General features: G+C 28.2%; 1 protein-coding gene across 1 annotated transcript; it reads left to right on the forward strand.

Annotated features, from left to right (window-relative positions):
- The first annotated feature begins 6,049 nt into the window (after positions 1 to 6,049).
- Positions 6,050 to 50,721, forward strand: LOC112602855 (retinal homeobox protein Rx1-like). Its single transcript, XM_025351190.1, has 3 exons — positions 6,050 to 6,698; positions 26,209 to 26,663; positions 49,734 to 50,721. Exons 1-3 carry the CDS (start codon positions 6,437 to 6,439, stop codon positions 50,181 to 50,183), a joined length of 1,167 nt encoding a protein of 388 aa, XP_025206975.1. The 5' UTR covers positions 6,050 to 6,436; the 3' UTR covers positions 50,184 to 50,721.
- The last annotated feature ends 21,368 nt before the right edge of the window (positions 50,722 to 72,089 follow it).

Genomic DNA, 72,089 nt, shown 5'->3' on the forward strand with positions numbered 1-72,089 from the left:
TTTTGGTATGCGGCCTTGATACCTACAATTTTTTCATGAATCATGATCCTTCGTGAACCCTTATATGTACTGATATGATGTCTTAATATTAGTTATTCAATATCGATAAAAATTATTCTTGAAACTATGTTTCCATGTGTCAAATAAATAAAGCATTATATTTTAATATGGCATATAGTTGGTTAGCGATGCGTGAATTAAATAAAAGACTATATTTTTTTTAATTTTTAACTTAACAGAGGTGATAATGAAAATAAACTGAATTTACTAATTATTTAATAAATTGAAAATATAATTTACTATTTGTAAAATTAATAAAGTTTTGATAAGTTAATATTTTATAGTAATTTATAAATAAATTACAAAAATTATTATTTTTAATTTTTATCTTATTATTATTAAAAATAAAGACTATTTATATAATCTGTAATGTTATATAATAAACATATTTAATTAAATATTTTTTAATAATATTTTATATTATAAATTTTATTAATTATACAATAAAAATAAAACATGAATATAAGTAGGTATATACACGACGAGGAATTGACTATACCAGTATGGGAAACCACAGACTATGAAAAGGAGTTTATCATTATTTTTGTACTTAAAAGTCAGAATTTAAGAAATTTTAACATAATTGTTTTTTTTAATCGATGAGAGTGAGATTTTCTGGTGTGGATTAGCTGGCTAAAATAGAAACTAATTGATTGCAATATTTAACTATAAAATAATATCCATAATATTAAAAATTGTTAACGTTAGTACATTATTAGCTATAATAAATTTAATTTCCGATATAATCGCTAAATTTAAAGTAAATATATCATTGTATCATAACTTATAATACAATCGAGTTTTGTGTCTGCATACGCCCTACAAGTTTAAAGCCGTGAAGGTGTCGTACCGTATTGGTCAAAAATTATTAACCTGCCTATCGGTTATAGATTGATTTTCTTATATCTCCCCCATTTGATTTATATTGTTATTTTTATAGAATTTCAAACCCATAAAGGTGAATCAGAGAATTCCCCTCGACCAATTCATCATTGCCGTGTCACATAAGTGGTTTTGAGATTATTTGATTTTAATATTGAACGTCCAAACCTGAAAAAAAATTCAAAAGTCTAAATACCCGCATTGCTGTTACCTTTGGAATTGCTATTACTGTGCAGTTGGCAGTGACAATTCTATAGGTCCTGCTGTCAAATAAACAGCACAAAAAAACCGATATATATATCTACTCTTTGATGGTACAAACCTTATATACTATTACAATTTCTACTATTTTTATACATCATGGTGAAATGTAATTTTGTGGACGACGTGTTTTTTAAAATTACATTTCATAACAATAGCATTACATAGGTATGTACAGGTCACAAACATCAAGTTAGAGAAAATCAACAAATAAACAATATCCTGTGTATTATTTATATATTTATACATAATAAATGGATATACCGCCTACTATGTATCATATATAATAATAAAACATAAATTGTATAAGCCTAGTAATATTTTGTACACAATATGCTTACTATGTAATAAATTAATTAAAGTTTAGAGGGTCACAATTACACTTAAACCTTGTGTTACTCTATAAATTTATTACTATCTCCTCAAAAAAATACAAAATGTAATTGTTTTCAAATTTCCTTAAAAAATTGAGACAGCCAAAAATTATTATTGTTTAATATACAGCGTAAATATGTAAAAAGATATTATAGTTTATGCCCATTAAGTATTTAATTGTTGAAAAAATAGATAATGTAGTAATAGACATATTATTAATGTAATAATAAGATATAAAGACTGATATACTTGAAATGCTCTATTTATAAGTAAGTAGTAAGTACCTATATATATTTATATATTATATATATATATACCTATTTATGTAGACTAATACGGTGAGATGCGTATATTAGCTATATATTATTGTACATGTACATTATAGTATTATACATATCAATTTTATCACACTCGTAAATCTCGTAAAATATTTATGTTATACACCTGTTACCTATAGTACAGTATATAATCTGTATAAGATATATAATATGATGTATAATCTCACAAAAATTCCAAATTAAAATAATTATAATTATTTAGAGCACATTTCTCGTATAGTTCTTTACAGTTATAAACATTGTTGATTTTGCATTAGGTATACATATATTAACTTGTTAAAACCCGAGTTGTAGAAGAAAAAAACATGAAATTATTAAAATGCCTCAACGAAAAACTGGAAGGTATTTCGAAATACACGTGCGTTCAATAATTAATTATTATAATAGGACATAGGTATAACTTATAAATTAATACTTTTAGTTAATATTTATAAAAAAAGTACACTCATAAAGTGTACTTCTGAATCCCTCCATTATATTGTTTGCTGGTCCAGAAACAATATGAAGTCAATTTCTGTATTTAACAATTTAATAATTATCAACATTTGACAAGATTATAATAGAGCTCGTATTTGAGTAGTTATGAAGTAAATAATTTAAGTACCATGGCTTAATACTTAAATATGTACATATAACTTTTTCGTCGCATTACAATAATTGCGTAAAAGTTCATAATATTTTTAATGTAACACCATAAAATTGAAAATGTAAGGTACTAAACAAGCTGCTTTTATAGAAACCTAAAAATCTAAAAAAATACATTTGCACAATTCTAATTATTTATACCATGCTCTTCTTCATATTACCGTTCTACAATATGTCAGTAATGACTTAGGTTATTAACAGCTGTTGGTCATAGTCGTGTTATAATAAAAACGTCTTTATAACCTATGCAATTTGTCTTTTTTCTAATAATTAGTTCAACTTTTTAAAGTATTATTACTAATTGAAAAATAAATAACTTATAACAACAATATAAATACTGTGTAAAAAATCTTTAGGAATATTTGTCAGCCTTGTTTACCAACAAATTAAGACAGTCTCCAATAGAAATCTCGATTTTTAATGACTTTTCATTGAATTCAAACTTAACACATCTATTAAAATGTATAATCAACTACTTAATGATAAGGTTCATTTGATTCTCACTACAACGCAGATGACCAACTTCCCAGTTTTTCATTTAATATGAGTTACCATCGATTTTATAATTTTTGTAGTTAAAATAATATTTTTAAACTAACGATTTTACTTTAACAATATTAAACCTATTTTATTATTATACCACCAGATCACTGAAGAGATCAAAGTTATGTATATTTATTTATAGTTATTTACTTGTATATGTTTTTTAATTGTCTATAAATCTATATTTATACACGATAAATAATAATTTATTATAATCATAATAATAATGTTATTTGTTCTTGCAAATAATCTATTTAACTTAACATATAATCAAAACATAATAATTCGTACATAGACGTTTAATTAACTATACTATAAATTGTTATATGTATATAAACGTTGTTAATATATATATATGTGTATAGGGTATAAACTATATAGTATATACAGGGTCTGTAATTTACAATTTAAAATATCATTCATTGGTTTCCATACGGTCTTTTCTTTCACATTAAATTAATGTACAACAAATATGTATATACTTAATGCAATATAGTAATACGGCTATCTTACATAAAATTTGCATTATTAACATTTTTTTTTTTCATCAAATATATTAAATGAGAAATTTTGATTAAAGTAGGAACTAGGAACATTTATAAGGTATTGTTTTTGAAAAATTAGGTTTATTAGTTACCTACTATAGCAATGAGATTTAAATTAATATAAAATAATATCACACATCACAATATATTGATGAAATAGCTACGTTGATAATTATAAATACTAATAAAACACGCACTGTAAATTTTAATGAACTTTATTGATATCCAATAATATTTCATTATAATTTATATATATTACATATTTATTTATGTGGTTTTGCAAACAATTTGTATTAAATATTTCATATTATAAATAATTACAATAATCATATTTATAATAATTAATAACAACGATATAGAAACTTTCATTTATAACATTTATATTAGCTATTCTAACTTATTAAGCAAGTACGTAGATAATATATAATGTATCATAATAGGTACGTCTAGTACGATTTGATTAAAAAAGTCTATTTAAATGTTAAAAGTTAAAAGTTATTATACTTACTTATTCATGAGTTATTAACAATGTTGAATGCTATAATTACAGTTTTCCATGTATAAGGGTTCAATGGTTCAGAGTTGAAGGAAAAGTTTAATTTTTATTTATTTTATTATATTTATTAAAATGTCCATAAGACTTTCATATTTATTATTTTAATCGACCAGATGTGTGGCGCTGGGCTCTGCAGATTGTTATTAGGACGTGAACAAAATATCCTGTTGTGTGGTTAAAATATAATTTGTATAGGTTCCTATATAATATACGAATATATTTATACATGGGTTGTACTGTGTAATAAGTTCCATAATAACATGTATTTGAGTGTTTCGTTAGGTACTTTATAATAATTATAGCCCATATAGATACCTAAACTAACCACCAAAAAGCTATCAAAGCATTCACCAACTCGTATTATTGCAGCCGATAATCCCTTTGGATAACAACCTACACAATATACACATGCATGTTAAAGTATACATAGAATTCAAAAAAACGGGCCATGTAAATATATGCACTTGAATAAAAACCTGGCCAAATAGAGTTGAGGGGTGTGTATTATATTTTGTCGAGAATTCGTTACGTTGTTTTGGTATGGGCCAATTAAAATTTTCACCGGGCATTGTAGACGTAAAATAAAGTACGTAAAAACTCGACATGACGTGAATAATTATATATATTATTGGTACTCAGTACACACTATACACAGTATACACACTTCCAGGAGGTGGTACACGTTTACAGGACAAAAAGGGATTATAAATGGTGTTTTTGTTAAGCCGAATTACTATGTTTAGGTATGTATAAAAACACCACTCTCGCGGTCTAGTGGCGGAATCGACCAGTCGCGTTCGAGTATCGTTATCGTCCCCAGACGTAATAACACTTACACGCTTCATATTGCTATTATAGAAACCACGAGAAAAAAAATATGAGCACTTATAACATTCGTTTTATTATGTATTAATATTCAAACGATTCGAAAAGAAATATTTATATTGTTGGTCGTGTACGATGTCTTCCTTTTTCTCTAGTGTAGGTATATTATATCGCATTCCCTAGGTATTACTATATATATAAATTACCTATGTATATTGTATAAATATATACACAGGTACATAGGAGCGAGAGAGAAAGAGAGAATACAATTGCAATGCAATAACAATAATATAATAGCTAGTAATATAAGTCTTAGGTTATACCTATAACCTATACCATAATATTATGCCCCCGCCTGCGTAAGTCGGGTGCAGCAGCCTCACGACCGCGGTTACAACACGATTTGGGTGTGAACGACTGTTGTATACACGACCAGAGCGATTCTGCAGCTTCGAATATTTCATTATTATGTATACACAAACACACACACACACTCCTCCACTCAGTCACGTCGTATACACATTGCCATGCCGTGTGTGTGTGTGAGGCCAAACAATAACATCTCATTTAAACATTACACGCTAGTAAATAAATAAGAGGGACGCCTCGTCGTCGTCGTCGTCGTCGTCGTCGTCATCGTCTCACCATCATTCTCTCTCACTCTCTTGCCGTTACCGCGCCACTACCGCCACCGCCACCACCACCACCACCCCGTCCGCGGTGAGACCCTCGGGGGCATTTAGGGTTTTGAAAAGAACATTTATCGAATTATACCCGGAGACCCGTTGACGATGGAACGATAGTTAGGTGTGACGCACGGGTTGGGGGGGGTGGAGCGCGCACAAGTGGCCCGTTTATACGAAAGCCTCGGCGGTTCGGGGGTAACAACTCCGGGCGGGGAGGGGCGCCAGGTGGCTCGCCATTGGTCCGCGGTGGCCGCGCCTCCCACCCCGGTGGCGCAACGCGCGTCGCGTCTGGCGCGACCGGCACACCGCCGCCGAACAGTCGTGGGACTCCGGTTCTTGTTTTCTCGTCGTCTGCACGGTTATTGCACCAGCTCCGCCCGCGAGCACAATCTGCGCCGTTCACGAATGACGCGGTAGACAATTATACACAACATCGACGACTGTATAATAACATAATAAATATTATTATTCCGCTGTACACGTGAAAATATTGCCGTCGTCCGGGCGAGTTATCCGCGTGATTATAATATAATAACGACGTATATTTATATCGGTTTTTTTTCCCATTCGCTCAAAACCTTCGTCCAAACAACGAACACGTTAAATAATAAAAACAATAATAATAATTATATATAAGCTCACGTCTGTCACGCCGCGGCGTCGTTTCGAACACACATCGGTGGCTAACGTTTTATTGTCGTCGTTATCGTCGTCGCCGACATGGAGACGGACAGCAACAGCGACGGCGAAATGATGCCGACCGCCGCGCAGATGCCACCCTACAGCAGGGCTAACATCGAGCTGCTGATCAGGAGACACCAGGCCGCCGTCACGGCACTCGGTCTGGCGTTCAACGGGCCGCCTCACAATCACAGACCGATGATGGCGAACGCGGCTACGTCCGTGCCGGCGCCCAAGCACCATACCATCGACGCCATACTCGGATTGAAGCGCAACAGCCACAAAGATCAGGAGTCCGGAGGTAAATATTTAAAAAATACTATATCTTGTTTTTTATAATATTATATACTCTATTAATAGTTACCTATGATAAAATAAAACGTTAACGCCTGGGGAGGACTGGGTATCGAGATTCGACGGGTCCGGAGGGTTAATCAACTGGACCTATTTTGATAATAATAGGTTATCACATTTTAATCAATAAATATTTTTAGTTAATAGTGATCAATTGATTTTTATTCATTTGAAAATAAATGGTGTCTTAGCCATTAATCAAGTATAATAATACTTTAATATTACATTTTATACTTAAATATGTATAATTTTTATTGATTGACACAATCAAGGGCCCTGGAAGTAATTGCCCCTTTGCCTCTTTGGCCAATCCACCACTGGCTAACGCTTTAGCATTATAAAAAATATAAGTATAGGTTGGTACGTTGTAATTGTATACTTGACCCAAGTCTATTTATCTCAGCCATAAGTATTTCGTAAATCAGTTTGCGTTGTGTACAAGTATCTACCATAAATTCTGATTAAAATATTTGGAATCGAATTCTGAGGATCCATATAATTATGGATAAATATATTTAGATCTTTATCGTTTAACAATAATTAACGTTTAAAATATGTATCAAATTTAACCTATGAATATACGTAATTTGTATTGCTATGGACAAAAAATTCCACGTAATATTTCTGAAAAATAAGTTATATATTTACGGTATAACGAGAATATAGTGTTCTTGTGAGTACCATTGATGCACATTGCGATATGATGCACGAGCACATAATACCTATATTAAAGGACCGGCTTTCAAATGTTTAAAAATAGTGGCAATCGCTTAAGAGTGATTCCTTTATTAAACCGTAATACAAATTTTGTCACATAAAACTTTAAATGCCCTACTTATTATATTTGCCGTGGACTTTTGAGCGATGTATTGATAATTATTTATTTAAAAACAACATTTTAAGTTAAAAACCACTTGATTAAATATAATGTCAAGATCTAACCCAAGAATCATTGGATCTAAAAAGAATAAATCATTACTTACAAACAATGAATTTTGTTATAAATATTATTCGTTTATCAAAACCATACTATTCATATCAGATAATGCTATAAAATATGAAAATCAAACAATCTATAACGTAAGGTGAATGGCAAACGATATGGCTAAAGAATAATGCCTAATCCAAAATTAAATAAAATATTGCAAAGTGTGTATTAATAATGACCCCGACAGATTAATAATATTTTCATCAATAGAAAATATTCGATTAATGGTTGCAAGTAATACCATTTTCTTCAATGGATCTTTAAAAACTGTGCCAAGTACATGTTGTTATATATACTATACACAGAATTTACATAGATAATGTATTTCCTCTATAGTTTATGCATTGACTGCTCATAAAAAATAAACGAGCGCCTATAGTATAATTTATCAAGAACTTATAATTTTTAAAGGATGGTATAATTTAACATGAAATCCTCAACTCGTGGGATGCGATTTTGAGCCAGAAAACATAAAAGATATAAGAACTATATTTAATAAGCTCTTTATAACAGGCTGTTTGTTTTATTTTTGACAATCTTTATGCAATATTAACTGCAACCGTTGCTTAATAGAGGAGCATTTGAACTAACCGGCCAATTATAAGAAATAATTTATTAGAGCTAATGCCTTTACTATTCATACCATTAAAGGACTTGCAAGAAATTGTCGATGACTTAATGGATAACTTGGATGAAAGCGTTGTTGACTTCGCTACTTACATTAAATGAACGTATATTCATGGACGACCACCGCATAGTAGAAGACAAAGTGTCCCCCCCTAAATTTCCATCAGAAATGTGAAATGTATATGAACTTATATCAAACAAAAGATTATTAGGTATCTAAGTTCGTGTACGCGGTATGGATATTATAGGTCAGGGGTCAGCAATAGGCGATCTGCAGGCCTGTGGAAGGAAAATAATTGAACCGCAAAAAAATATTTTTAAATGTTGGTATACATAATATGTATATTTGATTTATTTTATGATGTATACCTATATTTGGAGATTACGATGGCGTTCATCGTTTATCGCTGTTTACTGCAATAATAGTTACGATAACACAACAAATTATACCTATATAGGTACTATATTTAAGTTTTCACTGGCCCTCGAAATTTTTTTTTCAAATTTTCTAGACTGCCATAGAATTTAATTATACCTACCCCTAATGTAGATTCAGGTATTTTATTATTCATATCATGTTTATATGATTAATGATTATATATATCTGCACCAGTCGCGTCATATATAAGTTCCTTCCTAACCTAACCGTCTCGGGTCACGTGGGAAAAATCAGTTGCCGATGACGACGACGTAGTGGTAATTGTTCTGGTAAACCGCCGGTGGGGGGAAATACGTTTTCAAGCCCATTTGTTTTTAATCACTTTTCTCGTTCTACGCGGGTACTCTGCTATTCCCCGGCCGCAGCGCTCGTTTTTGTTTCAATACTTTAAAAAGTTCAAATTCCGTATAAAATACATGAAATGCTGTCCCAATTACCGCCGTTATTTCCCCTTTTTGTGCGCGCTATATTATATTGCCATACCTACGCAGTTGTTTCACTATATATAAACATGTGAAATATTTATATATATATTTATAATATAGTCGAATGCATTGCCGTCCCGTCGTGCGCTGTCGCGCGAGCTGCTTAATTGAGACCGAATAACGCGCTCGCGGATATAATAAATATTATGTATATATATATACACCTACCTATGTACAATAACTTTATGTTTAATATACACGTTTATGATGTGTATATAAATTACAAAAATAAATTACTTTTGTCTCTCTCTCTCTCTCTCTCTCTATCTTTCTGGCGAACTGTCTACAAAAGTTTCAAAGCCGATTTCGATATACGCGCGTGCCACAGACCCATAATAAGGCAATTTCAATTTCGGAATGTTATGTCGTATACTTGTGTATATAATTAAGACGTGTTTTTTCCCTCCACTATATATATGATAGAATGGTAGATATTTATTAATTTGTTTGGACTATGTACGTGGAATACTACATATTATATTTCGATAGACAAACGTGTGCGTATATATATATAGGTAATAATATTTTCGTGTCTACCAGCAAATGCGCTGCAACAACGATATATGTCATCCCAGTGGAATTAATTAATCAATTATACCGGACGAGTATATTCATACATTGGGGATGTGCCGATGTGCGTTATTTTTAAGTAATGTTTTATACGAACGCATATTATTTGTATGTATATATGGGATACCTATACCTACCCTATATGTGTACATTATAGGCTTATATATATATATTTATATATATATATAAAGAGAGAGAGAGAGAAATGGTAAAAAATTTAACAAATATAGGGAAAACGAAAGTGTGTGTGCGTGTGTATAGGTGTGTGTATCTGCACGCGTTGGTATATTATTAAAGGGGAGAAAAAATAAGAATATATAGTACCTATACCATGTATTATTTATGTATATATGTCTATGTGTAGCGAAAAGCCTAATTCGTGCGTTATCAACACTGTTATCGGCTCGCGTGTCGTTTACTCATAATAATATTATTATAATTACAAACAATTAAATTGATTAAAACATAATATTTTAATCAGACGTCTTATCACCGCCGTTCCAATTATTAATTAAAATATCAAATTAATGCACAATTTTTTTTTTTTTTTAGTACCAGCTTACTTTTGCTATAGTGTATAGTATGGTACGTTTAACGATATATATATAGGTATATAATATTACATAGTATAATATATATATACGTATTATACTAACAGACTGTGCAGTGTCTTTTCCATGTGATGACTATCGCATAAAATGTCATATTTAATATATTTTATTTGACGTAATTGTACCGATTATATTTATATATGTATACCACAATTTATACCTATATACGCATGGATAAATATAGTAATGTAGGTTAGAGTTTATGCTTAACACGTGTGCGTAGGTGTATATAAATATATACTATGGTAATATATATTATAGACCAAATAATAATCACTATGATGTATCGTGGTATAGTATTTATATGTTATTTATACAATTTAATAAGATTGTATGATGAAAATATCTACATGTTCATGAAATAAATAAAATCTAAGTAAATATTTTAAAATGTGCACTAAAGCAGAAATATATATAAATAGACTTAAAAGTCAAAATATGAGATAATAAATGGCATGTGCGATTTTTAAACAAATAGAACATACTGTTCACAACTTGAATTTTGTTGTATATAAATATGTACACAATTATCACGATACTGAATTATGTAAAAAATAACTTTTGATCAATATTATAGAATGACTGAATGAATATATTATAATTTAATAATCTGATACAATGTTTTAATAATACGAGAACTTATAATATCATGTTGTTGATGTAATATCATAAAATGTCACTCTAATGGTTTGACTAATACAGCATACAATTTTTATTTTAAATTGAAAAGTAACACAGTATGTAATATTTATACCATATGTAAATATTATAATACCAAAAACAAAAATAATTATCGATAAAAAACACATACGTATATATATTACACAGTTCCCCAATATATGCATGTGCTTTGCTTAATTGTAGATTGTTTTATTTCAATTGTGACTATTTAGATAAGATAATGTTTTATAAGAATTATTCGTAGACATAGTCTCATTGTTAATGATTCAATCACTTCTATCTAATACTCGTAAAATTTTTTTCTAAATTAAATTTTAAAATTTACCTATTTATGTTAGCATACTAACGTTACTAACTAACCTCTATCTTAAATCCTATCATTATCAGCACTACAGTTACAATGACAATTCTGTCAAAAAAAAACAATTATAATCAATAAAATTATAAATTATAATTATTAGTGCCACACGATGCACCGCGTGAATTTATAATAACTTGAAAAGTTTGATAATAATACTAAACAGCTGCAAGTCGTTGCCTTGGATTTATCGATCACTCATGAAGTCCTCAGTAGTGGGGTACGTATCAATGTTCTTGTGTATAACTGTAGGAGTGTAGAACCATATTATATGTCTATACATTACATTATGCTTATAATGTGTCTTTTGTTTGCGTACCTATAATTATTAGCTAGTGTTTCACACATCAAAAATAATACCATAGTCCATAATATAATTATAAGTTGCAAATTTTGTAAGGTAGGTAGAAAGTTATAATGTAGTATAAATGTTAAGTTGCAGATTGATTGTTTCAAGTGTGGGTATGAGTATACTAAATTTAGTACATTGTAGTTGGTTTAACCCGTCGTTATTGCGGTATTAAAATGACGGGGGTTAACCACGACTTCCAATCCCGTAAATAGTAGCAGTTCATACATTACAACTACTATATGTTTGCATAAAACCAAAACTATAAGAACCGAAATTTTGATGTAAATACAAACGAACACTAAATAAAGTTGTATACAACATGAAGTCTATCCACCATTCAAAAAGCTACCAATACAAATAAATTACTAATATTATGATGTGAGTTAAAGTATAATACATAATAATAAATATACCTATATAAGTATTTAAAGTTAGTTTTGTTATACTAAATGATGGTAATAATTATAACTATATTTATTATATTAAACAATAGTATACCTTATTATTCTCATTTTTATAATATCATTTCTCGTTCATCATTCTAAACACTTTATATGCTAAACTATATAAATGAAAATTATGAATTTAATTTAATTTTCATGCAGCTTATTTAAACACAATAAAACCGTCAGTATAATTTATACCATATTATACAATTTAATTAAAAGTCTTAAATATTTTAAGAAAATACTCAAAAATTATCATTTATTAATAATATTTTGCTAGAAAAACTTAGATAACTTATAAACGTATTTATGTCTGCTAAACTCATAATAAAAAATAACGTTTTAAGTAAAAAATTTCATATTATGAATATTAAAAAATTATGATACTAATTAACTATTTAAGTAACTATTTTCAAACACTCAAATAACGTAATTATAATATTTAAGTTTATAATATCTCTTGAACTATGTTTTTAGAAAATAATGATCAATATTTCAAGTTCATACAACTTTACTGGTACGCCTAATAATATAATGCTATAATAGGTACTTTGCATGTTAAAATTTATATTTTAATTTTTAATGTTACTGTTTTATACTCGTATGTGTTTTATTTGAATTAATTAATCTAATCCTTTCTTGCTTTATGGAATAATATTTAAAATATAAATATTTGAAAGGCTGTAATAAAGTGTTTACTGGTTAGATTATACTTATACTCAAAGTATTAAATCTTATTATTCATAAGCAAACTTCAATATTTTCATTTAATGATCGACATTTTTTTTTAACATAATGCAAGAACAAGAGTAGCAGGTAAAGTTAATTTATTCATTAAGATAAGTTTTTATACATTTTTGCAAACAATCAAAGTTTTTGTCACTGTTTCATTTATTTATTTTACCGTTATTCGGGTTAACTCTATAACTAGGTTAATTAATTATTTTCTTAAACTCCATACATTTTCTTAACTAGTTTTAATATTTTTAAACGTTTTAATGAAGTCGTGTATACTTAACATTATCCTCAAAAACTATTAATAATATTAAAAATAAAAAAAATAAACTTTTCTAATGGGTATTTTTTTCCTTTGTAATAATTTAATGTATTAACTATCGTATTTTGAGTATTTTTACAATAAGTAACCAAAAAATATGAAAAATTATTATATTTGTTTTACATTATGTAGTATAATCTTTTCGTGTTTCGTAATTTTTTCAACTATCAAAACCAACGAGTTCATAGGTCGTATTTCAATAATATGTAATAATATATAAATATAATTAAATATAATAATATATATTAACTAATAACACACGCAGCACAAATTATGCTATTAATGAACCCCTTGAGGAATAATGCGGATACGGATTGCAAATATAATAGAACATAACGGTTCTAAAGATTCATCTTTCTTTTCTTCGTAACAAATATACATGAGTATATATTTACTACACATCTCATAGAATTTTCATTATTTATAAACATTAATATTTAAAAATGTATGTGTAAATGGTATTGTAGTAATGTTTCGATGTGCAAATAATTGTACGAATATGATATTATTAAATATTTCATTATAAGCCAGGTACATTCGGACATTTTTTGACGACAAATAATCCGTGCTGAACACGTATTTACAATCTACTTTCCTACCACATAGTTACTGCCCAGTCCAGTATAATTCTGCGACAAATCTCTCTATAAAAAGAAGCTTTTGTTTGCCAGAGTTTTATGTTAAACACGATAAATCTAATCTGGATTTATTCTATTTATTTGGTATTCTTATTATTTATACGTATTTCAATTTCCTATTCATCCCATTGCCATTTCTACATACATCCCGGTTCTGGACTTATTTAGAAAAATGTCAGCTTTTGGCTAGCTCTGGCAACCTTTATTTAATAATACAAATTTATATAATATAATATATGGTAGTGGGCACGCATCATCCGGTCCCAAATCCAAATCCCACCGGTGAGTTCCGCACACAAGTAATGAATACAATATATATATATAAATAATATGTCTGTGTGTATGTGTATACTCATTGCGTTGTATTCACAACAACATTATTACTGTTGTGGCTCAAGCCGTTGTTATCGTAATTGGTCGGGTATATACATATATTGTATTATGAGTATAAACCACCGCCGCCGGTCGCCACTGCTCCGTAGGGGTTTGTGCGTCAGTGGCGCTAAGCCGATTTTCCAGATCCTTTTACTGTGGGTACACGCGATCGCCAATGTCATGCCATGTTCGATATATTATATTATATATAGTTAGGTACAGTAAATGTGAGTTTCCCAGAATTTATTATCGAATATACGCTTATTGTTGTATATATACAATGGTCTGCATCACAAAACCCTTATTAAACTAACTATATAATTATAATACGTAAACCTTATTATTACTTTTATTATTTTTATTGTTATTATATATATATATATATACATAATCCCGTTACATTGGTTTTTATTAATTTTTTCGGCGTAAGCTATATTATTTTATTAAAATTATTTCACCCTTGTGGTGGTGGTTAACTCGTAGGTAATATTAAAATATCTTAAAATCTAAACAAGCATTTAGAACGGTTATTCCACAGTGATTATAAAATTAATAATAATAATAATAATAATAGTACCTAATTATTATTATTATTATCATCAATTTGTAGTCCATATTCAATAACCTACACATTAAGATTTTTAATAACATAAATATTTATATCATTCAATCAAATTTATCTTTTTAATTAAGTTTCTAACTCATTTGGTACAAATTGACTAATAAGTAAGTTGATGTTGAATAATATGTGTACAACTGCAATTGTTTCTTTTATTTAATCGCGTGTCATAGTACTATCTATTTTATTACTTGTTTAATAAAATCATATTTAAAGAAGTTAAACGTGAATACAAGATAAAAACATTATAAATTTTTTGTATTTAATTTTTAAACAACAACTACTATTGTACATAATTTGTTCTCGTGCGTTATTTTAAGCAATTTATGTACAGGCTATAGATTAGTGCAGTTCTTAATATTATATAATATTTTTATAATATATATATTATATTTTATTGTACTTTAAAAATCCGTTCATAATACAGAGATAAGAAACCACAGGCTCACTTCTATACTTGATAGTTGATACATAGTGGATTATTTATTATTACTATTACTTTTTTAAATACAATAATAAATCATTGTATTTGAATATTACAAATGCACTATAATATATTAATTACATCATTTAGACAAACATAATTTTTACACAATATTAAACCGTGGAAATTTATTAGAACTACGGTAAAACAATTAATATTACTGTATTGTAAAATAATTCAATTTATTTAATCTTAAACAATGTTGCTTCATCGGGAATTATATTTGAATGGTATTACTAATTTGGAATATTAAAAGCTAATTTGTTTGTGGTTACCTATGTGATTTACTATTTTTATCGTTATCAAATTTTTACTTTTTTGAATGATAGTATATTATATTTTAAATTTCATATCACTAAGTAAGAATATTTTTAAAAAATGCTAATTCATAAAAATTAAATTTTATTAATTATAATTGTGATTGTAAGTATTTAGAGTTCAGTAAGATGAGAATAAGGACCAACATTTAGTCAAGTCGCTACAGTGAAATAAAATTCTTAATTGTTACTGTTTAATATTAATTAATATAGTTTACACATGAAAATACGTATCCCTCATATCTTAAAATTTACTATTGTTTATTATTGTTAATATTCTTTATCAATTATTATTATTAATTATCTTAACCAGATGAATTTCACCATAAATGGTACAAAAATATAAGTATTATTTAAAAATATGGTCAAAGACCATAAATTTAAAATATCAAAATCTTAATAAACTCACAGTTAAAAAAAGTAAACATAGATTAGAATGCTTAATGAATCAAACAATGTAAAATATATATTTAAAAAAATTTACAAAAACAACCTAAAATAATATATAAACTGTATAAAGTTAAAATAAACTTCTAGTTGGTAGACTTTTGTATTATTACAGAGAACAGCAATCTGTTAAATTGGACTTATCATAATTTTAGATATTGCGTTACATTCATTATTATTATCTATTTTCGATTTTGTAATATAATCATTTATTTGTAATTATATTATTCTTAAAATACCTCTAAAATTTAAATTCTATAGATATAATCTCTTATAATCTATAAAAAGTATGTATATAGGTATCATCATTAATTTTTTATTTATTTAAATCTTTGTTCCAACCAAATATCCAAATATATTTTAATTTGCTTATAAAGAACCAATGATCTATATTATAATTTATAGGCCCAATTAAAAATTATATAATCACTAAGAATTGTAAAAGTATAACTATGTCACTAAACTAATATTAAAACAAATAAGAACCCTAATTTGATTCACTATAAGTCTATAACCATTTAGGTACTTTTAATAAAGATGTTCCTTAGAAATTAATTATTGTGTTGATTAATTGGTCCAGTTTAATAATCCTTAGAATATTTTTTGTAAGATTAAACTAATCGTTCATTAATACTTATATTTATTATTTATGTTATTAATTGTTATTATTTATAGTACGAAAATACAAAGTTTGCAAGTTATGTGTCTTGTATTACTTAAAATGTGCCTATGCCTGTATATTACCTATTTCGTCACTGTAAAGTAACAGTCAAAAAATAAGCTAATATAATATTGATATTTAATAACATATAGCTTAAATTATACACTAGAATTCCCTATATTGAATATTTAGATGATGTTAAATAGAAATTGATCGCATTATGTTATAATTATTTGTTTCCTCCGATAATTTTGTTAATCACTTATCAATAATTCCAAATCTCATCTTTAAATTTATGACTTATAGCATCAACAATAAATTGTTTATTACAACGATACTTAATTATCTTGTTCATAATGTTAAACGAAATTCCTCAAATCCTATCATTGCTTTTATAATTCGTGTTCAATTGAGCTGTATAAAAATATACGTACTCGTATAATATATGTATAAAGCGCTATAACGATAATTTAATCACGTTAAAAATGTCTTAGTAAGTGTTATACGTTAAACATCCGAATAAATTGTATTATGTAAATAATATGCAATAGCGGTAACATGTTATTGGTAATAATATTATGTTTATTAATTATATAATCATAAAAATTAATACTAAATCGTTAGAACATCTAGATAATTTACCTTTAAAAACTGTAACTTACTCAATTATAATTAAAATACTTGTATACTATGCACTGTAAAGATTAATTTCTATGTAAGTATATACATGGATATGATAAATAATGTAAATATTAATTATAAATTGTCATATTTATATATACCGTACTAATTAAACATAATAATATGCTTTCATTACGAAAAAATAAAAATTTGTAAGTATCATTTACAATAGTAATAAATAAAGAGACTAATAATTACTAATATGAATTATAAAAATAATAACTATTATTATTAACTTAGCTATATCAAAATGTAATAATTTATTGTATAAAATTAATCTATGTATTATACTTTATAGTGCAATATAGTTCCCATCTATAGATTTGATAAGTCAGCATTTTGCAGAAATTTATTGCTAAACAATAACAGGAAAATGTTATTCAATTTAAGATAAAAATAAAACAGAAAATAAGAGTAGGATAGTTTAATTAAAGTGAGACATATAATTTTACGATAAACATACAATTAAATTGGAAAAAAAAATTATAAAATATAATTGCGTTTGAAAAATAATTAATAATGGAATTTGAGTAAAATCGAGTTTATTTAAAGTTTTGATTTTTTATTAACAATTATCATATTATGATTAGATAATTAATGGGCTTAAAAAATAATCCATACAAAATGCCATTATCATACATTGTTGATTGTGTACATGTGGTTTGTAAAATTGTAAATATGTAATGGTCCGTTATTATATCTATTCTGTGATTATACCTCAAAAAATAAATTATATTCTATAATTCAAATAAAAATAATTGCTTATTTCTTTGTCTCCTTATTTATAATACACGTTGACGCGTATAAGTTTCGAAATAATATTGATGATTAGTGATTACAAATTATGAATGTTTTTTTTTTTTTTAAAACTCGTCGATAACGCCATAATACAATAATATTATTGTATAGAAACATTGGTGATTTACTACTGTTTCGGTAGACCGTGTGAACAGAAACTCATGTCGGCGCCAACCATTTGTCACAAAAATAAAAGAATGAAAAAATCACCCCATACCTCTCGAGCTCTCTTCCGATGACATTATAAACCGTCGTAATATGTGTATATAAATATTATATTTATACTGCATTTGTTGTGTGTGAATGTGTGTATTTTCGTAATAATGATTCAATACGTTATCAAACGTCATAAAACGCCAATAACAATCGTAATAATAATGAAGACACAATGCGAGACTGAGCAAAAGGGGATCGACGAAAATGCCACTGCAACGGTGCAGCGCGGGGGTGGAAAACTGAAATATGTGTATATTTCAAACGCGTCGACCCCATTGCACTCGAGCGTAACACGTATATATATATATCTATGTATATATTGTATATATGTATATGTGTGCGTGTATATACATTATGACATTGGGTACATACGTGTGCATAATATATACATATATAAACATATACAAATATATTCGTGTGGTTTTTTAAGCCTCACTGCAGGCGTATTTACGAGTATGTACGAATAACAGTGATAATCCGTAATGAAGCCGTTTTATTCCACCGTTTCAAACGACGTTGTAAATTAACGTGACATTTATTATCGAGATTACAGATTTTGCACCCTAAATAATAAAAAGAACAATATAACAAAAATTATTATTCGTTAAAAAAACCACATTCGATTATGATGTCATCCGACAGACGTCTATTCACATCGAAGTGTCGCAGATAAGCCCGTCGGGTTATATTAAAATGCAGTAACCTACTGTAAACATACAAACTCTGTGAGTTTATAATTTTGGCTGACGTGTGCTGCGAGCGACTGTTTTTAATGCGGCTAAGTAGTTTTCTAGCCATAGTATTATGTAAGTATAGGTTTGCCGTCGACTCACAAATATATGCGTATTTGGTGTAACGATCACTCACAAGTGGTTTTTCGTTTAATGTAATAATATTATCATAACATTATTATTATACTGTAGCTGCAGCCTGCAGCATGCTTAAATGATTTTTAATAACTATAATGATCCCATTTCATTGATAAAATTGAAGTAAACTTATTTCTAAACGAATAACACTATTATCCAGTAACAACTTAAAGAGGAATATTACATTATGTAACTTACATAATCTTAAATTGGGAATTGTAAGTTATATTGTGGGCTTTACGGTAACAGTTGTATAATACTGTGGTTATTGTAGATAAGTATTGCTCGCTATTAAGGTTCTATACTTTTTTTTAACAATTTACAATATACATTATTAAGAGTTAAAAAATTCATAAATTTTTTTTATTAATGTGAAAAATAAAAACAAACCTTAAATTTAAAAAAAAGTGTTTTAATATCTAGTTAGGAGAAATATAATTGAGTAAAAAAAAAAAAAAAGTTTTAAAAATATATTTATTGTGAGAAAAAATATAAATCGTCAACATACTATGTAGAAATTGCTATATTTATACATCTATATAATAAAACAATTTAAACATAACTATACACAACCTCATACAACCATTATTACACATAACTCATAAGTCATAAACAAATATAAGCATAAATCTTAGTGTATTTTAAAACAAAAATATGTAATGTTTAGTCGTTTAGGTTCAAGTACTTGCAAAAATTGTTTTCATATATTTTTTAATGTTTTTCATATACATTATGAGATAATAATATTGAAGTTCGCTATTACACTTTCGTAAGTCTACAGGTCTGGAAATGAATGGGTATATCATTGAATAATAATTGTTTGAATTACTACTACAAATTATATTGTCTACTTATTAATAGTTTCCATGGCTGAATCGCCCACACAGTGGTTATAATATTAGCGTTTTACGATGGAAGTCTTCAAAATCCGAAAACTACCCTGCCTCCATTACTTTCCGGTTTTATGTGTTTAATACTATAGTATATTCTGATTCTCTATATGCTCGTGATACGATATGGTCATATGGATATGATATAACTATAGTGTACGTGATACGTTTGTATGAGGGTTGTATATATACGTAGTAGTAATCGCTCACACATATATTCATACTATTGAAACTGCGATAAAAAATTAAAGCTAACTAAAAAATTGTGAGGGTACGTATTTCAATCCAATATTGTCCCAATATTGAACATGTTGTAGCAACGGCTGTGGTGATAATCGTTAAAATATATAATATGATGTACTGTGTATGTATAAACTATAAATATTATATTATATTATAAATTATCATGTGATCACGTTACTGTACACACAAACCGCGTCCGAATTGAATTAGTAGAAAATCGGCTATCTGACAGCGAATCTGTCGATAAGGGCACAAAATAAAAATGGGGTGAAAAAAATTATAATAAACATAGAGACCAGTTTTGCTGTCGTGCTATATACGGGAACGCCGTCCAATTAAACGTAATTCGGATTATTATTAAAACGGGATCGCGTGTCGAATTATATGTCTGTGCGCCCAGCAGTATATAGCTTGTATATAAAATAATAATGACGAGGACGACGACGACGACGACGACGACGACGACGGTTTATCATAAAAAAAGTTTTCAGTCTACGACGAGAGGGTGAAAATTAAATTGTACATTATTGCGTATACATTATCATATAGTCACAGTGTTTGCAGCATATTCGTGTAAGAGACGCGAATAGTGCCGATTACTGCGCACTATGCAAGCGTTGTAGACCGTAGTAAGCCTGTAAGTTATACTGTGTTATATTTTACTACAGTCTATGTTACACATATAGGTATACTTTCTAACTAAAACTAAACAGTCATATAATATTATAGCAATAATCGCGGTACTGCATTCAAACTAAATGAGTATATGGCTACATAATAATATTATGTAGGTGTATATTTTATAAATATACACTAAGTATAAAATGATTAGTTTTACACGCATATATATTTATAGTAATTTTGAACAATGATAAAAAAATTATGAGTTTTTTCTATTTATTTTATGCTTTAATTTGAAAATATATTTATCAAATTTTTGCTACATTTTTAATTTGAAGCTCATATAGTTTTTTATAATCATGAGCATTTGAAGTAGACATCTAAAATATAATGTGCTATATAGTGTATAGATATAAAAAGAGTGAAGTAGCAGCGGACAACTTGCAAAATATAATGATATATTTATATTTTAAATACTTATTATTAATTATTAGGCTGATACAAATTGTATATATATATAATATTATGTAATGATGGTGTTTATAAAATATGAATTGTGATAATAATAATTAAAAAATTCAAAAATATACTTTTCCGATGAGAAGTTTAATAATACTACATTGCATTTTTACAAATATTATATAATGTTATTTATATTTACTTATTTGTGTAAGGTATACTTAAAACTGCAAAAAATCAATTTAACACAAACATATTTACGGATATAACAATAATTATGATGGTGTTAAAAAAAAATCAACTTGTAAATATATATTCATAGTTTATATACATTAGCTATTGACTATATTTAATATGTATATAACATATTATACCAGATATGTATTATTATTACTATTACTGTGTGTATAATATTATATCAGCGGTGGTGGCGGTAGCGACGGCGTCTGATTCCGCTAACGAGGGTATCGCGTGCCTTGTCCGGATATATACCGGGTTTATAGATATAGCTAGGTATAATAATATATATGTAGGTATTAGGTAAATAGGTATGTTTATATATATGGTTTTTTTTTTTTTTTGACAAACAGACAGGACGACAGCGGTGTTGTGGTGATAGTTGGTGGCGGGTGGTGGTGGTGGCGGTACTGTCTGAACGTTAATCTGATTAGTGCGGAAGAATTAAAAAAAAAAACTTTCGTATTTTTTTCTCTTACAACGATAATGTGTATATATACACGATGCTCAAGGCAATAAAAATGTTCGTTTTAGAATCGTTAAGCGCTCTCGCGAGCGCAAAATATATATACATTATATACGCTTGGTAAGGGCGTTTAAACTTAACACACACATATATATATATATTTATATATATTATGTATGTATATAATACTGTGTACCCATACACATCGTATAATATACTACCCACTGGCATAATAAAGGTAACTGGCGAAACGTTTAATTATACCGCGGTGGTGAACTGATGTCGGTCGTTATAATAAAATAATATGTATAATGTAAATTTTAACTAGTTAATGTATAAACCTACCGAATACCGATATAATTTAAAAAGTAAAACTGAAAAAATAACTGCAGCAATCGCTTCGTATAATTTTAATAGTTGGTATATCATGGGTATATATTATTGTGTATGTAAGTTTCAGTAGTAAAAAAAAAAACAGTAATAATAATAATAGTGAACTAGTTTTTCTTCTATAATTCGACAATCGATAATAGAGCATCATAGTAATAGTAGCATGCTTTAAATTCTTGAGAAAATTTAAAACACCATTTGTGTTATTTATGTATAAAAACTACAATAAACTAGAATTGGGATATTACTTCAATTTAATACCGTTGCTCAATGGACGAAAAGATGTGTAAATAAAGTGGCTATTGCAATACAATTTATTTTTTTAATTTTATCATCTTTATTCTATAAACCAATGTTTACAATAAACATTTACGCGACTTCACGACTTGAGATATTTACCTACTACTCTATTCTATACTCTGAAAGATCAATACATAAAATATATTAATTAATGTATTAAAATTGTTCTTAGCAGTTTTTATTTGCTTGTTTGCTTGACATTTTAATGTTAGTGATTTTATTTTCAAAAGTAATGCAATAAATTCAAATTAATTTTGACTGTACATTTTCTGAGATTTTAAATTCATTTTTTATCTTTTGAAGTTTATTTTATAGTACTTTTAACTTTTAGTGACATCAAAATACTAGCCTTAAATAATATGATTCCAATATAAGTAACTAATAAAAGTTAAAAGTTTATATATATATATTAACTATATCTCCCTGAACTTGAAAAAATTAATTATCTTCACAAATTATTCGTTTCTCAAGTAAATTTAATATAATATTTATTCTAGTCTGGTCTGAGATATATAATTTATTTTATTTACTATTTAACCAGTTGCCGCAACATAGTGTCTTGATTGAGGTATCTTATTATAAACTTACTTTATTTTCAAGATTGTGTTTTTTAACATAACTGGTATTTTTTATTATTTTGCCTTTAAATTGTTTTCCTTTCAAATGATGTTGTAATGGTATTATCAAAGATATTATCTATTTAATAACATATACATTTACCTATACAGCTATATCATTTTTGTAAGCCTTGCTGAACAGCCACATGACATATACAGACTAAGCAGAGAGACTATCGATCTCGTCCATCCATCCAATCATCCTGCAGCTGTGTATATATTGAGATTCATATATAATAATATATACACATGTGAATACGGTTAACTCAGATCCTCTAAATACGTAGCTCCGTTCATAAAAATATTATGTTTTCGATTTAATCGGCCGACTATATAGTTAGTTCTCGTTGTATGCGATTAGTGGCGACAGTCAGAAGCCGCTTCCACATTTACGCCCAGTCTACCAGGCTATCGATTAACTTGTCAAAATCGTCAAAATGAAACTAAAATATTTATTATTGCTCACGACAATGTATATATTGAACAATAATTATATATATTTATAAAAAAAAAATTACAAAGTCATTGGTCCATTTACAAAACACTTTTACTACAACACAACGATAATATCAAATTATTCCACACCACGCACGCACACATATTATATACATTATAATTTATAATATTTACACCGGTAAGTGCGCCTCTCATTTCGAAATCTTTCTTATTTTTTCCGCCATTAGATTTACACATTATATTATTATTTTAGTTACTGCAGTATACCTGTATACCGGTGTATTTCTCATTCGTTGTATTATTATTATTAAATATACTACTGCCGCCACCACGGCCGACCGCAACGTGACGTTCGGTCGTTATCTTTGAGCGTGTCTATATAATATAATAATATTATATTTATACGATCGGCAGTAGCGTTTTTTGACGGCCGATTATTATGGTAATATTATTTTTGTATTCGTCTGTGAGGAGATAATATAATATTATAACATTTACCTATACATACTACGGCTGATAAACATCTAGTTAATGCTATGCAGTCTGAATTAAAAGGTTTCCGAATGAAAACACTTTATGCATGATGGAATTTTTATTTCGTGGGTGGAGTCCGCGTAAATTAAGTGGTTATTTAAATCCAATAAAACTATCAGTTTTATTATTATTATTATTATTATTCTCAGTAGAAGCAATACGTGTACACGTCATGTCTATGACCGCCCGTTTGTTAAGTTTATTAAATTAAAATAGAGGTAAAAAATGCGGTTAAAAACTTGTATCGTTGAGCGTGTTAATTCAACAAAAGCTCGATTGCTCTGCATTTTATAATATTCTTATGATATGTATATGTTAGAACATGCATGTGTTATATTAAATTTGTATATGAGATTAGTATTTTAATCAGCGCTTGGATTTAATTGGTAATCGATTTAATGATAATGCATTAAATCTTTATTAATATTTTTAAACAGGAAATATGGTAGTTTTAGTTAGGTATAGTAAATAAAAATAAAAAAACAGTTTGAGTCAACCAGTGTTTGTTGTGCAAGAAAACGTTTACTTGCCGGAGGGTTCTTGACTACTTGTATTATAATATGGTCGTACTTGAAAAACACTTGGTTGACAACAACAATCGAAATCCTATAAAAACTTCGCTTTTTTTATTTGCAATTTCAACAAAAAGCGTAAACATATACTACTCGTATATTCTGTTTTGTAGAAAACATAATCGAATTTTCCCCTTTGCTAAAGTAAAATTAATTTGACGAAAATTTATAACTCAACAGTTAAGTAACTATAATATCGTATACATTAATAATTATCTCATTATGCGCGCACAACCAATAATGTGTATTATAAACAAATTCTCATCTTATTTATTGTTGTTTTATACTGTTGTTATTAACTATTAAAATTCGTTTGATGACTTTTAAAATAAACATAATTATATTTTCTCTAAGTACATTAAATCCTTAATTTTAAAAGCGAAATAACAAGCACAACGCATAGTTGTAACAATACTTACTTTTTAATTAAATTCCCTATTTATTGCGTGTTACAATTATAGTATGACATTCAAAAGATTACGGGACTTTAAGAACATTAATAGTACTATAATTCGTTAATTAATACTTAGATTTTCGTGATTATTTATTAACTCGTTTAATTTTTAAAATGCACATTTATTTATTTTCGTATATTACTCCGAAAAATAGAAATTTTTTTGCTCTGATCATTTCAATAGTATTAAAGTGTAGTGTACAAAACAATGAGACAGTGTTCTCTTCAATGTCGATACAAATATATATATATATATATATATATATATATATAACATTTATATAAGAAAGTATAATGTATATGTATCGTTATTTATTGGTAGGTACATTTAACAGGCATATTTAATAATAACGTTAACGAGTTAAAATGTACCAACGCACGCAATAAGTACTTGTGGCATAATATCCATACAAACACAGACTACTTGGTGACTATTGGCGTGATTATTGATTATATTATATCAAGTAATAGAATTCATTTTGCGCACACCTTTTTCTAGGAGAAAACAGCTGCAATTCCAGTGACACCGAACAAAACCGTCATCAGCTCGTGCCATCCGACCAGCATAACATCATGCGCAGCGGCGGTTGCGGAGGCGTTATTGGTGGCGGTGGAGGAAGTGGTGGTGGAGGAGACGGCGGTGGAGAAGGAGGCCCGCCACAACAGCGTCGGTCCACCGACATGGACGACATGAGCGGCGGCGGATGCGGCGACAGCAGTGACGGCGAGCCGGACGACGAGCAACTGTCCGGTGGCCGAGCTAGCGCGTCGCCCGCGGCCGCGGCCGGCGGAATGTCGCCGCCCGACAAGAAAAAGCACCGTCGAAACCGCACCACGTTCACCACCTATCAGCTCCACGAGCTGGAGCGAGCGTTCGAGAAGTCACATTACCCGGACGTATACAGCCGCGAAGAGCTGGCTATGAAAGTCAACTTGCCGGAAGTCAGGGTTCAAGTGAGTTTTACTTTTTCTTTAATTAGAAGCAAAACTTAATTCTATTGTATATACGTATAACCCCTAGAGTTCCGTACCCCATGTCTGAAATTTCTTTACTCGACCTAGGTACCATTTATTGACCGACATAACATTTACCAAAATGTCATGTTGGATTCCGTTCCAAACACGATACTATATGGTTCCAAGTGTTCCATAGTGTCATCAATAAAATTTAATTTATTTTTAAACCTATCTCGACAACCGGTTGTTTACAGTACCTACGTTAAAAAAATAAAAAATGAATACTTAACTACCCATATTTTTAAGATTGTATAGTTCCTAAGAGTAGTGACGTCTCACAAATACTTTATAATACCTACATTTTCTGATGACTCGCATTATACTTGCTTCAAACAATGATTCCGACATCGCGTCATATAATTTCCAATTTGCATTGCTTACCTAGGGTAAAGAACAAAAATATCGCGATCCTAATCTAATTTTTCTGTCATATCTTCTGCAATATAATGTATTATAATATTTTTATTATTATTTATATTTATGTCTATAATATCTACACTTTGGTGTATTATATCACTTTGGTGATTGGTAAGACAGTATTTCTAAGTTTCTCAAAGTCTTAAAACTACTGAAATACGTAAATTTTTCTCATTAATTTTGGTAAGACTTGTAAAAAGATCAAATTACATCCGTGGAAAAGTCGTCGATATCTGTGTAGTATAATATTGTAAGTTTTGTAATCTTGACGGAATTAAATTATGTTGTTAGAATGCTTATCGCATTGTTTGATCCATCGGTACGTTGGAAGCATTCTTAATCAATGTGTCGTGTTTGTGACAGTAAAATACAGTATTACTAATCGCTACTTTCAGTATCACTATTATTCTTATGATCCATTAATATTTTATACCGTAGTACACATCTTTTAAGAGTTTACATATAAACTGATAAGGATATAATATGTTATTTTTACCTTATTAAAATGATATAATATATAGGTACACTATAGTAAACTTATTATGCCGTGTTCCTTATATCATTATAATAATTAATAAAATAACAATAGTGTCATAGTGTTTAGTTCCCAAAAACAAATTCATAGTGAAATTAATTTCCCAACAATTAAATGCTTTACGATTTACGGATTAGATGGCTACTGAAAAAACAAATCATGTGTCCAATACCTATAACTGGTAACTTTTGATTAAATATGAAGTCGGTAAGCATAATATATATATATATGTAATATAAATAATTACCTACAATTAATCTGTATATGTTTCACTTCGCTTAACGTTATGTAAACAATATAAACATATTAATGAGTAATTAATAATTAATATGATTGTTATACATTTCCCCTTTATTTTTTTCCATAAATTCTTATTGTAATTCCATAATCGTCTATAATATAACTGACTATAGTGACTATATTATAATAATATAGCCATAGACAATAGATTCCTATATTAACTTGCTACTGAGTACTAACAATATTTCATTGTTTTTTATCGTAATTATCGTTATGAAAAAAGTATTAAATACCATTTAATTTAATAGTTACAATACGTCTTGTAATTATACTGTTAGATTTCTATTAAATTATTTAAATTTGTATTAACATATATAGCAGTATGATTTTCTGACGTTATTCCTAAGAACATTCAAAGTTTAGCTAAATTAATTATGTACGATTGGAAATTCTTCGAACTTCACTGTTTTAACTCTTATTTATTAAACAGATATTCTATAGACTATTTGAACCTAATGAATTGAAGAATATTTACGATATCTAATAATTTACAAGCAAAAATATATAATAATTGTTGAGTAAATTTTAGTGAATCGAAAAATTTAATTTTTACAATAAAATCAGCTTTGTTATTTTAAACCAAATATTGTTTGCAGACTTGCAGTGTTAAAAATTTTAAACACGTCCAAATATTGTTTCTATAAATCAATTCAAAATTATACTATGCTAAATATTAATAAATACGATTTTCTTTTCATTTGGATTTTAAAGAGTTGTTCAAGTAAATATATAATTCGTTATAGGTAACTATTTAATTAATTATTAGAAATATAATTTTTTTACAAATTGAAAATTATTGCCATTAATATAGGTAAAAACTTAAAAACTTTATCGATACTATAAATTATTTTTTTTTAAACATTTGGTAATTGCATAAAAATAATATATTTATATAAAACTTCAAATTTTTTGGAACGATAAGTGTAGACACTTAAATGGATCGATTTATATAATATTAAAAAATTTTATCAACATGAGCAAAAATAAATAGTTGATTCTAAGCATAAACAGGGGTGTCTAATTAATATTTATTGAATGAAAAATAATTAATAAGTTACTACCAACAAAAGAACACTTTTATCATAATGCTACGTTCAAGTATATTAAGTGTATTAAAGTGCGTGATCAAATATGTACCTATTCTATTTTATTTGATAATTAATATAACTAATAACTTTAATAAGTTATAAATTGTTACTTGAATGAATCATAAAATGTTTCTGATTGCTATCTAAAATTGAATTTCGTTATTAAATTATCTCCATAATAATTAATGCTGTGATTAAATAATAGTTTGATTAGTTAAATATAGTTAATGTAGATACAGTAATTCAATCGTAGACAAATATATATGCTGTATGTGTATGTTGTACCTGCAAACATATTGTATAATACACGTCATATGTGTGTGTGTGCACAGTACCTCTTCAAAAGTCTTTAGTTAAATTATATACGTAATGGATGTAATTATACATTTGTCATTTAAACGCATCCATCAATAATATCCTTATATACCTTCTCAGTCTCCATTTACGTTCAACGTATGAAATTAGTATCATAACCCGGTTTTTTCGAATATATTACAAATTTTATTTGTTTTATTTGCATTAGCTATTTAATACGTATAATCAAAAAATAAATTTAAAACCGTACGGCGTACACAATGCCACCGATGCCGGTTATTATAAATAAATGAGAAGGAAATCCTGAAAATCATAATATAAATAAAGACAGCAGCCACTATTACGCGTAGTACCTCTCTGCGTTAATGTATACTATTTTTTATAAGAAAAAAACCACAGGCTTCAATATTTACATCACATAAATTAATTTTAGAACGCAGTTTTAACTAGTAACAGTTTTCACTTTAACGACAATGAAAATCTAATTAATTTTATAATGTTTTAATAAAATATAATGATATTATTATAGAAAAGTTCAATTAATAATATTGAGAAGAATAATATAATAATTACTATTAGAATTTATTATCAAATGAAAATATAATCTTTAACTTTAATCACACTTCTCAACTGTTATTACTTTTAATAAAAAATAAAATTTTAATTTGAAAAATGTTTAAATTAATGTTAGAACTCACAACAAGAAAAAATTTTAACCAGGTGTTGGATTGTTACGTAAAACGTTGGGAATAAGTTCTTGTCTAATAGACGTCTGGAGTAAACGCATAAATATAAATATATACTTATCGTAATATTTGTTGAAAATTTTAAAACTTAATTAGTTACTTAATGCAATAAATTAAAGATTGTGCAATGTATTGTGGTATAGCTACCACCATATAACAAACAAACTTAAAATTTTGAATTAAAAAAATTATAAAATATATTTTTGGTTTCACTTGTCAATATCACACTATTGGATGAGCGAAAAGAATTTCTACTATGATGCACGACCTATACATAAATATATATATCATATTTGTAGGTATCAATTAGACGAGTTGGCTAGGTAAAGTATAGGTAAGTTACGTTATATATAATATTTTTTTGGGAACATATTTTCTTTCACATCGGATTTTTTGGTTACGAATCATTTTTCTCTCAGGAGGCGGAAGGGTGGTTATTGAGGGCGTGGGTGTATGATGATGATGATGATGATGGTGGTGGGGGGGAGGGAGTGAGCAGCGAAAATTGCCGTTAATCGTATCATATTTACTCGGCCGCGTCGACGCGTTTGCTCGAGACGGGAGGGCGAAAAAAAACAATCGCATTTTCCGGTACGCCGCACCGTCACAGCCGCCACCGCTACCATGCCGTATGTATAATATGTATCCATTATATTATCCTGCTGCCCGGCACACTTGACTCGTTTCCCACAAGAATGTTTTCAGTTCACCACCACACCACTGTTCGTTACGACGAACATTATATTCGTAGGCAATTTGTGTGTGTGTTATATTATCTATATATACTAAAACTATATGATTGTTATTATTCTTGGTGTAATAAACGTAATATGGCAACCGTCAAGAGATCGGCAAAAGAAACGATGCGACGTATCTTTATTCTTTATATATTATATTATAACCGCTTGCGTGGGTCTACATTACACTACACACACACATATTATAATATAGTGATAAGAATAATATAAACAATATCAAAAAACAGTCATTGTTCGGAAAATTTTTATATTTTTAAAAATATTTTCTTATTTAACTTAAAATTATTTTTAATATTAAAAATATATATATATTATATATTAGTTAGTGTTTTGTCGTTTAAAAAGAAAAGAATTTAATAACTTATAAAAATAGGTAACCAAAGAGAACTGAAAATTTCAATCATACAAGATTCCTCATAGGTAATTATATATATTTTAATAATTAAAAGATATTGAAAATACGCAGGCATTTATTTTTTTTCAAGCTTTTGAAGTTTTGACAAAATTTAGTATTTCAACAAAAAACACGATTTTTTATTATTTTGTTGTAATTCAAAGTATTATAAACATAAAAAAATTTTCATTATGTGTAAGTTTATTTTCTAAAAGAAATATATTTTCAAAAATTGTTTTTAACAAATTTTAAGTTATATATAATATCGTATATACCATTCTACTGTATACGCTAGTAATAAGTATTGACATATTTTAATAATTAAATAACAATAATGCATGATGTTTAATAATAATACTTAATGCATTTGAAAAAAAAAATTAGTTTAACCTACCGAGTTGCTATTAGTAAAATAAATAACTAACAGTTATATAATTAAATTATAAGTTACTTACACTTCGAAACAACCTACTACATAACAGAATGACTTCACGGTTTTATACATTATACCTCATCATTCATCAGTAGTTATGATAAAATAATCTAACAAAATGATCATTTATAATGAAAAGAAGATGTATGAATATTAAATTAAAACTGACTCATTTTTATATTGCAAGGTTGTTCTAAAATCAAATAGTTGATAATTATTATGTATAGATTTAAATTGATGTACAGATGACTGTAGCCGTGAATAATTAATAAAGGTAGGTTCCTATATTCAAGTTATAACAAAATGAACATAAAATACACGACAAATATTTCAAATAACTTTTTTGATAATTCACACTAGTATTAAAGTTAAATAATATTTAACCCTAATACTCTGAAATTGATTAATAAATGTATTTACCATAATATTTAATTATATTACGTTTGAAAAATGGCAGAGAATGTTGTTAAAATAAATTTATTTGGTCTGATTATATTTCTAGTATTTTTCTTATAATATATGCCTACACATAAATTAAAATATTAATGATTGGATTACCTACCTACATATATGTTTTATATTATAATAATTGTATTAACAATATTGTCTTTTGATACTAAAACTATTATAATTATACCATTACAAACAGTTTTGTTGAGCAAATAGATTTTTCTTATCTCAAAACAGTATTGTGTTTATACGTATAATATACCGCGTGAGAAAAATAATTATAATGAAAAATCGGACTCTTTGCATTTCACTCGTGGTACGTTTTAAACCCTCTTAAAATAGTCTTACTCACCTCCAGTCGTACACTGTAAATTAATTAAGCTCGCCCTCAATATATGCACCACAGAGTAATTTTGAGAAGTCTTTAAACATGAGTTGTGAAATAACTGTACACGACGTATACGTTTTTTATATCAAATGTTTCGGCTTACTGCCGTAATATTTTTTATCACGATAAAATATTATTGCTTCTACAACTAACGCATTATTATTATTTATACAAGTTAAAAACAGATATATATATATTTATTCATATACAACGACATTAAGCAATATAGGTATAATACATAATTGGGCATGTATAGACATATAACACAGACTTCTACAGGTACTAGAAAATATAAATATAGTATTGGTAGAAATCTGTGTTGTATAAAATATTGTGATATACATCATGTATGAGTAATGTGTCGATGACGAATTAAATCATTCTATTAAATTCACATAGATATTAAAATCTATACTGACAATGATCAAAAGCTGTAGCACAAAAATGTATTTTCTGCTTTTGAAAGACGGTTGGTTGTTTAATAAATATGTATACATTATAAAACGAGGGGTAATTTAAAATACTGCCCTCTAATCGAACGGCCAATATTTTATAACCTACTATTATAGGGAGTTGTTAAATAATTCATAAAAATAAATATCATAAATCTCAATGAAGTTTTTTTTCCACTAAATTTTAATCTTATATTATTATAGTTATAAACTCAATAGCTATTTATTTTGTATTATTTTAAATAAAAAGCAATAAACTCGAGATAAAATGTAAAATATTTTATGTTGGATCTACACGTGCAGCATTCTTATAAAGTTCAAAAATATATATAATAATATCTAAAAAACTGTTATGATTCAATTCATATTATTTTAAATCATGATTGATTTGAATTTCATATACTATAATACATTATGCACACACAAAAAATTTCGTATAACTGCGTAAGTATTCATTATGTATACACTAAACAAATTGAATAAAAAAAACTGTTAAAATTAAATCATAAATATTTGAATTTTATTTAATCTATGAATACTTATGCTTTATGAATGCTTATGCTGTATAATATTAACAAAATAATTGTTCCAAACTGTTTCTACTCATTTCATAAATTAATGTAGTTAATATTTAAATATAATGTGTTGTGGATATGTGTATATAACATATTATAAATATTTATTATCGTTTAGTTAAAAAAACCTGTTTTAATTTTATTTTGCAACAATAAAAAATGGTGGATCACTTGACAGCTTGATCTATCAATCCAAGTACCTATACATATACCAATAATTTGACAGCAATATTTTATTTACAAAATCAATTTGTTATTCAATTTTGTTCCATTATTTTGAAAAACAAGCGTACTGTGTCTCGTAAATAGCTATGTTTATAATAAATGAATCTTAGTCCTTATAAACCTATTATAATTATCTATTGAACTGCAACTAAAGCGCATTCGAATTAATTTAAAACTGATCGAGATTAATATATTTATATAGTTAAGTTATAACCGATTAAATAGATTATGGATCTGACTAAATGCAAATGCAGTTTGTGAGTCTGGGGAGCGGTCCTTAATGCAATTATATCTCGAATACGACTATGTGCACATTGAATTATATATAATATATGAATATATATATATAAATACTGCAGATGATGACGTAATGGAATTCTATTTATTCGCGAAAAGCGATTTACCGATTTCGAGATGACTTTAATAATAATAGTTATGATGCACCGTTATATAGTTATACGAGTGGACAGCAGCAGGAAGTCTACTCCGGACCATTTGACGCTGGGGTAGGACGTTCCTATGTATATACCTACCCTATAAATATATATGGACCGCGCAAAATGCCGAGAGATGCGAAAACAGAGCGGCGGCGACGCTGAAAATGGCGACTCAATGCACCCCCCCTGATCGACCGCCATTACATTCGCTCTTGCGCCTGCTCTTCTCATAGCAGGGATAGCGGCGGCGGTGTTTGTCCTGCTCTTTCGCGCACACCGGAGATTTTCTCCTCTCTCCTACCTACCTCTATTACGAGCGTGTGCATACACGCGCGCACGCGCACGCATAGCCACCCTTACTTGCCGACGCCCCGGGTGGACTTTGTGAAATTTAATGAATTTAACACTCGATTTATCCATCATTAATCCAAGGTTTATAATTAAGCTCAGTTTATAATGTAGGTGGAACTAACGCGTATACATTCGCAGCCGCCGAGTCTCGACCCTGTTCAAACCGCCGGTGGTTCGGGTAGTTTGGGGGTTGGAGTGTGGTGACGGTCTTGGTGGAGGGAAGGTGTACGAAAAAGGGTTTGTATGCGTTGCAATGCGGTGAATGGTAGAGAGGAGGGTCTTGAAACGGCCGATGGTCGATAATTAAGTTTGTCTTAGCGTACGCGTACCTAAAAGTATATTTAATATATTAAATACATTACATCTAATACAATGATATTAAACATGATATAAATTTATGGCACTCGATTTAGGTACACACGTATAATATTGTTGAATAATAAAAACAATATTAAATATAATAATATGTTTTTTGCAAACATTTATTTTAGGCAATTAGTATGAAATAATTCCTTTATTCAAAATTTTTTTTGATTATCAGTACGATAAATCAATTTTCAGTGTGGGGATCTAGAGAAATGCAATAACAGGCAGTATGTACCTTTACTTGAATTGAATCAAATACATATAGTCAGTTCCATCATTAAGAACACACCATGCATCTATTTAATCAAGCGTTTGATGTAGGTAATTTGAATAACATTTTATATTTTAGTTATAACTATATAATTATGTATAGTATTATAACAATAATTCAAAATAACTATCAAGTAATGATGGCCCCGTATTAGTACTATTATTGAATAATTACAAGATTATATTAAAAATCGGTTTTGTTTTATTATATTGAATTAGGTAAAGAAAATTTTATGAATATAATAATGAGGCAACATTTTTCTAATAAATTATGATTGAGTAATAATGAAAATTAATTTGGGTTATGATGCCCTTTGTGGACAACCCTTGGCCTATTCATATTTGTATTGTATCGATCCGCGTATATCATCTTTGTTCTGATATTTGCGACAAATATAATTAACTATATAACAGCAATAACCAATAAAATAGTTTGTCGAAGTCTGTGACCAATGATTTATCCGGAATAAACATATTTTACATTATTATAATGTGTGATAAAATAGTACGCAAGAAGTTTATAAAATAAACGACCGTTTTAAAATTTAAATTAACCGTGCTATGCAAATAATATACTTAAATATACCTTAGATGTATAATATAGTTTATAAGACCATTTGATTAGGTACGTTCCTTTTTAAAACGATAGTACTAGTACTATATATTATACAAAATATAATATAATATATCTATTATAAACAGAGAGGGGAAACGCGTAACGACATAACCGGAACACGGAGTATATAATATGTATATATATACATAGAACGTGATGCGAAAAAAATTGCCGAAAAGTGCTTATATACGTATATTTATATATACACACGACAACGATGACAACAAACGTTATATACTCGTATCATTAATCGTATATTTTGTGTGTGTGAGTAGTGAGCATAGTATAACTGTTGTTGCGCGTGTTGAATGGGAATCGTTATACGCGGACGTTAAACTCGTGCGATGCAGAGCTGTTGACAACGCGGGGTGTGGGTCGGATTGGGGGAAGGGGTTTTAGAGCGCGGGGAGGGAGTTCAGAGACTGAGACGAGGGATGGATATATCCTGGGGGAGGATCCGAATTGCATTTCCCGGGACATGAATGGCAGATTAACAAGCAATTTGCGATTGTGGGCAACGGGCGGCGGGGGAAAAATAACCTCCGGCGCGCACAGACACCCTGCGGGGACCCAAGTGAAAACTGTGCAGCAGCACCCTTTCCGCTTTCGATCTACCCCCTCTCAAACACACACACACACGAATCCATCCGTCAACCCACCCCTTCTGCCTCTAACATCATATATCCCTGTCCCGCCTGCCACCGGTTTGTCGAAACGCACACACGGTGGATCATGTATATTGTATATAATATTATAATAAACTAGGTAACTACTGAATTTCATGTACTTTTTCTGCATTCCGTCACCATTATCTCCACGCCACTACCCGGCACGCATACACAACACTACGTCAACCAATGTTCATATACATGTGTGTAAAATTTTATATGGATATAATAATATGTAGTATGTATGTGTGTATGTTTGTTTTAAAATATTGTAAATGGTTATATAGTCATTACGGTACATGTTAATTCGATTTTGCACACGTTATAACAATTGCCTTTGTCCGTAAGTTGCCGCAGTCATTTTATGTATATATTAATTAAATGTATGGTTTTTGTTTTAATAGAGTTATAACCATTTTATTTTAAATTTATTTATACATAGGTAGGTACTACATTTTTAGAAATTCGTTTATCGCATACAAACGGTAAAACGGATTTATTGACCCCTTTTGACTGACTTAAATTGAATTTACATTTTACTTCGTTATTATAACGTAACGAGTGTATTTATAAACATCATATAATATGACCGTTAATATTCCTATGACATAGATTATAGAAGCTCGTTTATAGTTTATATTATTACCTATTAAATATTCTACTATATAATTTTCGCCATTTCGGAAAATACAATTTAACAACAATATAATATTACCTATTATATATTCATGCAATATGTGTTTTCATGAAATGTTCATTTCTCCGAAGGAATAACAATTATTATTAATTAGAAATAGTTTATCGATTCAGCTGAACAAATTACAATTTGTTTAATTACAATATATCTAATAAAATTTAACTTTGAAATACTGTATACGTCATATACAATGTTATATAATATACCTCTGATATACGTCTTATTAACTTTTATTTTTTTAAATATAATTAATTTAAATATCAAAAATCCAAGAATTTATTAAAATTATTTATTTAATTATGTATACGATATACAGACAGTTACGATAAACCAAAGCGATAATAATCAAATGACGGTTGCAGTCATCCACCATATTAGTAATTACTGGTTTATAGTTATTTTATCTTCTATTGATAGTGCGTAATTTTAAACAGAAACAATAAATATTAAATTATACTTCAGAGAAATACTGAAAATTATAATAGTAATAAATACCCATATTATTTTAAAACATCAACGTATTTTTAATCTGGAATTGTTTAAAATCCATATGAATGTTAGTAACAGATTATTAGAAAACAGAATGCGATTAATATACCAAGGATTTGAATTTTTGGTAATTATTCAAAGCTCAAATTAGTTTCTTAGTGGCAGGTAAAATCGTATACTAAATAAATGAATTCGTTTGTATTTTTGATATACATATTATAATAATACATCAATATAGGTGTGCTGTACATATATGTAAATTTAAGAGCACTAATAAAATGCTAAAATATAATGTACCTACTAATATTATGCACTTACACGTAGTATAATGATCAAGTTATGCAATCCACATTGAGTAACTACTAGCTATATATTATGTATTAATCATTCTTAATTGTTGTTTCATAACTTCCCAAATGGCAATTGGTTTAAAAAACTTAAATACTTGAAATAATCATACTACTCTTCAATGCTTTAGAAACCTTAATGGATTATTCAAATATATCTATAATAGTTATATATTATATATTATGTGCGACTGTATGTGATTTAAAAATAGGTTGAATACAAAACATGGGCGAGTGTATAATAATATAATATAGATATATTTTCACGATAATTCATTGACACCTATATTGTAAAACATAGAAATGAATTTAAATATTCAACTGTAACAACTTACTATATGCCCATAATATATATATAATAATAATATAATGACATAATAATTATTAGCATTATTAGTATATGATTAGCAAAGGTAAACATAACAGACAACGCTTGGCAAAAATCAAATAACGTTCGCTCGAGTAATATAATTCCAATTTAATTTGTATATAAACACGCGTCTCGGTGAATGCAGTATTACGTTATTTGAACGTATTGCATTCTACAATAATTACGCGCGTGGCCCTATAGTAGGGCGGCGGTTCGGTGTCAACGTAAAAACGATACACCTATTATATAATATTATTATACATTAAAACGAACGGCGGCCGATTGTATTGTATACATAATATTATATTTATCATAGAAGTGCACTCGTTAAACCTATCTAATATCATTGATATTAATATAAAGCAACTGTGTGTAATCAATGGAAATAAATTGTATTGCGTGTATGATATCATGTATATGATTGTTTTGGTGTTTATTTTACGCGTGTGACGAAGGGGGATGTGAACGGAAAAAAAAACAGAAAACATCTGACAGACTCGTGTGACAGTATATATATACATATAATATAATTGAGTCCCCGATGTCTGATAAATCGGCAGGGTGAACGAGGTCGTATGATGTACATGGGGATCAGTTTTACGCACTCGTGCTTGGGGTATACAATTATTCTGACTCCAAAATAAAGTGTTCTAATACAAGTTGGTACATTTTAAATACCTTCTATTTTAATAATCAATTTATTTTCAAAACTCTTAATAAAAACATTTCACAACTATTGCTACTTTTATGCATATATTTATAATTAAAGAACTATATTATTTCAAGTATAAATTACTCAGTGGCGTATTTACGGGGGGTCAAGGGGATAAATCCCCTCCTCATAGGCTGTATGCACATAAATAATTATAGTCATCATATTATTCATATTTATTTAAGCATTCGATTTTGTATCAATAAAACATTTAATCTCAAATAATGTGTTATATATTATAATTTAGTCATCATATTTAAACATAGAATGTATATTTAATAGCTATTCATTTATTATAAAAAAGCTATAATAATTCCTGGAAATTTAGGGTGGTGAGGGGGATGTAGCCCCCCTAGAGTCGGTAATTGCCATATAAAGTCATATTCCCCCCAAGACAAAAACCTAAATACGCCACTGAAATAACTATACACAAATCATTAAAATGCAATTCTTAGTCTGCAACTTACCATCGTCAATAGATACAACAGTCAGTGGATTATTAAAAATCATTATTGGAATAAATAAAAATATATTATAAAAAATGTAATTGTTAGATATTTGATATTAATAAGCGTTTAAGACCATACAGTTTAAGTTGGTAGTATTTAAGACGTGCAGCCTACGAGAGGCCTTTGCATTCGAACTTCTGAGATCCCAATATCCTATTGCGTGCGGTCAGCTATTATAATAGGATGTTTGCCTTCTGGAGGTTTTCGTTCTATTTCACTTTGGACGGTCACTATGGAGTTAATATTTTCTATATTCTGTTTGGAACTACAGTTGACCTGCGTGGCTGCAGCGATTTCAAGTATTTCAACATATGTATATTTATGTTGGATTATACGGGAAGAACTTTTAAATTATTACATATTATATTGTTAATACTTGAGTTTCCAAAATCATGTTATCGAAAAAGAAAATAAATAATATTAATCATCGCGCATAAAACGAAACGACGACGGGGACGCGTACGCCGACCTGACGCCCTACAGTCGTATACAATAATAATAATAATAATAATAATAATAATAATAATAATTAAACTTATAGTAAGGACTGCGATGAGGGACGTCCATAATAGACGACGCCAAATAATAACGCCACAGCGCTCAGTTTTCGACGTCGTCGACCGATATCGCCTCGGGGTAGTTAGCTCGCGCGCGACAAACATCACAACCGCTGCCTCCGGCGTTTATGGGATTTGACATTATTATTATATTACTACTTTATGCTGCGTGCCTGTACCATTATATATATACATGTATATGTGTGTAGACGTGCGTGTGTGTTTAATATTATTTCGTGCTATTTGTCACTCGCCGTCGCCGCCGCTCTCGCCCACTATTTCGGTCGCGAGTGTTTGCGAACGGCACGTGCGGCGGCGGCGGCCCCGCTCTTATTGCAGTTATTAAGTTGACATAAACAAACAAGAAACAAACTAATTCCCATTATATTGGACTGGTCCGCCGCCGTCACCGCGGGGGGGGGGGGGATCGCAGCGTGGCGGTTGTATATTGTAATATATTATTATTATTAGTAGTAATAGTAATAGTAGTAGTAGTAATACTCGTATAATACAGAGGTTCCCAGAACAATCGGTCATATAAAATTTTGGAATATTTAAACGAATGAAAAAGAAAAGATATTTTTAGTATAAATTTGAAAGATTAATATACAATATATTTTGTGTACCTATAACTATTACTTTCGAATTTAGTTTAATCATTTTAAATGTATACTATTTTTTATAGTTAAATGTAACCTTGTCAGAGAGTCAGACTAAAAATTATCGAAAACATAGAGAAAAAATAGCCATTATAGTATGTATTGTGACTTTTGGATCACCCAAACTTTAAACAATATTCAAATTGGTCGTGCCGTAAAAATTTTGAAAACTTTTGATATATTATATACATACTGGTAGTAATATAGCCCCACAGAGCGAGAAATGAGTTACGATCTTTGCAAGTGAATTTTAACGGTTACGTTTGCAAAAAAACATTTTATATTTACATGAATAGTTAGTGATAAAAATTAACAGAATCTTAAGATTTTTTTTTGTTTCCATAAAAACATCTTACTGTATATTTTATAATAATTAATTAATGGTATAAGAATTTTATCCTCCTATAGTAACAATAATAATATGATAGTCCCGCAATTCATTTTAATAGAATGCTTAATATCATACAAATCTATAATGTTATACAACTATTACTAGTTAATAGTCTAAAGTTTTCATAATTATGAATTTATATTTTATACTAATTTCCCGCGTAATCCATTCCAAGTAAATGTTCTAAGTCGGAGGCTCATATATTTGTGTCTATGAGTGAGATTCTTCAGTGGGTAAAAGCTTGTAAGTCGTATTCTTAGTAAAACAAAGAAATCTATAACTAATTTAAAACTAATTTCTACGTATAATATGTACAATATAAATAAACTTAAAACCCATTTTTTTGTAAATATTCGATCTGCTTATGTAAAAAACTTATATTTATATATATATTGGGTATACCTGATGTTATTTAATATGTATTGTTTAAATTTTTTAGACCTATATGCTCGTTTTATGTTTTATTTTAGTCTAATTGTGACATGTCTATTTTAAAACACTTCGCATTTATAACATTTATTAGCCAGATAAAGTTATATTATTTTTAAAAATTACTATTTATTGTACTGTTTTAAAACCCCGGCGCTTATAAATTATACATAAAGGACCAAAGAATTTAATTGATGTTTGAACATAAACAATTATGGGTGTCGAAATCGTCTCTAAACTGTATTTTTAAAGACATCACAATGATCGTATATATATAATGTGCGACGTACAATAGAATAACGAGCATTGCATACCTTAACGTTATTTTAAAAGTTTAACAGAAATTCGTCTTCGTTATAACGAAGAATGGCTATTCTCCATGACATTTTATAGCAGTTACTTACCTATTATATTGATTGACATTCTACTTTTTAGTTTAAATTCTTTGACAGATTTTAGTTATGTACCATTAAATATTGTAGTGAAATTTATATAGGGACATAAAGTCTAGAATTTCGTATAAAATTCACAGGCAGCGTATATTATAATATATAATATACTATATACATGCATCTGTTTTAATATTTAGTTCATTAGTTCAGTATATGTAACTACTTAGTAGTTATATATATTATATATATATTTACGTTGGTAAACCATATACCTATAGTCCCTAATAAACCACAGTTCGTGTGTGTGAGTACAAACGTAAAAGTTTGCTCGTAAAATAAATTAAATATGCCTTTAATATTGTGTGTAATACGCATTTCATTATTAACTATATCATCATAATATTTTAACTAAAACAGTTTATACCAGAATAAAATAATGAACAAATGCTCCGACGTTACTTTAATATTTTATTATTATTACTATTTGTCTTCCCCCCCCAGCTTTATTACATTATAAATGAAAATTACACATAATATAATAACATTCTGAATATTATTTTTATTTACCGTAAATAGACATTACAAATTTAATAATTTTGAGAAAAAGTTTTTGATAACATTGCAATCAAAATTAAATTCAATTAATGTTAGTTTCAAAACTTTAATGTTATTTATATTTAGGAAAAAAAGTTTACCTTTCATTTCTACACAACCAACAAATATGATTTCCACCCAATATATACTTGTACGCTATACCTACAATATCGTCATCTACGATGAATTTCATTACAGGATTTTTGAAAAATATAAATTAAACTAATAGTTAAAACTGTTATTAAATAGATTCTTATAATATTAATTTATTAAAACACTTAAATTACACCAGAAAAAGAATAATTATATAGGCAAAAAAAGAATTATAGTAAGTCTTATAGATGTGCGCACAAGGTGAACCTTGTCTCGATCGAGATCTTTTTAGGGGTGTTATAAAATTTCAACCAGATACTAATACTAATAATGAATAACTACATTGTAGTTAGATTGTATGAAAGTAAATAATTACATGATATAATTTAATGGATTTTTCACTGTACTGAAATTATTCAATGTAACAATGTAATAACAGTTACAAATTGTTCCCGTGAACGTGTATTTTCTAAATTCAAAATAGTAAAAAATAACTTAAGGAATACACTATACATAAAGACCGACTTAATAGTTTATTATTAATATTTACTGAACCAAAACTAACATCTAGTATTAGTATTGATATGGTCATTGATGAATTCAAAAGTATGGGAAATAGGAGAATTCATTTACAATTCTTTAATTAAAATTATTACATAATTAAATTTATATAGTACAATAGTATGTACGTACTATATAAAACTTTTTGTTCATTAAACCAAGTTTTTTTTTTTTTAATTTTGGATATTGCGTTTTCTTCTTTTTATGCATAATTGTATTTATAGCTATCATTTTATTTTTAACTTAATATATATATAGAAATTAGCACATTAAATATGTTGTGTGCACTTAATTCTATTCACACTGTTTTTAATTTTCAATTACAATGTACATTAAAGTGTTAAAAAAAAATTAGGAGCACTGTCCAAGGGCATTAATTGTTCTAGGCTCGACTGGAATTGAAGTCTGCGCACGCCTATGGTAAGCCCCGATACTTTTCATCTAAAAATATGAATTCCGTTTAGATTTCAATTCCTAATATTTTAAAGAGCATGGGATTCCAGAACCAGCTATTTTCCGTTTAATCCTAGAGTTCCACACCCTGCAATAAAATAAAGTCTGTAATTTTACGATTCAAAGTGCCATTCTAGTATTTCTTTCATTTGTTTTTGTGCAAGCACAAATAAATAAGTAATAATATAAATTTAGTTAATCTTAACATAATATTAATAATAACTTTATTTTTCATACCATGTAGTGCCATTGACATTAAATTTACAATAATATTTTAATTATTTTGAAATATTCATAATATAATACAATTTAATAAAATTAATTATCATTTTTTTTTAAATTTAGAATAATGATAAAATAATAATTAGGCTATACCTATTATTACTATTTTTTTTTTTTGTAGATATAATTTATTATCAGTAAAAATATATTGAATAAAAAATATTGCATCAAAACTTTATTTGTTCGTGAATCATGTTAATTGTTCAAATTATCCAGGCAGGGCCAAATTGACCTGGCCAATGTGTACGTTACAGAGTATTTCTGATTGCCTGTAACATATATATACATATTGTTTGGCACCACTATTTGGACGGTTTAACTTTAGGTGTAGCTATATATAATAAATAAGTATAGTGCACTTGTTTACTAGTTTTCGAAACGATCCGAAATTAGCTGTCTGTCAACGTGAGTGAAATCAATTGAACGAAAATTGAAAAAGGGGTTTAAGATCATTTACACGTCCGTGAGGCAGCTTGTTTTTCTCTCACGGCTGGCAAATTGTTTTGTCTGAAAACTCGATTAGCCATTACATTTAACCCTAGACGTTTATTGATGAATGCATTTAACGTGTCAATCAAATTGAAACACTTGGTAATTCGTAGTGGTTTAATTAGGTGCGAAATTCTGTACAAAATACCTATTAACTACGAATTGCGATTTTATAAAAATTGTCGTATTTATATTTGAATCAATTATTGGCAATGGTGTAATTAAACCGTTTATGACATTTTTACGGATTCTCAAAATAATAAATAAAATATTGCACTATAATCATCATCAACATAATCATTTTATGAAAACTAATGACTATATTGATATCGAAGTTTTTAAAACTATTTGTGTCAAATAAATTATATATTACCAGCTATGCTGTGTAATCGGACGCCTTTATTTAAACTGTCTGTAGTATAGAAATGCACATATGATAGTAGGTATATCGGATATTACATACATTTGTAAAAAACTCTTTCCAGTAAAATTTAATAAAGTTACTAGTGGAAAAAAATTTTAAACTTAAAAGTGTTATTATTTTTGACTTCTAAAAAGTATAAATGCATTTTATAATGAACTTTTATGTGTATTAAAAAAAATAAAACCGCAGTCAACTATTATTATCAAACTACCGACAGTTTTTCCGCTTCACATTTACCTCAGGTATCCGTAAATAATATGAAAAGAATTACATTAATTTAGACTTTTTCATCCGGTTATCGATTAATGATTTTTTTTTCATCGTTTTTATATTATTAAATCCGATCGACATAAATTGAATTTTAAAAAGTACATTAACTATGCTATGGGTGGACGGCCAGCACCATCGAACACATTTAACGTAACTCGAGCGCAACATTTATTGCGCCTGTCGTTTTTCGTCTCGGCCTCTATGCAAACAGAAATAGTTATTTTAATTTTATTTTTTTTCTACGTTCTTTTAACTTTGACACGAGTTACCTATTTTTATGTATATATATATAATACATACCACTTATACCTATGTTATTATTAAGTTTTTAGTGTTTTTACTGTCAACAGACTACAATAATATTATCATCGCATAAATTGAAGATTTGAGAAACAGGGTACAGGGTACATATATGTGATACGTAGATGACGTTTTTTATGATGTTATAGAGGGTTAATGAGTTTACTATAAACTCGCACAGTTTCATGAAAGAGCCGACGATAGAGTGCAAAAGAGAGACTATTGGGTAGAAGAAAAAAATCATCTTACAACAATAACAAATACATCCGTATCTATATTCTATACAGCTATAACAGGTATATTACTTACTATAACTATTGTTATTATTATGTATTAATAATAATATAATAAACGTGAGTGCAACGCTGCTGCAACTGTATTTTCGCGGTGTCGGTTTGAATTTTATCTAACATAAACGGCCATCGGCGGCGTGTGTATACCTATCGGTGTTAATATGGGCGTACGGGCTGTAACGTGATACGGTTGTGTTGTATTATACTATACTTATAAATATACATTATAGATACTCGTAAGACATAATAGGATAATATGATCAGGCCTCGAGTAATTTGAACGGCAGATCGATGTACTGATGATATAATGCACTGCATGTAGTGGGGTTCTTAAAGAAATAATACGTTATATATATATTCTACGCATAGGTCTTTATGGTTTACGCTGATTACCAGGTAGTAGCTGTACCTATATAGTGCATTATTTAACGATATAGGATAACTATTTCGGTCCGGTACATATTAATATAAAAGACATTAATGTATATATTGCACGCCAAACACGACGATGACAGCGTGTCTATATTATTATACATAGTGACGAGTGACGCAGCGGTGATTGTGACGTTATAATACAGTTTGGGGTTGGGATTTTGAGGAGGGGGCAAGTACGTAGAGCACAACGATTTCGCATGACAGAATTCGTACCGATGTTTTTACAAAAAAAATTGTTTTTGCATCAGTTGGTACTTACAGTTAATAGTTTTGGATTTCCGAATATTTGCGAGATTGTGTCGGCGGCGCTGAAGAGGTTGAGTACCTTCCTACGTTGAAAATATATTTGAACGAGCACGTGTGTGTATGAATTGCTGTTGCAATGTGCGCACCATCGCTGTGTTATACGTACTCGAGAGCCGCCGACGACGACTCTTGAACCCTCCGCGCGCCCATTAATAGAAAATTCAATGTATAAAAAAAAAAAAAAAACAAAAAACAATTTTTTCACCCTCTGTCCTTCGTTGCCCAAAAACCGGTGTTCGTATTTACTCGGCGACGGGCCATTATAAAATAATATAATATATTGTCGCGCGTTTTATTCTATTATGTAGAAGCTCGTTTAATAAAAATTCTAAGCCGACCCTAATCGCGACAGACCCTTTTAATGTGACATTATATTCTGTTATTATAACGAAATCAGATAACGAAAGAGAGAAAAACACACATAATCAAATGCCCCTCGCTGAGATGAACCCTTTCGAACCAACTGCCGTCGACGCTGCGGCTGGCCATGCTTTACATAAAAATTACATATACCTATAGTATCCACGTACATGTGTATATATGTATTAAAACATGCGGTATAATAAAAATGTATCGCATCGGTGTACCTATATGTTTGCAACCATTTTTGTTAACAAAAAAAAAATTTTTTTTGTATATTAATTATTTGCAAACGCTGTTTATTGGTGTCGCGCATAAACGGATAGTCCAAGAATAAATTTTCGTTATAATTGTTATTAATTAATCGATTGAGTATGAACAATGATGACTTTACGGCATTTAAATGGCGTACTATAATTGAACCTTTATACTTTCTTTGTAGGGTTTATCATAAGTCATAACATTATTGACGTCACCGAGCAGTGAGCTTTTCTTCTTAGAGATAGATAACTATCTAGATAATTTCGCTCATACGCTTTATTCAGCTACCTTAAATCAAAATTTAATTTATTAAAAGTAATTTAAATATTAAATTAAGTAAAGTATTTATAATTTCATCAAACAACTTAAAACTTACACGTCATTTATTTATTTTTGTTTAGAAAAATGCATCGTTTAAATAATTAAATAGGTAGATAAGTACTGATGTAGTATTATTATTATTATTATTATTATTATATTGGTATATATTATTTTTCATTGTTTTATACTCAATACATATCATAAACATTATATTTTATATTATAAATACCCCTATTCTCCACTCCTGGGGTTCGTCGTACATGATTTATATGATTCGAAATCGCGGTGTACTTATGTAGCGAAAGGTGAAGCAATATATAACTGATAACAATGACAATACATACTGTAGAGTTGCGAATTTTGAGTAGTCTAACCCTCTTTTTTATTTTATTTAAATGCGCACTGCAGGTATATATAGATGTAATAAATACACCGAGAGCAACCGTAAAGGGAACATCATTATTGGGCATGTAATACTTATACCTAATCATTATTGTTATTGCAAAGCCTTTTTCTCAAAAAAAAAAAAAAAAAACAATAAAATAATACTAAAACGTTATATAATTATAAGTTATAACCAGTAACCACCCTGGTTGACGAATTTGCGGTGTTTAAAAGTACATATACGGCAATGCGATTTTATGGTATGGTCATTATTCCACAGTATACAATTTTTAATTTAATAACTATACGTGCTATAATAATAAAATATTATTATCTGAAATATTGTTGGGCTATCTGGAGATGTGTCATCACTGCAAACTAATGAAACGAAAACACATTTGCCCTAATCAAATAACCTTTGCATCATGTAAATAACGTTAAAGGCGCAACAGATTAGATTTCATTAGCAACTTATTTCCGTATATGTACATACATACATATAATTATTTTTAGTATATAAATTCAATTATCGGTATATTAAAAAAAAAATTCATTAAATCTGCGGTCGTCACGTAATGACGTGAGAGAAAACTTAATTTTTTTTTCGCAAAACTTATAATTTATTTTCTTCGTCTTGTGCAACGTTTGTAATTGAATAAAACCTATATAAGTTCTGTATGTATATTATATATATTCTCACTCACTATACAAAAAAAAAAAAAAGCTATTTAATTAATAAATCACAAAATGGCAATGCTTTTTTAAGAAATATGAATTGAAAAATGAAAAAATAGTTGTGCATCAAGTTTACCTATATAGTACACACGGTGTCTACACGCGTATACGTTAACATCAAAGACTTTTCGCCCTTATTGTATACGTCAATTTTCTTCTCAATCTTTAAAAAAAAAAAAAAAACGGGTAAAAGTATATAATATTTACGCTGGTCGCATTGAGAACGTTTTACGTCCCAGTAATCGGTAAATCGAGTTACGCTCTAGAAAAATGGATATAAATTGAGTTACCGAAGGTATTTTGTATTTCTCTTCATTCCTGGTTGTTCATATAATACATATATATACATGTACACATTTTGTTTATTTTTCCGTGCGACGGTCATGCTGGTTTTCCTTGCCGTGCCTTATTAAATTTACTTTCATTTTTATGTTATTTTTCCTTCACCTTATCCTAACCTGCACGTTTACGACACAATAATAATAATAAAAATCATTTTCTTTCTAGCTCCATGGGTTGTCGGCAAGGTGCGAGACGTTTTTTTTGCCGATTTACCCGCTTCCACCACTTTATTGATCTTATTGTTATTTCCAGAGACCAGCTTATTGCTATAAGCCAAGAAATTCACTGTATAATATTATATATTTTATATATTATGATACATTATGTATTATGTGTACATATATAATTTATAAACGCGCAATTGATATATTTATAATAACCTTATACTTGTGTCTTTTCTATCAAATATGTCTTTACCAGACTATTTGCAATCCTTTTTGTAAATATTAATTTATTATTTTCTTGCGATTCATGTTAGCACTATTCGACGTTATGCGTTATAGATACATATATACATATTATACTAATAAAACGCTTTACCGTATTACATTATTCTTTGATCTCGTTTCGACGTGAGCACGTCGCTCTAGACGATTTCATCCCCGGAACTAAAAAACTCTGATATTATGGTAGGTTAAATTTTTTATGCAACCTATTATACATGTCTTATAATACCATATTATTATAATAAATATTTAATTATGATTTTTACACGAAGAGCAAACTCAAACTTACAATTTTAAATAACCATCCGTCGTTTGTTCGCAGGTATGGTTCCAGAACCGGAGGGCCAAGTGGCGCAGACAGGAGAAGATGGAGGCAGCCAGACTGGGTCTGAACGACTACGTGCATTCGACGATGACCGGTTCGCTCAGCCGGATGCCCGGGTCCAGCCTAGCCCTTCCCGTTGACCCGTGGCTATCACCGCCGCTGCTATCCGCGCTGCCCGGTTTCCTGTCGCACCCGCAGACGGGCTACCCGAGCTACCTGACGCCACCAGTGGTGCATTGCGGTCCGCCATCGTCCGCACAGAAGTCGCCGCCGTCGCCACAACAACAGATCACCACCAACGCCACGCCGCCGTCGTCATCCTCGCTGTCCACGTCTTCATCGTCCGCGGTGTCCACTGCCGACCCCAGGACATCATCCATAGCTGTGCTCAGGCTCAAGGCCAAGGAGCACGTCGAGTCCATCACGAAAGGAATGCAAATGGTCTAAAGCCCCCGCGTTAATTCTCGTGTACCTAGGTATATATATACAAATAACCACCGTAAAAATGTAATGACAATAATAACAATAATAATAATATTAATTCCGTATTCATATCGTAAACTCAATAAAAATTACGTAAAGAATCTTATTTATAATTATTAATCGGTTCGTTTTCAAATCGAAAACATCTGTGTCCTTGTATTATGCAAAAGTTCTTAGTAAAATTTTCAACGATTTTCTTAATATTTACGATATGTTATGCAATTTTCCGTTCGGATAGTGTGTGAAATATGACTAAAAATCGTCATCGATAAGATCATTTACAAGATTTACAGTACAATTGACGATTTATTTCTTAGTAAGTAGGTTCTGTCACTAAAGTCATACACGCCCACTTTCGCGCCCCATCACATTTTGTGTATGCGTAATAGCTACAGAAATTATATTAAATTATTATTGTTATTATTGTTATTATTCGTAAAATTGACAGTTCTCAAATAAATGGTAATATTTACGGGAATATTGTAATGTAATCATAAATAAGTATGTACCTATTTTTATCATTATTATTATTTCAAAATGTACAGTATTATACATTGAAAATCAGTACATTTAAAACTCCCTTGTGTATTTATATATTATATACCTCCATATTATTATACGTAATTAGATATTGTACATAAATCGTATATATTATAATAGTATTATAATTTATTATACATCTAAATATATTATAACCATAAGAATTATTAGAAAATAGGTATTAGAGGTTTTGTTGTTCTCGGAATATTATTGTATAAAATTATTGTAATTTCATAAATATTGTTTTTGATTATATTGAGCTAGTCATTTGAAATAATTTTTTTCTATCACTAAAACGAACGTTGCTCACTAGCAACCAGGGCACCATTGCATGCCAATGTTTAACACAGAAAACATGTAAATAATCATTGTTCAAAAATAAGTTTGATAATATCGTTGTAGCTGTCATTATTAATATTGCAGTGCATTTACCTTTAAACAGTCAAATTAAAATAAACGAAGAAACCATATTTTAGCGTTTATTTAAAAGGTATATAAATACATATAAATAGATATAAATAAATAACTCTAATACCAACTTTGAATTTCAAACTTCATCTAATCGATATCGAATATTATGAATACGGTAAGTTTATCACAAGTTAAAATAATAATTGATATTATTTTAATTCATCTTGTAGTAGTGTAATAATATAATGTATATTATGTGAATTTTGACATTTTATTTTTCGTTGTAGTTCTCGAGTTTCGGTACCTGTAGGTGTACCTATAACACAATTGTTTATTACATTTATAATTAATAACAATCTAATCTCTTATAAGTTAAATAAACACATAAGCTCCCGTAATATCGTCTTAGAAACCCACTGCATTGCAGCTATCGTGCAATTATATATGAGTTTCGATCAAAAATCGTCCGTGCTTAAACAGAATCCACTTAATTGAACTGAGAACGTTGCCATATTTAAATTCATTTGTTGGATACTGTGGAAACAGAATTTCCCCACTGAACATTGTACTAGAGCGAAAAGTGTGGGCGTGGATAATATAAACAGCACCAAACCCAATTAATTAAAATCATTTGGTCTATAGCAAAGGGCTGTGTTCAGAGATTCTTAATTTAGCACATTTGCACTGTTCTACCCAGTACCCACACCCCCATTCAACATTACGTCTGTCCCCTGCACCAAATCATCCACCCACCTTATAGGTACGTGTGTATATATATATCTAAAAGGAAAACTGGCAGTAGCACCGCCACTGCCGGTTGGCCCGCTTAAAACTTCTTCATTACTGGGCGGCAAACACTGAATTAGCATTTTATTAGCTTTTCCCAGAACCGGAAAAACAACCAGCGCACAGGACACCGGCCTTTGATAGACCTTTGAGGGGATCCCAATAACCAAGTCATCTGGATGAAAAAGCTTCTAGAAGCAGCCAGTCTATCTAGTCTCCAGGCCATAAAACCACCTCTTTCTCTGTTCCACCTCAGTCACTGATGTGCTGTAGGGTAAACACTGTTTTCATTTCACCACCGCTTTTGCTGTCCCTCCGTCCCCGCAGAACCAAAATGACAGTTTACCGTTTTTACGCACACAACCATTCTACAGGGTTGTATTTTATTAAATCCTTAAGGCTTAAATTAAAACTATAGCTACCCTCTTATAGGTATACAGAGCGATTACGCTGATGAGTAACCAAAACTATTGGATTTTTGATTTAACGAAAAATAAAATTAGATACCAATAAAATTTATCACGATTTAACTGACATAAAACAACTGCAGTCAGCTATTTATAATAGAAATAATATAGTATATTAAAATGGCAGAAATACATAATTCACACGACATAACTTCTAAATAACATTAAATTTCTTAACTATAAGCGATTTAAATTAAATTATCTATTTTCGGTTTGATATTGCTCTTAATATTCTAAATACTTTAAGCGTACTTATTAAATTATATACGAATAATGAGACTAACATCAGTATACATCCGAAAACTTTACACTTAAAATTATATCCTGTTATAAATTTAAATTTAATATACCTAATTGCTATATTTTAAAATTAAATTTTTACCAGGTAAATGTCTTTCCTGAATTATTGTGAATACTATATTCATATAACTGCACTCGCCCTATATATGTAGCACACGATTAAATGCATCTTATCAATTAATTAATTATACATCGTTTTGTTTACCTTTATAAATGTAAATTTTGACTGAAATACAATTGAAACAATAGAGCAATGTAACAACTAAATAAAGGGTATATGACCTTTATATAAACTTAGTTTTAATCCGAGATTACTGTCAAGAGGTTTGGCCATAAAGACAAAAGACGTATATAAGAATTAAATAATTTGTTAAAATGTCAAAAACAATCCTTATACAATGCATGGGACCACTTATAAAACTGCCCAATTTGTCAATGGATTATAATATTCTTATAGCGTTTATTATAAATATAAATATTAACTTAAATTAAATTAAATATCAAATAATTGGTGGTGGTTATAAGATTGCGCCCTACCTAAAATATATGCAACCTAAATCTTAACTAAATTTTTCACAGCTAAATCACGTATATTAATATTGATATTTTTACAGCCCTATTATTTGATACGTCAGTATTTTTTTCCAATATAAGCTCGTCTATTACCACCTTTATCAAGATATTCGTCAAAGAAAAAATAATATATACGTACATATTATGCAGGTATTTATTTTAAATATATAATATAAATACCACTTGCGTTTTACAACTATTGAGATTATAATGAATAGACACATCGTTTACTTTTTAACCGTTAAGTTTTTAATAAATATATAGGCTTTTTATTATAGCTTAAATAATTATCATTTGAAAACGTCACTAGGTTTCATACGCAAATCATTATTAATGATAATTCACTTTTAACAGTTCTAACAGATGATGTTATCCCTCGTCATCATTCGATGCAAATAGTATATACCCTCTACATTTATGATTATGATACAGTTAATGCATAATTTTTAACTATATTTAAAATAATTTAAATTGCTGCTATTTTGGAGGGGCATCGCCCATTTGCGCCAAAAAATAGGTAATCGTTTTAGGTATAGTCCATTTGCGCCAAAATAAAAAAGGTACTTTTTTTGTATACATTTATAGTTTTGTAATTATTGAAATCATAATTTACGTAATAATAATTAATAAAAATTGTTATATTATATAGGAAAACAATCTAAGTCTTTTTTTAACAATAGCGATGCGCAAACGGCCTACAAAAAAGGTAATTGGTAACAATAGCGATGCGCAAACGTCCTACGCCCATAGATGTATACTATACAGGTAGTGTCCCAAATTCGGCGCAATTGACAAACACCGAACTTAACTTGTTTGTTTTTATTTTATTTAAAAAAATAATGATAAATAATCACTTTTAATGATTAAATGTTTATTATTAAATACCAAGTATACTAATATAGTATTAGCATTATCAAGACCACCAATCACCATAATATATCTTAGAAAAATATACGTAAACGAAGAACTAAAAGTAACTTAACTAAATAATATTATGTAATATGTTTTTAATACATAATATTTTTATTTTGTACAAAGAAATATTATGTACAATGTACCTATTACCTATAAATTTCTGAATCGGTTGAAGTCGAAAATCAAAGGAAATACAAAAGTACAAGGGTGAAATCATGATTTGTCGTTTTTCCAATCTCAACCAGCCGTGTGTTTATTTAACCGAATCGGAGGCCGTTAGAGTTCATTTTATTAAAAATCGCCCATTTGACGTTTACGTCTCAAGTTTCTTTTGATTATTGCTGTGAGTAAAGAGTATACGGAATAAGTTGCATTTGTCTTCGTTTCCATCGCCCGATTTGCTGCGGTCAGCCATTTTGTTTTAATAACAATGTTTACTTCGAACTCTAAAACCCCATCACTATTATAGAGTTTTGAATGAAAAGTTTAACTGTTGAAGGAACGGATTTAATTTATTTTAAAAGATTTCAAAAGAAGACTATAGAATTTTGTTTGAACTAATATTTGAGTATGATATATGCACAAAAAATAACTAACCACGTTCATTTAGATCACTTTGTATTCAAATTCTAACTTTTCGTGATAAAATAGTTAAATTACAAAGAACGTTACAGAATATATTATTATAAATGTACAAATAAGATTTCATTGGTACCAATTCCTATGACGTATGACCTACAACTTTTTATTGAATTTCTCTACCTGGTACTACAATTTTATTTAGGTATGGTATGTTTTACACTGATAAATATTGTTATAATAATCTGATTATTTTAAAATTTAATTTAAATATAATAAAATTTTGTTTCGATGCAAAATTTTAACTTGAAACACACGAATCGTATTACGTGGCTTTATAATACCTTATTGGTTTTAGTGAAACATTCCATAATATTTAAGTCATTCTCTTTATGATTTTTTATTCAATTCAATTATCTACTTAATTATGTAATAATTTTAATTAAAGAATTATAAATGAATTTTCCTATTTCCCATACTTTTGAATTCGTCAACGACCATATCAATGTCAATATTAATATTAGATATTAGTTTTGGTTCAGTTAATATTAATAATAAACTATTAAGTCGGTCTTGATATATATAGTGTACTCCTTAAGTTATTTTTTACTATTGTTAATTTTGAAAATACATGTTCGCGGGAACAACTTGTAACTGTTATTACATTGAATAATTTTAGTACAGTAAAAAATCCATTAAATGATTTTATATATTTATTTGCTTTTGTATAATCTAGCCATAAATGTATTAATTCATTATTACTTATTACTTTATTAGTATTAGTATCTGGTTGAAATTTTATTATACCCCTTAAAAAATTCCGGTAGTGACGAGGGGCTCGACGGGCTCGCCTCGTTCGCAGGCCTATGAGTCTTTGTTTGATATCTAAATGTTCTAATTTCTAAATAATCATAATTTATATGAAGTACTCATTTGCTATTTGATAGGTAGTTCACAAAAAACTCAAGGCAATAATAATCAATAATATAGATTATTATTAATTAAGCAGATACTGTTAGCGTTATTATCAAAAACATATCTGTGTACAAATACGCGTAGGTACATTAATAATTTTAAACTTTTTATTCAGTTTACATTGCGATGTAGTGAGCTTAATAATATTTGGTTTGTTTGTGTTTATCGGTAAAATATTTAGTTTTAGAACGTGGGCACAAACTTAAAAATCTTTATGTGAATGTTAATTATTGGCATAACATTTTTATACGACGTGCACTTAAGCAATTAATTTACGGGCTTTAAATGTAATTATTTTTTTTAAAGAACAAAAACTTGGGTTATATCATTTACCTACATAATACCTTGCATTTAATAAAGCCATTGATTATTATTAAAGTTGTTTAATAGTGTTTATGACCTGAAACGTTAGTGACCCGCTTTTTAAAATTTATTTTTTGTTATTTATTATTAATGCGCATTTAAATGCTCAATAATTAGCAAACAGTTTGCGTGTTAGAATTATCTCGAAACCTATGTATATACTGCGGCTTATTTATACTATATCGCGTGATCATAATCCATCAACGAACGCGAGGTTACAAAATCCCTGCGAATTTACCAACTGCGTTTTTGTATTGGCTTAACACGTAGGTAATTTTTATTTTTAATGCTTTATAATTTATAATTACATCAATAAAAACATTACATTCATTATAGCAGTAATATAAATTACAATTAATTGAAGTAGTGCGTAATATCTGGATTATTCATTTGTTATTATTTAAATGCATTGTTTGTGTATGATGTGTACGCAAGGAGAGTATTGATAGTTTTAATATGAAACTAAAAATGTTTAATGGATAATGAAGTATTTTTAATTATTTTTTGAATCTATAAAGCCTAACAGGTAAACAATTAATCTGCATATTACATATTAGGAAATAAAATCGTTTTGAATTATTATAAATCCAAATAATTATATTATTATAAGAATCATATTTATTATCATTATAACTATATAATTATTAAGCTACATTTTGTTTAGTGGTGTAATGTCACTAGCTGCACTCATATAATATTCCCATTACTCACAGATACGTGAGCATATTTTATTTTTTAATTAAATTATTTATTATGTTTATTACTCATGCTACGATTACTCATAATATTGTGGCATATGATAGATGATAATATCTATATTATCACGATATTTTTTTTTCTAAATTAAATTAATTAAAATATTTTCTACTTATATTCAACTCTTTAAATCAAGGGTGGCCAACCAGTGGCCCGGGTATACCGTTTATTCCACACTTCGTTTCAAAATTAGAAACAAAAAAAGTCATTCGGAGTATAATCCAACTCACAGAAAACTGATCCTTTGGTAAGTTTGAGTTGCCATTCTGTTCTAAATTAAAATGATAACCATTAGCTACTTATTGTAGATAATATTTTCATAGTGATGTTTAATATTTTATAGGTAGGTTAAAGGTTTAGTTAATTTTCTTTTCTTTAAAATAATGGAGCAATACGTGTATCGTAGTAAGTCTAAATGATAATTTATTATAATTAACCATAATGCTAAGAGTTAGCTAGTTAGCCTTCTTGAGAAATTCTTCAATATTCAATTATCAAAAAAAGGTTAATAACATTGTTAATCTAATTATATATTTATATCACGTAATTTAAACGTGATTTGAACTAAAATAAATCATATTTTTTAAACGTAAGCATTATATACTCGCAGTGTTTAGTGAAAAGTACACATTTTAAAAACATTTCATTCAAAGATGTCGCTATTCGCAGATATCAAATTTTTATTATGAAAATTATAAAAATTGATTATTTTTCTTTCTATTTGCTCTATTTCGTAGCAATCAAAATAAATTCTATGAGTTCCGTGAAAAAATAAGTTTGATATGCATACCAATTAAAAAAACCGCTGTAACAATAAAAATTAAAAGTATTTTGTACGATATAGTGATATTAATGTATATCCAGCTACGATATAATATTCTGACTGATTTTTGCTAAAAATAATTGATAGACAAGATACATATAGAGACCTACAAAGGTGGAAAATGAAAACTCGTCTCATTTATAAACACACTTCGGTGGAGCACATAATATTGATAAATTGAAAATTGAATTGTATACATGAATGGTCGAATTCAAAAAACATCAAAGAGATCAAAGTTCAATCCTGTTTAGTATCAGTATTTTTTTTTATATTTTTTTTTTTGCATTAGTATTCAATAGGTATATAATATATATATTGTATTTATATGACAGTTTAAAAATTTAAATTATTATCATAATTTTAATATATATTTTTTTTTTAGGTAGATAAATTTCATTAGCAATGGTTTATTTTTCAAATTATCATGATTTAGATTGATATAGAAAATAATAATTATAGATATCGTCGCCTGTGTGAGCCATTAGATCTATATATTCATACATTCATACATTTTAATAATATTATATATTTATATGAATATTTTATAAAATAAATTAAATATTGTTGTTCATTTTTACTATTAATTTTATGATAAAAATTGATAAATCTACAAATATTATATTATTATAATATCATAATTAGTATCGGTTTATCAAAATATAATACTTGAAAAACAGCTTTAATAATAAAATTAATGCTCACATTTTCAACCAAGAGAAAATTAACTTAATTGAAAATCAGCATTTATTAACTATATAATTACTTTTACCCTGTAAATCGAAGACAAATTATCCAAAATCTTACAGATTAACTTAATTTATCTTTCGAATAATTTTATGCTGAAGCATTTATAACATTTTGTATGTATACTATCATTGTTTGGTTACTTTATTTAAGATGGTACAGATAAAATACATACCTTAAGACTCAAGTGAATGAAATAGTATACTCCCATTTCAATTATAAGTTGTTTACACAAAAAGATTTTTTTTCAATCCAGCAGTCGCGAAAAATATGACTTACGAAGCACAATAAATTAAGCTACATTATTAAATCATTTACTTCGTATACCATAACTAGAGGAAGGAATTTCAGCACTGATCAATTTTAAATAGGTAAATATGATTCACATATTTTAATAATTGTATTAACATCCATAGGAACAAGACAAAGAATGTATAATAACTAATAAATAGTGTATGAAATATTTTATAATAGGTACTTATCATTTTTACGATTTAATTTAATTATAGTAATTTTTAGTTTGTTTTTAACTTTTTATCGTTATACAGTTACCTAGTTAAAACATAACTACTAAATTATTGTTAACCAAATCTTTATTTTAGGTATTTAAATTATAAACTCTATATTACCTAGATACCTAGTTATAATGAATATTGAAATCTAAAAAGTAAGTATAATAAATATCTATATAGATATTTATAGATTTTTAACACGGTTCGGCATGTCAGCGATACTATATTTCATTATTATTTATTACTTATTAGTAGGTACTATCGATAAAAAGTGAACATATTTGTCCGTACTGAGTAGTCCATATTTATTATTTTTTTTGCACCTAACAATAGATTTATTTCAGCGATACAAACCCGAATACAGCAGGACGCTTGTTGAGTGTTTATTTTGAATAATTATTATGATATTTACGTGCGCACGTGGTTTGTCGATAACTGCGAGGGAAAAAAGGAGTTCAGAATTTAAATGCTCGTGTAATAATTAACTTTTGGATTTATATAGCCGAGCTCAATTCCGCGTATTGAAACCGTCCTTTCGAACGGACACGCGCGCGTGACGACGATTCAACGACCGTGGTGAATGCAATGGCAGTGACGGCGGCGGCGGTGGCGTCATCGTCGTCGTCGTTGTTACGATCGAGTTAATCTAATAATGCCAAACACGCCACGGTAATTACCGGTGCTTACTTCGTGAAAACTTTCCGTGCGAGAATATTATATACATAACGTGTGTCGTGTGTGACATGTGACGGCGATTGCATTAGCACGGCTAATCGTGAAGGGCGCGTGTCTAGGTATCGGACGTTGTTCACTGCTCGGCCGGGTTAGAGGTGCAGGCAAAGCGCCGTAGTTTATGCACTAATAGTTTGTAATAATATTATTATTAATTGATTTTACCGTGTATACGCGTATGCACACCGCCGATACTGATACAGCTGCGCTGCTGCTGTCACAGTGCCGAAATAATTAACGTTTGTCTATATAAATACAGAGTGGGGGGGGGGGGGGTTACCGTGGTTTTTCTTTTTCCGTTTTCCTGCGTTAGTTTTACACTTATACAGAAAAACCTTATGACACGGTTTGGCTACTCTGTATATAGTGTATATACACAGGATTGCACGCGAGTGTGTTGCTCACCTCGGTTTTCCTTTTTAAAAATCTTAAAGACCCGTATTTTCAAATATTTGAGATTTCTTGCACTACTTAAAAAACGCCCTGTAAAGGTAAAAACTTCAGTTTTTAAACGACAGCCTTCCTTCTCTGCTGTAAATTTTTACACAAAAGAATTAAAATTTTAACGAATAGTTTTTGAGTACTTTTGGTTTTAAGTACCTTATAGGTACTTATATAGGTATGCTTATAAGGCATACAATTTTTAAGAACTTTCATCTTTAGTATAGGTACTAATGTCAACAACTAAAACACTACTATCGTATTAGTTACATCAACATTTAAAAAAAAACATATAAATAATTTATAATAAAAAATGGAGTTCTCAATTGAAAAAAATACAGTAGTTTATATCGCCACAAGTTAGAAACTCTTAAGTAAATTAAAATATCTCAAGAATTTAAAAATATTTAAAAACTCTGAAAATCGAAATATTATTTATATACTTACTATGAAATGAATCAATGAGGTGAACATTTGATAAATTGCCCTGTATGTAAAATTATGTGATATACAAAATATAATATTATAATCCGTGGAGTATATCAAAATATTTTATCGATAGAAGTATGTTTATTGTTCACAGTATAAAATGATAGTCAATTTTTAAAATACAATATTAGTGGTAGAGGTTTGATTATATAAGCAGATTTTGTATATTAAAAATTAAAAAGATTAGATTTTAATGAACTTGTTGATATCTTTACTATAAACAAAGCCGTAAAAAATACTAATTTAAAATATCATAGATAGTCACAGATATTATTGCGCTACTTTCTAACGGTTGGCTGCGGTGACGGCTACGTAATAAAAGTTAAAACACAGTGATTTCGTAATGTATTATATTTTATTAATATTATCATAACAATTAAAGCGCAACCTGTATGATATATCGTTGAGTATATTTTAGTTATTATAGGAAATATTACATTACCGTACGTATTATTACCATAGAGTTATCATAATATTACACTAAAATATTATCTAACATGAATTTACCCATGAAAATAATTTAAGATAAGTGTATTTTGAGTACAAGTCACAGCATACTAAATATTAAATTACTTGCATATTTTCAACATACATAATTATCTATTTTTTATTTAGATAAAAATTAAAAACTTATTTATCATTTATCGTGTCTAAATAAATCCCTATTAGTAATATTTTATATTTATATCTTAACGCTTTTAGCACTAGTACAACGCATAATAAATTATTTATTAAGTAAAGACACCACCACGTGTACAATAATAATTTTTAGTATTGAATACTTTACTAATTTACTATATAAGTCACACCACCACATCAATGGTTAATATTTTAAATTGTTTATTATTATGTATTTTATAGGTTACGACATGTAAGATGTACCTAATATTATTTATTGTGTTTGTCACATCAAGCTGTGTTTTATGTCCTCCATGCGATATCGATTTTATTATTTATAATCCTAAATCTTTTTTACCCCTTTCTAATGTGATATAAACGAGTTTAGGGTGAGTGACACCGACTGCAAAACAAAACCATCACACGCACTCTAATGTTATACTAATAAATATTATTAAATATCACATTTCCGACTTCTTGTCTCTTAACTTCTGTATTGCTGTACTGCAGACCTATATACTTGTGGTGTGACCAGATTAAGATTACAATTATACTTTTTAAAAGTTAACTTTGAAATAAATATGCTATCTATATAATGTATCATGAATATGTCTAATACACAATAATTGTGTTAGATTTTCTATCATATTATGGTGAAAAAACATTATGTAGTACATATTACATTGATACTAGGTACTAGGTACTAGACACTATAGTGTAATAATATACTAATATTAATATGTATAAATACATTATTCATTAAGTCAAACAATAAAATATAAGTAAATAATTAAATTATGAATAATAATAATGATAGCCTGTGATATTTTCAAAAACAAAAAATAAAGTAAAATTGTGAAAAAAATAGTTTGCTTGAATACCTGATCACCATTTCTACATCATATTATAACATATGAGTGACAAAGTAATTTTTAAAAGTTAACAGGTATCACTGTTTTACCAAAAATACTAACCAGAAAACAGGAAAATTGTTGCATTATTACTTATTGACTATTGTACTCATGTATCTTAATCTTAACAAAGTTAATTGTTGCAAACTTTCAAACGAACAACGCTTATTTTATAAAATTAAAAGTGCACATTATAGGTATCTGAAGTCTAACATAACCATCGAGACATTCGAGTACAGTTCAGATATAATTAACCTAGTTACATCATAATTTTTAAAGTTTTGTTGATTTATTTGATTAATTGTTTCGACTCTACGAATTCACTAAAATATTACCACTTATTGTTTTTATTTTTTTATATCCTAATAGTAATTTGAAGGATACTCTAGAAAATATGAACGTGCATTTCTAATGTATAGAATCAACAAAGAATAAATGTTTATTAAAAATAAACACATTTTTAACAAGCCCGTCATAAAAAATCCTCATTCATAATTATTACTTTTAATTATCACGTATTAAAATTACCTAAGACAATAATACCTACTAAATTATAAATACCTAATTATTTCAACATATTACCTATATATAAATTGGATGTTGTTATATTATTTACAAAAATTATATTGTACAAGTATCAGAACGCGCTCTATGCATTTGCACAATAACTATAATACTGCAGTATATTAAGCAATAATACATATTTTCAAAACGTAATAATAAAATATATATCATATAATTATTCACAGTTGATAATAAAATTTATATTATGCAAATATTTATGTGATATTAAAGATTATTTATCGTAAACACGAGTCAATAACTGTGCATTGTACAATATATTTAATCGCAATAAATTATTTGTTTATTAACCAATACCTACCTCTATTGGCTATTTATTAATAAGCCAAAGAATGCAGTTTTCATTAATTGGCTTGTGTTTATTTATCATCAAAACATTATTCTAATTTGCATCGATTCCAATTTCAGTCAATAAATATAAATAAGTAGATCTATCTAATTACTGATATACATATTACATTATGATTTATGATATTCTATTAATGCAGAATACTGAACAATAAATTAAGTTTACAGTATGTACACAATCTAATAATTATCTTTTATAGAAGTATTGATTATTAATAAAATAAAAAACCGAAATTTAATTGGAAACAATCTGTTCGAGTACAAACGTGTACAAAAATCTTCTATTCGCGATTCATAATGTTTAAATATTTTCCGACAGATGGCGCCACGTTTTATCTGAGCTATTTAGTATAATATAGCAACTAGGTACGATTTCATCATAATAAAAGTCAAATCAAATATTCAAGACTTGAATTTAAAATGAAAATACTCTTATGTATACAAATACAATTAAATACATTAATTTACAACTTAATTATTATGTGTTGTTGAGTTGAATAAGTATTTAAAATCAACTTAAAAAATCTATGAGTATTTATTTACTAAAAATGTTTGAAACAAAATGTATTTACACCATATTCTTACCTCAGTTTCATCATATTATAATTCTAAGTTTTTATTTAGTTCTATTGTTTTTCATATAATTGAATGCCATATTAGAGTTACAATAGTAATGACAAAAAAAAAAAAAACCACGACGTTATTTTTTTAAAGATAATTTTCTATGACATGTATTTAATTATCTCAACACTAAATATTTAAACTATGCATGGATCACTAACTTTCAATTAATAAACTAATTATTTTCGGTGTTAATATTAATAAATTTCATATCTATGCGTAGGTATATATTGCGATGTGTTAGACGACAGTATTGAGACTCTAATGATAAAACCCCGTGTTGCTCACTTGTTAATTCTGACACTGAATATGGAGACTTACCAAATTGACCTAAATCAACTTTTAAATAATGTTCAATCATAATTTTAAGACGCCTATCATACAAATTCGGGTCAAACGTTTCGGTTGATAACTTAGGATTCAAACTTGTTTTGCACTCTCTTGCATACATTCAGATGTCTACTTATTCAATGATTAATCTTTTTTTTCATAAATTATTAAATAGTAAAAAAGTTATCTTGAAATACTTTAAAAATAAACTGGCATGTTTCTGTTTGTATTACTTGTTCTACAGCTACTTTTCATACACCTTTCTACTTTTAGTTATATAGCTTAAATGAACCTCTAAAGCTTAAGTCGTATATATTTTCTCTTAATTAAGATAATCCTACAGCCTTGCTTTTAGCTTTTATTTTGATTACGAATTTGACATTTTAATCTAGGTTTTAAAAAAATAACTGCAATGTAAAACTCAATTTTAATATTATATAATAGTTGTGTTTTTTTTGTTGTTAATTTTCTATCATTTTATGTACTAACTTTGCTCAAATTGGCGTTAATTAATTAAATAATTTAATAACTAAAAATATGTTGTTGCTATTGTCAACTGTAGGTAAAGTGTTGTTTATAAAACATCCATATCCATCTTACAGTTTTCAATATTGTTTCAAAAAGCATATTGAATAATTTACTCAATTCTCATAACATTTATTTATCGTAAATATATTTATACATAATATATCATGGAAAATACTACAGGCCGATGACAAAACCACTGAGGAATCGATACAAACCTTTTCCAATGACCACCAAATGGTCAACCTTTAAAAATTTTGGAAAGCCAAGAACTCTAAGGTTTAATAACTAAGCGATATTGCAGTTCAATGCCAATCATCAACATGATAACATCTCGCGGTGATGGTGATTCAGTTAAACCCGATGCCGTCTCGGGGCAATCGAAAGCACCCCCTTCACATTGCCAATCGCCATCGTTGCAGCTGCAGGTACCTGATAATCCTAACGAAGGACCGTCCAAACGGGATGTGGCGAACCCCGAATTCGTGGGTCCACCTCTGTGAAGATGTTTTTCACTGCCAAACATTGCATTAAACGTGACACCTGAGAAAATGGAAGTAGGGTACACTACTACGCAAATTTCGGCAGATGTTTCCAATACCATAGCAAGTGCGGTGACTGAAATTGTGGTATACATTATTAAAAATAAACGACGTTCCTTTTGAAAGTGTACAAAAAAGTTTTTGCGCCGTATACTTTGTTGCGCTCACACAGTCGGCAGTATAAAATATACTTATATATTATTATAATATGTTAGCTACAGTCAATAATTGTGTTTGACGTAAATAAACGTTTTTTTCTGATATTTAAAGAGAATTAGACGATTGCAGAATATTAATTAAGCGTCGCTATAACATTCGATTATCGGTATAATATGATCGTATCTATGTACATTATGTACACTGTTTTTGTATTGTAGGTACAATAAAGTTGTTGACGTTATCCCTATAAATGTTTATGTAATTAATAATTTATATTTTAAAACCTCGAGTTCCGAGTATTTTGTTTAAAAAAAAAAAAAATTTTCAAAAATTAATTGATAATATTATTACACAGGTATTATATATGCATGCGCGTATTTAAATTTATTTTTGTAGTTTGCATTAAATCCTTTGTCTAAATAAACCTACCAGTGATCCTACTATGGATTTATGTATCAATACTATTTAATATTATTCATACATAAAAGTAATTGAGTATAATCCTCTGTAATTATTCTCGTATTATTTTATATTTTGAATACAAAATAAATTTTCCTGTAAACGAGAATTATATACATATAGTATATAATATATCAGTGATGTTGTAATGTTGTACACAATAATTTTAGTAATTTTTCATTACGCTTTTAGTTGTAAGATTCGACATAATGGAAACTATTTGGCAACTTTATTATTTGTCGAGGAAATTATTATATAATATGCTAGTGAAGAAGTAAAGTTTATCAGTTTTTATTGTGTATGTTATTATATATACCTATTCTAGTCGATGGAAATGCTAAAAACTTTAGCTGCAGAGAATGCTAGACATTATATACGAGTAGTTATTGTAAAATTATTAAAATGACTAAGTTTAATATTTAATTATTTGTTCGTGAACTTAAATTGATTTAAAGACGGCAAATTACTCTGATGTTTAAATGTCGTTGTAGGGTTGCTCGCAATGCTTCATTGAGTTTTAATAAAGTAAATACACGGAAGTTATGGCCTTCAACGGTATCAACTTGACAGACGAAGATATAAGAACAAAGGTTAGAAAATCCATATTTTATTAATTTTATTCATTTAAAATTTAAGTTGTCTTTGTATTTGCTATAGATATTTAGTTATACATTCAATTTTGTCGTTATTAAGACTGAATAAACAAAAAATGTATTTCTGTAAGCGGCTTATAATATATATAAAATAATATAATATGTATATTTAAAATTTTTTATTCAGTTCAAATTTAAAAGATAATTAATTATAAAATAATATAATATGTATATTTAAAATTTTTTATTCAGCTCAAATTTAAAAGATAATTAATTATAAAATAATAAATATTATCTTTCTATAGTGCAGTACTTAAATTCTAAATATATAAACATATCTAAAAAACGACTTTTTTATACTATTTTATAGTTATCACTTATCATTTATTTTAAGTTTATATTCTAAGAAGAGTAAAGATGATTGATTCAACAATGATGTGTGTTATTTTTATACTTTAATTTTTGTGTGTTCAAAGACGTCTTCATTAACTTTGAAAAGGGTTTCTATTATATCTAGTTAATACTTCGAGAGTTCAAATTGAAAATTCTTGGTACTTTTTTAATTATCCGAAAAATAAAATACGAACATTTGTTAAAGTTTTCATGTTATGAAATAAACTTGGTTACCAAAAAGTTAGACTATCTACGTTTATAATCGTCTTGCATTGTATATCATTAAATATTATAATTTAAATTTAACACATCCGTTACAGAAACTTACTTAGTGGTGAGTTATACTCGAAATCTGTAGGTACTGTGTAGTACAGCGGTTACTAGCTACTTAATGGTTAAGTTAAAAAAAAAAAAAAAAAAAATATATATTTTAATAAATATTTATTAACTATTGATTGAATTAAAAAATAAATTTATTTATTATAACATAATATATTACTATTTATATATTTATTTTTTTTATAAAAAAGTTAAATAATAATTTGTTGTTTCTGAAATAAAACAAGAGCCACTGAATAAAATAAATTAATATTTAATTTGAAATAAAATTAGTTACAAAAGTTTAATTGGTCAATTTTTAAATACCAAAGTAAGTTTTAAAAAATTTTAGTATAAGAAATAGAAATAATATTCATTGATAATTAATGAAAATTATTTTAATCCAGTGTAATGGTTGTATCATTAAAATTGTTACTATTATTTTTATAGATATTATAGTTTAAAGAAAAAATATATAGTATACGACATACGTTTTAAATATGATTTTATTTATTTTCACATATATCACATATTTTGAGAGTAAAATATGCAATTTTCTATATTAAAGTTGTAATATTATAACATAAAAATGTTCCTCTAACATAATATTATGATATTTCTAATAAAAAAACTATGTATTTTATAGATTATTGTGTAAATGTATAACGAAAAAAAAAGATTTTTTTAAAAGTGTTTTTTTTTTTGTTTGTTTGTAGTCCAGTTTATGAGAAGTAATTTGTATTATACTTATTGTTAAAAAATCAATCTATATACTAATATACCTATATTGTATACTTATATTTATATATTATATCTTATTATATCTCTGCAAATGTATTATATTTATGTAATATCATCGTTTATACTATACTTCATTGAAAACAAAAACAATTAATTTAATCACTTATTCTATTTAAAAACATAATAATCCTTATATATCACATATTTTAGTTAAATATACTTTATTATATTTTATGTACAAAAGTCTTCTGCGTGCAACAACCAGAACAATCATGTTTATAATATTTATTTTTATTTTTAAAGAACATAAAAATATTACACAGGTGTGTGTGCAATATGTATGTTATAAGAAGTTAACCAATCATTCTCACAATCTCACCTCAATTTATCATTGAATTACAAATTTATCCAAATTCTGATTTTTGGTATTTTTAAGTATACTTAAAACCATATTTACAAATATTTAGATTTTCGTATTTTTAACATTTAAGAAATATCTTACGGTGCAGGTACAAATCATCGCTTATTTTCAAATTAGAATAATTATAAATTTTTACTGTTAATTGTTAAGTAGATAATATTTTTGGAAATTATTATTGATACTTGTATGATGTAATAGTTTTAAATCAAAGTTCGAATAAGTTATTAAATTCAATGTTTATCAAGAATAATAGCCTTTTCCTAAATAATGTTCAAATTAGGTTAGGTTAAAGAACGTGAAATATAATACATTACATTTAATCTAATATTGATTATAAGTGTATAATACATTGATGTGATGACGACGATCTTAATAAAATATAATAATGTGTTTTTAAATTTACGTAGTTGTGAATATACTAATTAATCTTTATTATTATTGTCAAATCTTCAGAGCACCCATATCTCTCAAGCTTGTTATTATTGACTATATTTTCCTTAGAACATTTAACTCAAGTTCAATGATTCTAAAATTACTTTTTAATACGTCGATTTCGTCGATTTATAAAGTTAAATATGTGTCATCAACATTTCCCAAAATATTATTTGTTTTACAATTTTCTGTAATAAAGTGGAATTCTCATTTAAAAAATTATTATTATTTTACCATAGGACCCTCTCGACTTTTTAAATGGTGAATTTTTTTCCATTTTTTAATTTTTATCATTTTTTAAACAATATTGCTTAACCTTCATACCATACGTCCTGTACCTACAACAACAGATCCGTATATTATAGAAATATATTTACAATATTTTGTATATATTTTGTACTACATAAATATTTTGCCCAGAATATATATTAATTGTGTTTCACGTCTACGCTTCGTTACGGTTATACCGTATAGTATGTACTTATTTGATGCATGTTTCTAATCGTTTTTCATCATGTATATCACGTGTGAATATTATTGTGTACCTATTATTTAGTTCGTGTACCAGTTAAACATCCTGCGACGATCTGTCGGTGTGTGCGCAGCGTCACCACAAGAAGACCATCGACTGAGATTAATAACGGTACGCTGAGACATCGATATACGGATAATAATAATAATACATGGTCGGTTTTCAATAAAGAAACGTGTAGCTATATTTTGTGGAAAATACTCGCACAATAATGAACCCAACGCGCGTGCATGCGTGTGACTGTAACCACAATGTATATGGACATTATGTTTATACGTATACATAATATTAGGTGCACCTCCTTAAAACACCTTTACCCATATTATAATATTATAATGGCAATAATATATTATTATTATGTTGTGGGTAAAAACTCGCCTTTTTCTCGCCGCCAATCCGCGATCATGCTAATAAATATGATGTTTCGTCGCGGCGTATTTACACATGAGGACACATAATCTCGGACAATTTCGCGTCCATTGTGCGTAGGTGTTGTTTGTCAGCCGCAACACCTGGTGGGGTCGCATTATACGATAATAATAATAATAATATGAACCACGACGACGATAATAATATTCAACGCTCTTTTTCCGCCGTATGTTGTACGCGCGTACATACCTGTAATATAATATCATACATTGCTAGTAATGCCATGCATAAAATATAATATAACATTATGCTACTATTATAACGTTTATAGGTACCTTTGTACAAAATAAATAATATCACTGCATACGGCCGCGTTTTTATGTGATATATTATTATGCCGTTTCGAGTTTTTTGTCGGTCAACAACGTTTGTTCGATCCATTGCACCTGAGTAAAGGCCAAAACACGTGCATGCACGCACGCACACACACACACGTTTTGTGCAACATTATGTTTTTGACGTGCGGTCTTAAGGAAAATCGGGACCACCCTGTCACCGCGACTTGAAGCGTGTAATATCATATTATACAACACACAGTGGTAGGTATTTACTGTATAATATATTATAATATAATATAATACGACTGTAATAATTGCAGACTCGCGAGACCGTTTCTGTTGCCACATTGGCCAATCGTCATACCGCTATTATAACATAATAAAATAAACAATGTGTACATTATTATAAAGACACGTCAAAAACGTGAACTATGTTTAAATGTAATAACGAGATGAAATTAATGTAAGTACGCCTTAGAAGTAATTCACCTGCGTCTGTGATATAGGTAATATTAAACCGAGTGCCAATTTTAATTAATATTGTATAGTATATGAAACATAGCGTTTTGTATAATAATCATTACATAATGTTTAAGCGATTAAATGTGAGTTATGTATGCGTCATTCACTCGTACCTATATATCCTTGATAATCACAAATTACACAATATACATAAGAATAAAATTATAATCCTGCCGTAAGAGGATACAGGCTGAATAGGATATACAGAGTCATTATGTGAGTATATTTAAAACTTTAAAAGTGCAATATATAATCAAAAATATATGATAAACTATTGAATATAAAAAATGTATGTACTAGCCTTCACAGAAAACTAATATTTTAGTTCTTATTGTATATCCGTTAATTCTTAATGAACAAATTAATGTTATAGATGTCATATATATTTTTAGGGTTTGTAAATGTATCTAATGATTAAAAGTTGGACCAAGTTGTAACTACCATGTTTGACTTAAAAAAAAATAAAATAAAAAATAACCGGCAAAATGAAAGTATTGTACCAGTACCTACCACTGTCATAAGACGGTGTTAATTAAATGCAGTGTTGTATGATCACTTAATAGTTTATATACTAAAATAAAAGAGCATCGTTCTACTGTCATTTATATTCACTATAAAAGCTAAATAAATTGAATTGAACTTGATTTACCAACACTAGTGTTCAAATGAAGCTGTCGATAATAACAGTTCAGTTAATGTTTATTGGAGACAAACAGTTTATATGCGTGTAATTGATCAGATGACAATTAATTTAGAAAAAAGGTTTTAAAATGAAAGCTTACAGTTTGCAATGTCAATAGATAACTTTTTAAATCTTGATTTTAAAAATAACATGCTTTTTATAAACTACTATAAATTAATTATAATATCATGCAAATATAAAATCATATAAAAGTATTATTACTTACTCAATATTTTATGTAGGATCTTTAGGAGTATGTGTAAATGATTACTCTAAAAAACTGTTTATTCATAATTTAAATTTTGAAGACACAAAGAAAATGATAAAATATAACAAAGTTTATCTGAATATTTATAAATTTATTCGAGTTGGAATCACAATATTTGAAGCATTAGCTACGTGTGCAAAATTCTTTTCAGTCATGCGAAGAGTAAAGAATTGACTTCCGAATAAGCATGCAGCAAAATCGATTTACAAATCTAGCTTCAATATATATTGAAAGAGACATTACCAATAACATTGATACTGAAAAACATTCTGAATAAGTTTGTATTAACTTATAATAAGAAAAAGAATTTATTAAAACTTAATATGAATATTATTATTATAATATTATAATATGCTGAATTGATATTATATATGTTAGATTATTTAATGATTAAAAAAAAAACATTACATTTTTGTGTATAATAATTTTACTTATCATAAACAATGGGGGGAGGGGTTCTCATTTTGTGCTTAAGGTTTTAGCACTCCCGCATATTTTACCCTAGTTGAGCCCATGGTATTGACTATTGAGTGAGTGTTCTCGTCATTTTCTCGTGCTAATAATATTTTGATAAAATATGAAAACATAATGGCTCACTCTGCATGTATAGTAAGTAACATTACAAAAATTACTAATTACAATATTACACACTGCAATAGTGTCCTGTGGTATTTTCGTTTGTTAAGTGCATAAATGATAAATTCTATTCAGAATCTCGAAAAATATCAAATTATATGATTCTACACACAGTATAGCATAC

The sequence above is a fragment of the Melanaphis sacchari genome, unplaced genomic scaffold, assembly GCF_002803265.2.
Source record: "Melanaphis sacchari strain LSU unplaced genomic scaffold, SCAv2.0 Contig91_pilon_pilon, whole genome shotgun sequence".
In the NCBI taxonomy this organism is placed as follows: domain Eukaryota; kingdom Metazoa; phylum Arthropoda; class Insecta; order Hemiptera; family Aphididae; genus Melanaphis; species Melanaphis sacchari.

Excerpts from the sequence above, each read along its gene's own strand:
- LOC112602855 (XM_025351190.1), top strand. The coding sequence starts at position 6,437 with ATGGAGACGGACAGCAACAGCGACGGCGAAATGATGCCGACCGCCGCG. Across the intron at positions 6,699-26,208 it reads CAAAGATCAGGAGTCCGGAG|GAGAAAACAGCTGCAATTCC; the intron begins GTAAATATTTAA and ends ACCTTTTTCTAG. Across the intron at positions 26,664-49,733 it reads TGCCGGAAGTCAGGGTTCAA|GTATGGTTCCAGAACCGGAG; the intron begins GTGAGTTTTACT and ends GTTTGTTCGCAG.